The sequence below is a fragment of the Lissotriton helveticus genome, chromosome 1_1, assembly GCF_964261635.1.
Source record: "Lissotriton helveticus chromosome 1_1, aLisHel1.1, whole genome shotgun sequence".
Classification (NCBI taxonomy): Eukaryota; Metazoa; Chordata; class Amphibia; order Caudata; family Salamandridae; genus Lissotriton; species Lissotriton helveticus.
In genome coordinates this window covers 2,140,545,625-2,140,617,713 of record NC_136057.1, presented here as the reverse complement: position 1 = coordinate 2,140,617,713, position 72,089 = coordinate 2,140,545,625, and the positions used below count along the sequence as shown (strand labels likewise).

At 45.7% G+C, this 72,089-nt stretch overlaps 1 protein-coding gene and 1 long non-coding RNA gene across 2 annotated transcripts; one reads left to right on the top strand and one right to left on the bottom strand.

Annotated features, from left to right (window-relative positions):
* Positions 1 to 16,835: 16,835 nt before the first annotated feature.
* On the top strand, positions 16,836 to 41,724 carry GFI1 (growth factor independent 1 transcriptional repressor). Its single transcript, XM_078646328.1, has 6 exons — positions 16,836 to 17,127; positions 20,455 to 20,610; positions 27,113 to 27,576; positions 30,994 to 31,131; positions 33,279 to 33,444; positions 39,567 to 41,724. The coding sequence occupies exons 1-6, from the start codon at positions 17,013 to 17,015 to the stop codon at positions 39,743 to 39,745; spliced, it is 1,218 nt and encodes a 405-aa protein (XP_078502454.1). The 5' UTR covers positions 16,836 to 17,012; the 3' UTR covers positions 39,746 to 41,724.
* On the bottom strand, positions 32,049 to 39,663 carry LOC144756696 (uncharacterized). Its single transcript, XR_013595273.1, has 3 exons — positions 39,541 to 39,663; positions 34,082 to 34,189; positions 32,049 to 32,412 (listed from the first exon to the last, which is right to left on the bottom strand). It is a non-coding gene; the product is annotated as an uncharacterized LOC144756696 (long non-coding RNA).
* Positions 41,725 to 72,089: the final 30,365 nt, after the last annotated feature.

The following is a 72,089-nucleotide window of genomic DNA, read 5'->3' as shown; positions in this document are numbered from 1 at the left end:
GGAGGTCCAGGCCATGCCCATTTTTGCACCTCTCTGCAACGCAGCTCTGTGGCGCTTACTGGAGGTACCCGGGGGGCTAGTTGGACCCCAGGGACTGTCAGGATGCAAGGGGACTTAATCCCCCAACTTACAACGTGCCAGAGGGAGGGTTTGCAGAGTGGTGGAGAAAGGGGCATGGCCTTTGTCTACCTCTCCCCAATCTGTTTTTGACATGTGTTAGTTACACAAATAGAAGTAAATATAGCTATTTAAATGAGTGCAGCTGAATTAGTGGTAAAACAATAGAAATGTTCTTACTGCTTTCATTGCACACAATGCAATATTATAAATATTAATGATTCACAGGAACGGATGAATATGGAAAATATTTCACAGTTGCCTTGTGAAATATGGATTTTACCATGATAATGGCATTCCTCAATCCATTTTGAAGCTTTAACGCTTTAACATTCTCATGGCAAATAGGATTAAGCAGCAGAGAGGACCAAATTTTGCTGAAAATGTATTTGAAATATGCAACAAAAATTCAAGTTATAGGGGGCGTGGCTAGCAGCCGACGATGGCGGCCGCAGCTTAGGGAGGCTCCCGGGAAGAGGCCGCTTTCCGCAACAATCCGTGCAATTATCCTGATCATCGCTGGCGGAAAAGGGCGGACCGGACCCAGAGTCCGTGCGGCGAGCAGTCCTGAAATTCTGGGTGCGGCGGCGGCCCGAACGGGCATACAATCACTGACCGGAGACGGGGAAGGAGCCGGGCCTGCCTTCCGCCGTGAAGCCGCAGGGCGCCGCAGTACATTCGGATCCGGCCGGAAGTGTCCTGAAGGCGGGGGTGAGTGGCAGGAAGCGCCGGCTTGCCGAGCGCGTCACCCCGATTACACCGCGGATCTCCCTCCGGTACCCCAGGAGCGTGGGCGCGCTACTACAACACCGCCCGACAGCACTCCCCGGCCACGCAAGTGTCTACCGACGGCGCGAAAGGCGCTGCGCACGTCGGACCCGATGCCGCCATTGTCCGGCCACACCCGCAGAGTGCACCAGGCCCCGGCGGTCAACAGACAGGGGTAACTGCGGAATCCCCAGCAGAGGCACGGGAACCATACGCAGGCTGCGCCACCAGAGGGGCGAGCACCTGGGCGGCATCTCCATCGAGGGGGCACTGGAGAGAGACATACCACGGCGACACCGGCCGGTGTTGGTCGCCCCTTGCAGCACACCACCAGGTTTCCCGACGGCCCCATTGCCAGGGTGGACACTCAGTAACTGGACTGTGCATGAACTCTACGTGAGCACTACACCACGGCATACCTGCGGGGAGATACCATCCCCCCCGCGGTGCTCACGTACCTCGACGCGACCAGCCGCCGAAGCACGAAGGGGCGGCCCTGCTCAATCCGGACACGGTCGATTGTGCCATTTGGCTGCTTTCCTAACGGCAGCACCATGTCCCAAAGGGGCCCCAGAAACACCTCAACCCAGGCCAAGTTGGACAAATTTGCATATGAGAGGTATTCACCGCCCCAGGACCAGCGCAAGACCGCCGGAAAAGTGACCGACTCCGAGGGGGTAAGAAAGGCTACGCTGGATGATGTCCTGGCAGCATTGGCTCAGGTGCAAACAACGGTGGGTGCCACGGCAACTGAAGTCACCTTGATAAGGGCGGATCTCCAAAAAATGAACGAGAGGGTCAAGCAGGTCGAAGTGGTCACTAAATCGCTGGTTGAGGATGTGTCCGAATTGCAAACGGCAGTGGAACGTCTGCAAACTGATAACAAACTGCTCAGGGACAAACTGGATGACCAGGAAGGTCGCTCCCGGCGCAATAATGTCCGAATTATAGGTGTGCCGGAATCGGAGGACACGGGAGCATTGGATCTCTACGTGGAAGACTTGGTCAAAAATCGGCTCCAGCCCAAGGGACTCTCGAACTTCTTCTCCATCGAAAGGGCCCACCGCGTTCCGGGGGGAAAACGCAAATCAGGAGCCACACCGCGTCCGATATTGGCAAGATTGTTCAATTTCCGTGATCGGGACGCCATTTTGCAAGCCGCCAGAGTAGCGCCGGCCATTCAAATCCAGAACTCGAAGATTGCTTTCTTTCCGGATTATACGGCAGAGGTATCTAGGAGACGGAGAACGTTCCTGGAAGTAAAAAAGACCTTGAGAGAGAAAGAACTGCCGTACTCAATGCTATTCCCGGCTAAGCTGCGGGTGGTAGCAGACAAAAAAGTGTGGATTTTCGATTCCCCCGGTGCTGCCCGGGACTGGCTTGAGGGTTGGAGCACCGTTGGACGACAGCGCAGACCACACGGACCCGATCGAGACCGTAGAGGAGGTAGCAGAACCGGCTCACAAACATCTGGTCGAGTGGAGGGAGTGGAACATTCGCCCTCCCATGGATTCGAAGGGGGAGGCGAGGAAGACTAATCCCGGCCCTGGACTCTGCATGCTATGCAGTCGCCGATCACCAAACTGACTTATCGTTTTAACTGCTGCACGTAGACGCTGGCACGGCTGCCCCGAAAAGCCTACAGGGAGGCCGCCCGCCCGGGGAGACGCTCTCCCCCCTACACGCAAGTACTCTGGTTGTGGGATGGGAAAAGCACTCTGCACAGTTGGGGTGGCGGGCAGTTCTAAGTCCGTTGAGCAGGGGGGCAGGGAGGGGGGTTTGTTTTGCAATGTTCATGTTAGGAATGTACGCAAACGGTCGAAGTCAATGTCTCCAGGTATGTGAGAGTCAATGCACGCTAGTGGGGAAGGACAGCGATGATATGCCCCCGTGATGTCTCTGGGTTCCTTGCTGTGCGACGGCAGGGCTACTGGTCCAGTTGCATTGCCTGGTCGCTGCATCACACACCCCATAATCCCCAATGGCTAACGGTTCTGTATCGACAGGAGGAGTAGCGCCGCCTGACTCACGCTGCCCACCCCTGAGTTTGATGTCCTGGAATGTGAGAGGCTTAGGGGATAAAATTAAGCGGGGGTTGGTACTAACTGCCATCAAGCGGCAACGTCCTACCGTAGTCCTGCTGCAAGAGACGCACCTGGTAGGGGGGGGCTACAAAGGCCTTGGATAGACGAGGTTACAAAATGTGGGTCCATTCTGAGTTCACATCCGGCTCCAGGGGGTCTGGCATTCTAATACAGAAAAACTCGCGATTCCTGCCCCTATCCTTTAAGACTGACGATCAAGGCTGCTTCGCGGCCGTGCAGGGGCAGTGGGAAGGGACACTCTTTAACTTAGTGTCAGTATACATTCCACCAGCACTACACTCGGTCCACCTCCCAAAACTGGGGGAATTCCTTCTGACTCTTCCTGAGGGTGAGATCATTCTGGGGGGGGACTTCAACGCGGTAATGGACACGCAATTGGATAAACACCCCACACCGGCCCCGACGGGGGGAAGTACTTTCTTCCAGCGTTTCACAGCAGCCATGGGACTGACAGACATCTGGAGGCATTTACACCCCGGCTTGAAACACTACACTTTTCACTCCGCGGTACATGGCAGCCTCTCCCGTATTGACTACTTCCTGTCATTGGGAGAGGGCCTCCGGTATGTGGATGCAATGGGCATTCACCCTCGGGGGATTTCGGACCACTCACCACTCACACTGACACTTTCCATACAGACTAGTGTGCGTAAGCGCGTTTACCCCATTCATGCAACTTACTTTAAAGTTCCACAAGTTTGCAAAGCTCTCAAATGTACAACGACACACTACTTTCATGAAAACATACACTCAGTGCGTTCCCCTGAAACACTTTGGAAGGCCTATAAAACAGTCCTGCGGGGGCAGGCCAACACCATAACGGGGCACAAGAGGCAACAATCCCAGGAGCTGGCTAATCTGGAGGTGGCACTACAGGAACGAACCACGGCTCATGAGCAGCACCCCTCTCCCTCCACCCTTCACGCACTATCCCTCCAGCAACAGCTATATAACGACCACTTGCGCCAGCTTACGAAGGGATACATAGCCGATACCCAAAATAGAATTTACGAGGTGGGGGACAAAGCGGGGAAAATGCTGGCGTGGCTTGACAAGCGTGAGGGCAACTCCAGGGGGATCCACCGTCTGAATGATGAGAGTGGGGTGACACATACTGACCCAAGGCGTATTACAGAGCTCCTTGCGGATCATTTTGAACGGGTATACACCCCGGAATGTGTGATCACACCCGAGAGAGCCAGGGCACTCTTGGCTCCGATCGAAGTCCGAACACTGTCTCCGGAGGCGTCAAGTGAATTGGAGGTAGACATCACTGCCGATGAAATCCAATTGGCAATTAAAGCCCTGCACCCGGGTAAGGCAATGGGACCGAATGGAATACCCATTGAATGGTACCAGGCAATGCCAGAGACCCTCAGTGTTCATCTCTTAGGGATGTTCAGGGACTGTCTAGAGAGGGGCTCACTTCCGCTGGACCAGCGCGCGGCGACCATCGTAACTATCCCCAAGCCAGGCAAACCGTTGGAGGAATGTTCCTCTTACCGACCCATTTCCTTGCTAAACGCTGAAGTGAAAATCCTGGCTAAACTCCTGGCGCAAAGGATCTTGCCCCATCTGTCGTCCGTTATACATCCGGACCAATCCGGATTTATGCCACACAGAAACACGGCGCTGAACCTGAGACGACTGCACGGTGTACTGGCTAGAGCGGACTCTATTAACGCGCCAGCAGTAATTTTAGCACTTGACGCCAAAATGGCATTTGACTTGGTGGAATGGGAGTACCTTTTTGAAACGCTGAAACACATGGGGTTTGGTCCGCGCTTCATCGCATGGGTCAAACTATTGTACACTGACCCGATGGCGCACGTGGTGGCCAACGGCCATATTTCACGCACGTTCCCGTTGGGAAGGGGCACGTGGCAGGGATGCCCTCTGTCACCCCTGCTGTTTGCTATCTCTCTGGAACCTCTTGCGACCCTCATACGGGCCTCGCCCCTCCTCAGGGGTATAACATGGACCGGGGGCTGGGAGGACCGTCTGTCCCTGTACGCAGACGATATGCTGCTTTATCTAACTGACCCCGAAGATGGGATACCGGCTTTACTGCACATTTGCGACGCGTATGGCAGGGTTTCCGGCTATACACTGAACTGGGCCAAATCGGAACTGTATGTCTTGCAGGGTCCGGCCCCGACCCTCGACAGCACGTGCCCGCTGAAGGTGGCGGGTTCGTCGTTTAAATATCTAGGTATTCATGTCACTAAGGACCCGGCGGAATTTATAGATAAAAATCTGAAACCTCACCTAGACCGGCTTAAACGGGATGTCACGTTCTGGTCAGGCCTTCCGCTAACGCTCCTGGGTAGGGCGGCGCTCTACAAAATGATGGCATTGCCACGTTTCTTATACGTCCTTGAGAATACACCCTATCCGGTGCCCCCTAGGGTTTTCCAGAAAGTGGCGGCTCTAGTTTCCAACCTCTTATGGGGGAACCTCCCGGCACGAGTGGCGCAATCCAAGATGCACAGAGACTGGTATGACGGGGGTATTGCGCTACCCAATCTAAAACTGTACTATTGGGCAGCACACCTTAAACTAATTAATCAATGGATCCACGCTTCGCGCGCTGAGCCAGCGTTCCAGTCCGACTGGGCACAGTTGGGCACAAACAGTCTGCTGGGCCCGTTGTACGATCGCCGCAAGGTACGAACACTACTGGGCCCCACTAAATTGACGGTTCAGTTGTGGCACACGGCAACGGCGGCGCTGGGCTGGAAGGGGAAGGTCACCAAGATGACTCCGCTGTGGGACTCTCGGGCGCTGGGCAATCTGAGGAATACTAAGGGATTTACACACTGGGACTCGATAGGAATTACCACGGTGGGGGATATGTGGGAGAGAAACGCAGTGATGCCCTGTGCCCGACTAAAAGAAATACATGAACTTGGAGACAGGGAACTTTACAGGTACATTCAAATTCGGCATGCACTGCTCACGGCCCTGCCCCCCGATACACCTATACCTGAGTCCTCGCCACTGGAAGATCGCCTCCTCACTGACTACATGTTGGAAAAGGCAACATCGCTCACTTACCAAAAATTACTCAATAATGCCCCGGATCCTACGCTCCACATTAAGGGGAAATGGGAGGGGGACGTGAACGAAATGGACGAACACGAATGGAATGAAGCACTTGGGTCCCCCAAGGAAGTGGGCATCTCAGCGCGCATGCGATTAGTGCAATTCAAGATCCTACACAGGGTCTATTATACGAGGACCATGTTATGTAAATGTAAATGTATAGGCATTTATATAGCGCACTACTTACCCGTAGGGTCCCAAGGCGCTTCGACCGCTGCGAAACCCTTCCTGGCTTCCCTGAGAGATGGTCCCTTAATGGGTATCTCCAGGGTGAGACCAGGCATCCCCGGCGGTCTGGTGGGGCCGTTAGTGAGGATGAGGCAAGCTAATGCCCAGAGTTGCCGAGTGTGATCGCTGATCAGAGTGGGCACCGAGGCGAGAGAATTATCGAGTCCGCTGACCCTGGTCCAGAAACCTGCCGCGCCGGGAATCGAACCCTGGTCCCGGGCCGTCCTCTGCTCTTGGGTCTGCCGCCTCTAACCAGTGAGCCACACTACTTCACTACATAGGGTGTCTCATCCATACTGTCTTCGTGGGTGTGGGGAGGAGGGCACATTTTTCCACACCATATGGGACTGTCCCCAGATCCAGGAGTACTGGAAGCAAATACTCCGCACACTTTCACAAACATTAGACCGGTCCCTGCTGCCTGACCCAAGGAGGTGCCTACTAAATATATGGGAGCCTACTGACCTTTCCAGATATGAACAGCTCTGGGTCACGGCGGGGTTAATGGTGGCAAAGCGTGACATAGCACAGCGATGGGGTGCAGCAGACCTGCCGACTAAGTCCCAATGGTGTCTGAATATGGATAGGGTGATGTTGACCGAGAGGGCAGTATATTCCAATCGAGCCTGCCCAGGAAAATGGAACAAGATTTGGTTGAAATGGAATGAATATAGAGGGGACATTTGTGATCCGTTGTCGGAGGGCGATCAGGAAGACTCATGTGAAGAGGATGAAGTGGGTTGTAATTAGGCGGGGTGGATGGGTGTGGGGACGGCCATAACCACTACACGTGTTCCTCCCCTTGGGTTGCAAAGGTGAGACAGGAGACGATGGGAATCACAAGGTGGGCGGGGACGTTGCCTTGCTGAGATTTGAGGTTGCAACGGCCTCTTCAGAGGGGCATCTACACTTCGAACTGCATTGATTCATGCCAGACCGTACTGTCATTCCTATCAGTTTAAGTTGAGAGTTTATTGTTTTTCAGAAAATTTTAAAATTCCATCAAAACCGCATTTATCGCTGATACTGCTTTCTCGAACTGCACTTTTACTTTTCAGCACGCTCCATCGCACAATTATTGTATCTATTGCTTTATGGACCATGTTAATGTGCTGCACTGTGAATAGCGACCACGAACTAGCGGCCGGCCCGTTGGGTTGTAGGCATTCCGCTGTGTAATATGCAAAGTGCAATAAAGGTTTTGGGAAAAAAAAAATAATAATTCAAGTTATGTGGCACTTGCCATAGCATTATTATTTTCATATATTTTCAAAACACCATTTTGATGCAATTTGCAAAGTATGGCAAATTATAACTATGAAGTGAATGCTGCAGCCACAGAATCATCTAAATCCACTGACCATCATCATTGTTGATGGTTATATAACAATTTATTCAAGAAATGTACACAAAACTTAAACATTCCAATCCCCCTTAGTGTCCATTGTTAGCTGCACTTTGAAGAAAACTGTTTTCCAGGAAATTATCCCAAAATAAACATGTAATATAAAAATATAGAACAATTCCACACATAATATGGTCCTGTATTTCAATCTTGGGGTTCTAGTGACATATACAAACCACTCTGCCTTCGGCATCGTAGTTTATGATGTCACCAGAACAGCTTGAAGCAAATGTATATTGTTTATATTGTTTAAATGCTACCTTTTTTCCTTAAAGCAAAAATGGAATGTTAAAAGTAAAAGTTCTAGTAAAAATTTTTAATAGTTGGTAATATTCTCATTTGCGAATAGCTTACCACCTCCTTGGAGGAGGTGGTAAAAAATGAATGTTTTGCGACAGATATTTGGTGGCAAAACATTAATACATACCAATGTAAATCGGTATTTGGAAAGGACGCCCTATACATATACCTTCCAAATACCAATTCGGACTTTGGTCGCAAACCCAAATTGTGATTTGTTAATATGTTACTGATTCGCAAATTGTGGTTTGTACATAAAGAGAAGTCTTTTTGCGGTTGTGAACGGCCTAATTTGACCAATCAGACCTTTTGTTACCCAAAAAAGTAATCTACATCTGGCCCTTAGTACCTTGTGATGGGAGCCTGCACCCCCTTCTGTGTGAGTGAGCTCTCATCCCTGCTGACTTCACACCTGTCCTCAGGCCTGAAAGTGGCCAATGTCAAGATGGTAATTATTAAAATAAAATTATTTGGCAGGGCTGCTCACCGTTGCCAAACATTAAGAACAAAAACACTGGTTTTCCAGTTTTGTAGGCCTTGGGAGGGCCAGGATCTTCCTTAAGTGGGCCTGGCCAGCCCTCTGGAACAGGGCTTGGCCAAACACACATCCAGGTATTCCACCTACAGGTGCCTGGCCAACTATGCAATCTACATCAATCAACTCCATCTAAAAGAGCCTAGTCACATGTCCCACGTCACTTCCACATCTATCAACTCCACCTACAAGAGCCAAGTCATCTGTCCTACATCACTTCCAAGGGTTCCATCAACAAGAGCCTGATAATATTGCCTACACATATAAAGATCACCTGCAGGGGTCCTTTTGACCTGTCCACCTACCCCGACCCCGCCTAAAGAGACTAGGTCACATGTCCACATACAGGGACTTCACCAAAAGGAGTTTGGCCTCCTCTCTGTAACCAGGGTCCTTGGGTTTGCATATGGGGACCACACCAACAGGAGCCTGCTTACCATTCCACGCAAGATCGTGGTCAAGCGTCCACATATATGGACTTCATCTAGTGCAGACGACTCGTATGTACCTATCTAGGAACTTCGCCTATAGAGCGTGTTCATCTGTTCACATATGGGGACCTCACCTGGTCGAGCCTGGTCACAAGTCTAATTTGAGAGACTGGTGACGAGGCTTGTGCAGGTGAACCTTCGGCCTATGGAACCCTTCGGCTTTTTTTTAAATAGCTGAATAAAAGAACCCCCACCCAGCATAACATGTTGGGGAAAAAAGCCCTTCGATATTACAGATACAATAAAGTTTCGAAGGGAATACATTGGGCTTCAATTGCAACGTTTTTAATTTGTTTTGGGATATCATAAACAATTCATTACTAAAGGTATGAACCCGAATGCAAAAAAAATTAACGCCAGTGTGCACGTATTCACATAGTTCTTGTAAAAGAAACGTTAGGCGACCGGGTTTCTGCTAAAAACAACACACAAACTCGGTCACGCGGCTCTTGTGCCAGCAGTGTAGCCTATGGTATTTTTTGACTCACACGTTTACCCTTTACAGCGCCTAATTTGTAAATAAATGAGTGCCAGTGCCCAAAGCTCGGCTCGTTAGCCCAGGGAAACATCATTTACCACGAAGGCATTACCACTACTAACGTTTACCACGTGACACTTACCACGCAGGGTGCCTTCCACGCAGGGTGCCTTCCACGACGTCTTTACCACGGGCTGGGGGGGAGACGTGGTATTCCTTCGAGTCGTTCTGCGTGGGCTTGGGGGGCAGAGGGGGGCTGGGGGGGTCTCCCCCCCCAAAAATAACAAGCGGGGGGCAGAGGGGGGCTGGGGGGGTCTCCCCCCCACAAATTAACAAGCAGTTTACGTTAAAAAAAAAAAACGAACATAATTTTAAAAGAAAAAGGAAAGAGCCTCCCCCAAAGACGTGCCGTGTACGTCAAAAAAACAGTCCTTTTTTTATTTTGGTATACGTGTTTTGACGCTTGTTTCAATGGAGGATGGAAGTAAGGGCTCGTAGAGAAAGACGTGCAGGTAAGACGTTTCTAGGCGTAGTAAAATCCTACGTTGTTAATACCAGCGTGGTAAAGCCACTTGCGATGTAAAATTCGCGTGGTAAAGCCATGCGTGGTAATTGAAATCGTGGTATAATCATATATTCATTTTTTTCCCTTGGTTTGCTTCCTTACTGCCGGCCTACTATGTAATGTAATGTCCTTTCTGCTGTTTACTGTATGTATGTAAAGCGCCCTGATACCTATGGGTCAAGCTAGCGCTGTACAAAACTTTTAAAATAAAATAAATAAAAATGTGCCACCCACGTTGGCCTGGGAGGAGAGTGAGGGTGCAGGGCAGGGGGTGTGTCTATGGGCGTGGAGCAGACACGGGCCTCGGCGCTGATAGGCAGGGTGGCTCCGGCAGGGCAGCCCGTCTCTCGGACCCGGGGACAGCCCGTATCTCCCTCAGAGATGATCAAACTGCCCCCACAGATACGGCTGCTATCACACCCCGGCGCGCCCTGCCCCTCGGATTCGTGCTCACGCGCCATATGCTGCTCGGCTCCCGCCGCGCTTCCTGCGAGCAGCACGCGCCAGTAGGTGTCCGCGCGCCTGCAGCGTAACGCGTGGCGGCGCCGCACGAGGCACGCGTCGGTGTTTACCTCAGGCCTTCCTCAAACACAGGGTTACACAACTGACGCGAGACGAGACACGGAGTGTGAGTTGTACGACACGCGGGTCACCTCAATGAGGGTCAGTGTATGTGTGCTACACTCACAGGTCACATGTCTCACACACGAAGCGTAATGTATGTATGTATGCCACACAGACGGGCCACACTGCGGACACACGAGGCTGGGTGTACTTGTGCCACACGCGCAGGTCGCACAGGTGACACCAGGCTGCGCGCGCGTATTTTCTGCTTCACCTGAGCCGGTGGAGGCCACCACCACTTATTTTTGAGGACCAGCACTTATTTTTCTGCTTCTTACATTTACCGATAGCAAGAGAAGGAAAGCAAAGAAAGCGGAAAGGCCCGGAAGAGAAAGACGGAAAAACGCCACAAAAGGAGAAACCAGGAGCCTGCAGGAGTAAGATAAATGCGGAGGGAGGAGCGCCTGCTAGCGGGTTAGATAGACCTGAGGCAAATGGAAGACTACTCAAGTTTGCTGTTGACCGCGCCGACGTTTATTTACAAGGGCCATGGGCTAACGAATATATGATTATACCACGATTTCAATTACCACGCATGGCTTTACCACGCGAATTTTACATCGCAAGTGGCTTTACCACGCTGGTATTAACAACGTAGGATTTTACTACGCCTAGAAACGTCTTACCTGCACGTCTTTCTCTACGAGCCCTTACTTCCATCCTCCATTGAAACAAGCGTCAAAACACGTATACCAAAATAAAAAAAGGACTGTTTTTTTGACGTACACGGCACGTCTTTGGGGGAGGCTCTTTCCTTTTTCTTTTAAAATTATGTTCGTTTTTTTTTTTTAACGTAAACTGCTTGTTAATTTGTGGGGGGGAGACCCCCCCAGCCCCCCTCTGCCCCCCGCTTGTTATTTTTGGGGGGGGAGACCCCCCCCAGCCCCCCTCTGCCCCCCAAGCCCACGCAGAACGACTCGAAGGAATACCACGTCTCCCCCCCAGCCCGTGGTAAAGACGTCGTGGAAGGCACCCTGCGTGGAAGGCACCCTGCGTGGTAAGTGTCACGTGGTAAACGTTAGTAGTGGTAATGCCTTCGTGGTAAATGATGTTTCCCGAAAAAAATACAGCATGGGAAATAAATATGCAGTGCAGCGGAGGGGGGGAGAGCAATAAAAAGAAAAAAAGGTGAGAATGACATAATCCGGTCACAAACCATCCTTGAATGTCCAGAGAGAGAGAGAGAGGAGACCCGAATATAGAAGTCTAGGTAAGGTAAGTCGACGTGCTACCCAAAGTCACCAGATTCAATAAAGGGCTATGGGCAATGACTGATACCCGTAACAGGAGAACTCATTAGTTCTAGATGCTAACCTGCGCCAGATGTTCATTTTGAATGTATTGGTTGGTGCTGGGAAGTTGCTTGAAAGTAACACAAGGGGGCTGCCTATGGGTGTTCCCCATGCAACCACCCATGAGGTTTTTTTAAACTAATAATAGTAGACAAGCCTTAGTGCCAAAAAATAGCACCTCTTTGAAACTGGTGCTAAAAAGGAGAAATGCTTTAATTTCCCCAAACTTTTTGAGCTTTAAGTGTGTGCTCCCTGTACAGAACATATACAAAGTGGGGAAAATGTAAAGTAGTAGGCAGTAGCGGCTACTACCGGGCAGGGGTGCAGAGGTGGGGGGGGAGGGGGTTGGGGAATGACAAATAGAAAAAAGGACTTACCTTTAGCAGCCGGTCGCTGCCTCTCCTCCGTCCTGGTCATCTTCCTTCTTCCTCTATCCAGCAGCAAGAAGCACTGGGCACACAGGCTCTCCTGAGCAATCACAATGCTGCAATGCAGCATTGTGATGCAGCGTTGTGATTGGTCTGACCGCAGTGGTTTGCATTAAGACGGGGACAGGGAGCCTGTGCATGTCCCTCACCAGGCTGTGTAATGCAGCCTGGTCGGGAACATGCAAAGTGCGCATGAACTGTTTGGCAGGCCCTAGGGCCAGCCAGTCATGCGCACTTGGAGTGCAAACCACTCATCCCCCTGCTCTGGCCAGCCCGCCCCACCACTAACTGCAATAGGAAAAATAAAATGACAATAACAATATGCTATTACCATTTTATTTTTCCTTTTGAGCAGTGGGGCGGCGCTCCTCCACTAAGCCCGCACTGTGTGTAGGCATAGTAATTTGTACTGAAGGTTACCTTACCAGTACAAACCCTATGCTAGACATGACGCATAGCTTTACACTTTGGTGCAAAGGTGTGTGCATGGTATAGTCAGCCTGACTGTGCATCAGTGCTAGGGAGAGGGCAGGACAGAGCCGTATATCTGTAGATATGGTGCTTTCCTCCTCTCTCTCTACCAGGCAGAGCACTTTAGCAACCTTGGCGGCTGTGCTACCTACCTTGTATGGCATCTTTCTAAACGTGTCCCTAAATCCTAAGCCAGGGGCGATATATGTGGCCCAAAATGAGCATACATATGCACAGGTGTGCAATGCCACCATCCCAAACCTTGATGCAATGGTAAATCACCTGAGCCTACCTGAGACAACTGCACACAAAAAAAACAGCTTGTTGACCTCCTGGTGACCAATTTGTAAGGGTTTCTTCTTTATCCCAAGGCGTCCCGGGCACCGAACACCAGTGACACGGTTGCAATTGATCTCTTTGTACCCTGCAACCGGAAGTTGAGAGTCTAAGGGGTATTTGGAGTGCAGCGGGAATTTACTTCCCACCTGTGCTTGTTCTGCTCGACATTAGTTCAGCGTTCACAGTCCCTCTTTACTGCACCGGTATGCTGCAGAATCCGTATGAAACTGACCAATTCAATTCCCTAGAAATGAGGATGTGCGCTTACTGCCGCTGTGTGTTGAATGAAGGGCCGAACTCTGCCTCCCGCCCCACGCCTGGAAATGATATCTCAAACAGGGACACGTGGAGCAAACAAGTGGAATGAAGGGCGGGAGGAAAGGGGTGCTCTGACCGGTGCAACCGTCCAAGGTGGGGCTATAACGCCGTCTGTATAGATGCAGACAACCTCGCGGTAAACCAGAGGCGCTGTCGCAGGCAGATACAGAGATCACTGAATTGGCAGATGTAATGCTCTCTTCAGTACGGACACCTTCGATAGTATATATTTGTACATTTTTGCAGGAAAATAGTCCCCCTCTCCCCCAGTTGCAAAAAGACACAAAATAAACGACTAGAGAGGGGGCGGTGTAATTTGGGCAGGTATTACAATATTTTTAAGGTCTGCTTTTGTCCCCCGTCCACCCTGGTGAAAAAAGGGAAAAATATTACTCTTTTTACCCAAGGCTGAGTATTGCGCAGTGTGCAGACAATATATACAAATATACATGTAGAAATAAATGTGCATAAGCATATACACATTTGATACACTTCCCTCCGAAATACATTATAAGGATATGGCAATTCACCATGGAGTTCAGTGAATACACATAGGAATGAGTCTGAAGGACGATTTCCTTCATAAGATCATGAAACTCTGAGGTGACTTTCAATATCATTATAATGTATGGCAGGGGGTACTTTATTCCTTATAATATATGTTCGCACTGTATCTCTTCGCATCAAACGCTTAATTCTTTGGTGTTGCTCTTACATGTGAACTTGATAGGATACATGTAAACATGAAGAATACATTTAGAACCTCTAATGCAAAATGAAACATAACAAAATCAGTTAGATATTTGTTGAAAAAAGATATTAGAATCACTTAATGTGTCAGATTTGAAGAAATAAAACACTAGCTCAAAGTGTGTAGATAAATGCAGTGATTTTATCCTTCCTTATACCTTAGGCATAAAAAAGTAAAACATGTTGCCAAAAAATATCCCCTTTCTGCTTAACATTATTCATCTAGAAAAACTGCAGAAGTAAAAACTAAGTTTCGTTTTTGAAATTATGGTCCCTGCCATGCCTTTCCCCTTGCTTGCTGGCTCTGGCAGCAGAACTTGTGACATCAGAACTCAACTGTAAAAGGCTACTACAGTTGGAATGCTATATCATTTCTTTATGACATGCGAGTAGGTGCATCATTCATAGTCTTCTTAAAACAAGGCATATTACAACACTCTTTACATGTTCTATGACATGGATAACATCACTGATGGCAACTAAAGTGACCTCAATGATGACATCACTGCATGCTTAGGGAGTACATCACAGTTACTTGAGTTAACTATAACTGTTAAATTTCAGTGTTTTTTTAAGTTTAAAATGTTATGTTTTAACTGACATTTCCACCTATTACATTGCTTTAATTGTTTTGAGGTTTTTATATAAAGTAAGATATTAGTAACATACCCAGCCATAACATCGCATTAACCTTTGTTTCTTTTGCAATTAATTTCTAAGGATTTTCTAACCAAAAATTAGATTTTATTATGATACCTAACCATGCCAACGACTTGGTCTGTGGCTAGGCCCTGTGCCCAAACCCGCACAGCTGGCCCACCACCATTGAGAATAATGGAAGCTCAATACTACTTTATGTAGAGCACATTATCACAGTGCAAAAGGCATTACTCTCCTCACATATGCATATGTAGTTTAGGCAGTGCTTAATTTGAGCAGGTGATTTCCGGTGCTCGACACCAGTACTTATGAAAGTCTGCACATGGTGGCACTGTCAGTCGAATTTAGAGATAAGGACAACAGCTGTTTATTAATACAATGCACAATATTAAATGACTAATGGCTGCCTCCTAGGCAGATTTTTACAGCTCTGCAGGCCTAGAATTGTCAAGAGTGTGATGATTAGTAGTGTGTTGCCTCCTTACGAGGGCACTGGCACTTTTTTTTTTTTACAAATTAAGCCCTGGGTTTTTGCCATGCTGCCCCTTCATGAAAATGAATTATAAACATTTAAGCCAACCCTGGACACAATCTCATGGTGTAGAAGCAGAGAGTTAAACAGTGAAGCTCTGAAGGAAGATGCTGGCCCAGTAAACCCAGAGGATGCAGCTACGTTATGGATAAAACATGGGAGTTAGCCTCTGCGCGTTTTTTTTTTAAATACTGGATCTGCAAGTTATTATACTTGCTTTAAATAATTTATTTGATCGGGAAACGTATTTTTACTGGCAAGTGGTGTGTGTGTGTGTTCTCGTTCAGTGCAGTTTACACAATTGACCGCGATGTATCACGTTTCCCCGCTTCGTGCCACAGGTCTGCGAGTCCGTGGTTTCACAAGAGAGTAAATACGGGGGCTGCGTCCTCCTTGCTCAGCAGGGGCAGCATCCGTGCTCCACCGCATCCACTGACAGTGGACTAAGCTGGGACTGAGTAACAGGGATTGAGTAAGAAGGCGAGTGACACAACGGGCTCTCTAGGAAATGGGCAGCTCCGCGGGGTCTCAGGAGGCGAGTATTCCCCCCAGGGCCTGCTGGCGACCCCCGTGTGGACGCAGAGGGTGAATAACCATGTTAGTCTCTGTGTGTTGACCAGGAGGGGATTATTAGTGTTAACCCCAGTGGGCGTATACCACTGCCAGTCTCAGTGACAGGGTCGCCGGTGGGCTCAGAAGACTACTGTCCCCCTTACTCTCTGTGGGCGACGTCCAGGGGGGCACAGTGGGTGAATACAACTACGTACTGTGTCTCGTGGGCCTTGAGTGCACCCTGTGGGGTCAGAGGGGGTATGACCCAGTCAGTCTCTCTGAGAGGGAGTCAAGGGTGGGCTCAGATGGGTAATATCAATCTCAGTATATGTGGGTGCTCCCTCCCATGATGGGTCAAGGTAGTCGGTAAAGCTGTTATTCCATGTGGGGGCTCGAGCGGGGGGGAGTCTCTGTTGGCAGCGGGTGAATATTAATGTAAATATATGTAATGTAAACAAACCCCTATCGGCCGTGGGTGCGTCCAAGGGGTGCATATCATGCCAGCCTCTTGGGTGCTCCCCGGGTGGGGTCAGAGCCAGAGGGTGTCAGTTTCTGGGGGGCGTGGGGGGGGGGCCTTGGAGCGCCCTCCTGCTGCCGGGCATCCTTTATGGCCCAGAGAGCCACCTCCTTTACCACCTGTCTGAATGCCACCTGGTGAATGGGGGCGGTGCCCCGCGCGTGCCCCGCCCCGCGCGCTGTCAGGCTGTCTTGAGCCAGGTTAACACCCCCAACCAATGGGCTGTCAAATGTCCCCGCAGAGCAGCCGGCAGTCATTCACCGCAGCCTGCGTGACAGGAGGGAGGGCAGCGGCTGTAAACAGAAGCAGAGAGTGAAGGAGGCGGCGGAGGCGACCACACCTGCCCGGCAGCGAGGCCACCACCACCGCCGGCAGCAGGGCCAGAGCCACCGGCAGAGCGGACAGCCACCTCCAGCAGCACCGGCCGGCACCATGCCCCGCTCCTTCCTGGTGAAGAGCAAGAAAGCCCACAGCTACCACCAGCCGCGCTCCCCCGAGCGGGACTACGGGCTGCAGCTGGACTCCGTGCTGGCCCACATCTGTGCAGGTATGGCGGTGGGGGCACCGGGTGGGGGGGTCTGCCTCGGATCGCCGGAGCATTGATCCTTATTGAGGCATCTCTGCCCTACCAAGCCCGGGGCATCCATCAGGAGTGTGCCACCCCAGACCAGTGGCACTGCATTCACGCCACGCGCGGGAGCTGCCCGTGTCTCTGCAAACCTCTCCCCGCCTGGTCTGGGGTGACACCTCGTTCACAGCGAGGCGGCTATTACTCCTGTGCAGTCCTGGAATCCGTATCCAGCAGAAGACCTTTCACTTGCTCTATTAAAAACAACCTTTCACACATCATTTAGCTAAATCATATACAACGAATCATTCTATTACTAGGGGAGTATGCCACTGCATCTAATACGCGGTGGAAATACACAATTCAAATATTATACGCATAGATGGCGTTTCATTTCAATGTAAATGTGCGGTTGCGAAAAATGTCCAAAGGTATACGTGCGAGATATATATATATATATACACACACACACATATATATATATATATACATATATACAGTACACATTTAAAGAGAAAAATACACGTATATACCTTTCTTTATTAAACGCAGACGACATTATCCATGTATAGATTTAACAAACACTGGGTAGTCTTCGCGAGCTTTTATTGAGTCAAATGCCTTTCTTCTGAATTACGGTGTCAACTGGGTCGTTTAGTTAAACGGGGAATGTCAAGTAAGAACGAAATAAGCTATATATAAAATAAAGAAAAGGATACATGTACGGTGTGCGGGTTATTTCTGCTCTGACCGGGCTTCCACCGGGGGTGGCGGACTCGTCCTGTGTGTCAGTGCCCGGCTCGGAGATCTGTCCCTAAAGTCGGATTCCTGAGCAGTTCATCTGCTTAGAAAGGGGGGGGGGAGTCACCCGAGGGCGGCCCGGGGAGGGCGCCCTGTTCAACTTTTACACCTTACAATGTGGCACCGGTTAAAGATGTTTGTGTACATGTCGTGGGCTTTTGCTGAAGATTTCTTTAATGTAAAAGGCCTCCAGAGTTGGCTCTAACATTCTAGGCGCTGTACTGTGGGGTGCTCCGTTTCACCCTACCACAATGTACCGCACTGTGCTATTTTATGCTGGCGGCCACCCCAAGACCGGTACTGTATGGAATATGCTCTGCACGGTACCTTGATGCCATGTTTTGTGGTGTGCTGTGCTTCGGTGTATTCTGCCGTAGTGGGTTGCTGTAATGCGTTGCTCTGCATTACAGTACGCTAAATGGAGATGCGCCTTACTGTGCCTTGCTGTGTTGTACTGCTCCCCGCTGTGTTGTACTGAGCTCTGCTGCGTTGTACTGTGCCGTGTTGTGTTTCACCGTGCCCTGCTGTGTTGTCCCGCGCCCTTGTCTTGTGCTGCATTGGTATGCGCTACACTGTGCCCTGTCGTGTTGCACTATATTGGTATGCGCTGTGTTGTGTAATTCCGTGTCCGCAGTGCTGTGCTTGCAGTACTATCAGTAATAAGGGGCGTGGCCCAGTAAATCCAAATGAACGTCAGTTTGACAATCGAAAAAACGATGAATGGCTCTTAGGGTCTTTTTCCTTCAGCTAAAAGAACCCACTGAATGCCATTCCCTCTTTGCATATGCACGGGAGGGAGTACAGTTTCAATTTATCCTCATACTCAATGAACTGATATGCCCGAGGCACTGAAAGCCATAAACACCTTGTATTCTTTAGTCTCGTCTTTTTTGTCCATCTTCAAGTGTACAGAGTCAAGCAGTGGTACTTAGACACAACAGTAGCTAACAATGCAGTCGTTGGTCCTTGTGCCTATTTCACAATAAGTCCTTGTGGCAACTCGTTCTTTGCACAACACTAACATTTCAGCGTCTTTGATTGCATAACGAAGCTGTATCTATGTTTGAGACTCGCGCCTTTTCCCGTACTTTCAGGAATAACCTCACTTTTTTACATCACTTATTATTTGTTTACCAATCATCACCTCTGAAGTGTCAACGCGTTTCAGTCACAACTCAAATTATTAACCTCATCAAGACAAAAATATATAAAAATCAAATACATTTCCTGTTCTGAGAGTTGATTCCCTGATTGAAACTCTCGATCCCTATAGGTGCATGCCCTCCGAATGATAAGGCGCCAGCAACACCCGAGTGTCCTCGGGGGTTCCAGAGACTAGACGCACAGGACAATGCGGCCCTCAAATCTTTTCCCGAACGGTCCATCACTGCTTTAAATACGATATATCAGAATTGCCTATCGGATTTGAGTCCCTATGTTCGAACAAATCAGAAGTGGCACTTACAAATTAGGCTGACCCCTGAACAAGAGTCTCAGAGTTGTCCGATCCTTGAACCTTTGCCCTGATGAGGCCACTTAATGCAGTTTTGTACCAAACGCGGCAGGCATGAGGTTAAGATTATATCCGGGGAAAAGAGCTTCCTATTCACGATAGTATGGAAACACGGCCTATATTCCAGCCTAGATACAGTCTTGGTATGCAGCAAGTGGAGAAGTGTGGCTCAATGGTTAGAGCGGCAGACCCTGATGCAGAGGTCTAGCCCGGGACCAGGGTTCAATTCCCCGCCTCGGCAGGTCTTGGGCTCAAAATTCCACGGACCTGATAATTCTCGCCTTGGTGCCTATTCCAATCATGGAGTCCCACTCTGCAACTCTGGGCAATAGCTTGCTTAATCTCCACAACGGCCCCCACAACGCTAAGGATGCCTGGCCTCCACCTTGGGGGTGCCCAGGAGTGGACACCTCACAGGGAAAGCCAGGATGGGTTCCACAGCGGTATTCATACAAGCGCCTTGAGACCCTTGCGGGTGAGTAGTGCGCTATACAAGTATCAATTTACATTTACATTTTTACATTTACAAGGGCACTGACAAGTTAGTGTTGTGCAAATAAAATTGTCACAAGCACTTTTTGTGAAACAGGTTCAGCACCACAGGATGCATTTTAAACAATTGTTGCACTGTAACGTAACTTTGATTTAACGTGTCCACTTAAAGATGAACAATGCATATTTTTCATAAACAATTAGTTGAACATGATTCAGAACCTGAGCTGAAGCAGGCCAAAAACGATTATGTTAAATTGAAAGAAATGTTTTTAAGTGCAAAAGCGTCAGGGTTGAGAACATTAAATTGTTATATCTAGTTGAAGTAAACATTGATCTGGAAGCGCTGTTATTTCTTGGCACTTGCAGTGCTGCACTGCACTGTCCCCTGCTGTGTACGTCATGCCGAGCTGTAGTGCTGCGACTTACGCTGAGGCGCTGAGTGTACTGTGAGGTGCTGCGCTGCGCCATTCTGATGCCCTCCGTGCTCTCTCTTACAGCCAACCACCCGTCGGCCACCCATGGGGGTAGCCTGTCCCCGGGGGAGGCGGCCCCAGTGCCCCCCGAGTCTCCGCCCAGCTGCGAGGGCAGCGTGTGCGACCGAAGCCCGGACATAGAAGACTTCTGGAGACCGCCCTCCCCTTCCGTGTCCCCAGGTAAGTTCATGTGGGCCCCGGTGGGTAGCGGGAGGACGGGGCTGGACGGGTCTAATCTGCACAGCGTAGACCGCATACAGGCCTGGTCACGGCACTGGCACACGCAGTGCCTTCTGTACACACAGAACACTCGGGCGCAGTACCCGTATGAACTCGGCGTATCCCCAAGCTGTGCCTCCTCCTGTGCCTCACACCAAGGGCCCTGCAGCGGGAGATGCGGACGGGTTTATATGCGCAAGGTGCACGGCGCAGTCTGGGGTCTGCATTTTAAAGCACAGTAAAGGGGTTCAGTGATCACTAGAACTCACACCACTGTTTGTCAACAACCTCAGAGCTACACAATTCGGAAATGTTTTCTTCACAATTATCAATAATTCATCAACATGTCTTAAATTATAAATGTAAATCATGTATACAATAACTTAACGTTATGGCTACGATTTTCAGGAGACTTACTTTAAAAGTATTTTTATTTTGTTATTTTAATTCAGTTTGTTATCGGTTGTCTAACCATATAAATCATGCGTACACTATGGCAACGTTTGCAGTGAAAAACACACTTCAAAAATACGCCATTTTGAGTGCTTGTTAAATAGTGTGACCAGGTGTGAAAGCAATGGCACGGTACAATTTAAAACCCACCTATTCTAGCCAGCCTACAGGCACGTTTTGGAGTGTGAGGTTTTATCTCCGCGCACGGATTTCACCGAGCACTCACGACTCCCACGGAATCGGCGTCATTTGCACTGTGTTTGCAGCCAACGCCAGGGTGTGTTTCTCTTCACTAGCCACGGGCACACCACGGCGCGTGCACGCGTGCACGTGAACAAGGAGGCCGCTCGTTGTGCGCCAGTTCGGACACAGTGGGCTGCTGCTCTCTGTACACAGCATTCTTATGCAAAGTGTGTGCACGTGCTGCACCTTTGTACTACACTTGTGGGCAAATCTTACTGAGATTTTCACAGCCGAGGGAAGGGGTCACCACAGAGTGTGAACATAGCAGGTGGCGCTTGTGCCGACCGAAAGTGTTGATTCATTCCTGCAGTTCAACCGCACTATCAAAGACGCCAATACTGAAATGTCCACGGGTGGTGGGGGAGTACGGAAGCATGCGCGCAGGGAGGGTGATCTGGACAGAGTAAGGAAGGAGGTACTGGAATGTACACAGGGAACATATCTTTTTATGAATTTAGTGATGATCTTAATTTTTTTTATTCTTTTCCTTTGTCTTTTATTAAACTATGATATGCGGTTTTTAAATTTAAAGATGTTTATTTTTAACATTGTATAATGTGTGTATTTTTTCATGTACCGTGCCTTTTTTGATATTGATTTATCGCATAAAGATTTCTGACTGACTGACTGACAGGGAAGGTGATAGGAACAAAAGAGGGCAGGGGTGCTGCGATGAGCGCAGTGATGGCGGTCTGCCCTGAGAAGGACAGGAAGCACTGGGATGTGTGTTCAGAAACCAGGACTGGGGGATGGTGACCCTCACCCCACAGAGGCAGAGGTCAGTGAGTTCAGAAACCAGGACTGGGGGATGGTGACCCTCACCCCACAGAGGCAGAGGTCAGTGAGTTCAGAAACCAGGGCTGGGTGATGGTGACCCTCACCCCACAGAGGCAGAGGTCAGTGAGTTCAGAAACCAGGACTGGGGGATGGTGACCCTCACCCCACAGAGGCAGAGGTCAGTGAGTTCAGAAACCAGGACTGGGGGATGGTGACCCTCACCCCACAGAGGCAGAGGTCAGTGAGTTCAGAAACCAGGGCTGGGTGATGGTGACCCTCACCCCACAGAGGCAGAGGTCAGTGAGTTCAGAAACCAGGACTGGGTGATGGTGACCCTCACCCCACAGAGGCAGAGGTCAGTGAGTTCAGAAACCAGGACTGGGTGATGGTGACCCTCACCCCACAGAGGCAGAGGTCAGTGAGTTCAGAAACCAGGGCTGGGTGATGGTGACCCTCACCCCACAGAGGCAGAGGTCAGTGAGTTCAGAAACCAGGGCTGGGTGATGGTGACCCTCACCCCACAGAGGCAGAGGTCAGTGAGTTCAGAAACCAGGACTGGGTGATGGTGACCCTCACCCCACAGAGGCAGAGGTCAGTGAGTTCAGAAACTAGGACTGGGTGATGGTGACCCTCACCCCACAGAGGCAGAGGTCAGTGAGTTCAGAAACCAGGGCTGGGTGATGGTGACCCTCACCCCACAGAGGCAGAGGTCAGTGAGTTCAGAAACCAGGACTGGGTGATGGTGACCCTCACCCCACAGAGGCAGAGGTCAGTGAGTTCAGAAACTAGGACTGGGTGATGGTGATCCTCACCCCACAGAGGCAGAGCCTCACTCCACAGAGGCAGAGGTCAGTGAGTTCAGAAACGCCGGCTGGCAGATGCTGACCCTCAACAGAGGACATTACCAAAAGGGGGTTGAACCCATATAGTCGCAGGGACCTGGGTGTACTGTGGTAAGTGTAAAAGGATCCCCGCAAGGAGAACGTGTTTATGAGAAACACACACAGAACTTATAAAGATTTTTAAACAATAACTCAAAAGTGATCTGATATTGTTATTTATTCAACAATACTACACTTAAATCAATCAAGTATGTCAATCGACTTAGTGAATTAGTAAATAGCCCCAAGGCAGGGGAAGAGGGAAAGGAAAAGAGAAGTGCTCAAATAGCGGTGTAGAATAGAAACAGAGTACAAAAAATCGAGACAGTGACAATAAATTATATAAATCACACTTGAAATCAGTCCTATTTAACAAAGGCCTACACAGTTGCGGCATCTGTCATGTCATTAATAACATAGGGACATTTCAACGAACACAACCATAGCTTGAAATGATCAGGGAATTGTGCCGGGGTCCCAATTCAACAGAGAAGGTCGTCGACGTTTCGACCCCTATTCGTAGGCTATATTAGGTCCTTAAACCGGGGTCTTCATCAGGACGGGTACAGGGGAGGGGATGGGGCAATCTTATCTGCGAAATTCAAAGACCAAGTCAAATTAGTGCACTCATGGGAGCTAGGTAGCTTCATTAATTCAAGCAAAACACTTTGATTATACTAAGAATAAACTATGGAGTCCGGGCCACAAGACAGCCTCTAAGACGTGGAAAAATGAGATAAAGCGAGCGAAACATCATGCTTAAACTCACTGATATGAATCATACCCAAATAGAGGTCAATCAACCAAATGTAACTCAAAACAAAATTACAATAGACTTACTTCAACCTAAAAAATATGACGCCACCAATGGAGTAGTATGGAGCGTCCAGGCGACTAATGTCCCAATTATGACTAGCGGCTCAAGCAGCGCACCAGCTATGGAATAAGATGTGACAATATTACTGGACATCCCCAGCAGGGGGCACTACACATACACATAGGTGTCTTTAAGTTAAACAAATGACTTACATTCGCTACTAAAAGACCAATCCACTTGTAGTTTGTGCTAATATGGTGTAGAACTGGAAATCATTCAGCTTCAGATTTAAATCACTGTTAAAAAAATAATATATAAACACATATGTTATGTGTGTAATAAAACCATCGGTCATATACATTTGCCAAAGCCCTTTCCGGCATTGGGCATGACGGAAAGGGCTTTGGCAAATGTATATGACCGATGGTGGCGTCATATTTTTTAGGTTGAAGTAAGTCTATTGTAATTTTGTTTTGAGTTACATTTGGTTGATTGACCTCTATTTGGGTATGATTCATATCAGTGAGTTTAAGCATGATGTTTCGCTCGCTTTATCTCATTTTTCCACGTCTTAGAGGCTGTCTTGTGGCCCGGACTCCATAGTTTATTCTTAGTATAATCAAAGTGTTTTGCTTGAATTAATGAAGCTACCTAGCTCCCATGAGTGCACTAATTTGACTTGGTCTTTGAATTTCGCAGATAAGATTGCCCCATCCCCTCCCCTGTACCCGTCCTGATGAAGACCCCGGTTTAAGGACCTAATATAGCCTACGAATAGGGGTCGAAACGTCGACGACCTTCTCTGTTGAATTGGGACCCCGGCACAATTCCCTGATCATTTCAAGCTATGGTTGTGTTCGTTGAAATGTCCCTATGTTATTAATGACATGACAGATGCCGCAACTGTGTAGGCCTTTGTTAAATAGGACTGATTTCAAGTGTGATTTATATAATTTATTGTCACTGTCTCGATTTTTTGTACTCTGTTTCTATTCTACACCGCTATTTGAGCACTTCTCTTTTCCTTTCCCTCTTCCCCTGCCTTGGGGCTATTTACTAATTCACTAAGTCGATTGACATACTTGATTGATTTAAGTGTAGTATTGTTGAATAAATAACAATATCAGATCACTTTTGAGTTATTGTTTAAAAATCTTTATAAGTTCTGTGTGTGTTTCTCATAAACACGTTCTCCTTGCGGGGATCCTTTTACACTTACCACATGACCCTCAACAGAGGACTATGCCAGGCAATAACATAGAACATAAATGACATCAAAAGTTGCTTTTCGATTAAGCAAATTGAGGAAGCCTATGAAAATGAAAAAGAACCAGGTGCCCAGCCTCCTGGTGAACAAGCTATTCACGTTCTTCCCATAATGGTGTGTCAAGGGTTTACAGACGCTTTACCACCACTGTCTGGAATCCTGGACTTTCCCTAAGGCCTGGCTAAACAAGAGCAAGACTCGATACCAGAAACCACACAGTTCCTTTAGACTGATTGATGTGGGAGCCAAGATAGTGACCCACATACTCTTGAAGAGATGAGTAGGGGACAAAGGCCTCTTGATTTTATATGTTGACTGCTCACCAAGAGGAAGTTTGACCTGCTCTCTCCAAAACAGCTCAGACCTTCACTCTAAAACATCTGACGTCGAAATATATAAAGCAAAAAAACAAACCCACACATGCACCTGTTTTAGCAATGTTTGATCCTATAGATGGGAACAAATTATGTTTGAAAGTAGAAAACACCCTCATTAATCTATATGAGTTAATATTGTTCAGGTTCTATGTCATAAATAATTATTTAAACTAGTGTGGACTGCCCTGGAACAACTTCTGGAAATATCTCCCCAGCCCCTCCATGAACTGTGTGGACCCCTTATTTTGCCCTGAAGAAGCCCCCAAGGGTGAAACGCATTGGCTGCTGTGTTTTAAATATGGAATAAAAAGAATTTACAACAGCATCAATGTTAAAGAACTACTTTTTCTGTCATCAGTCATCCTACTCGCTGTGGGATCTGAACCCTCTGAATATTTGCTCAGTTGTCATTACCTCTCCCACTTTGTGTGTTTAGGAGTTAATTAAACCACATGCTAAAGCCATCAAGAAGGATCACTGTCCCTTTAAGTAAGGAACTTGAACCCACAATTGCTCTGGCATGTGTGAAATTGCTGCATACTCGTAAACAAAGATAATAATAGAAGTTGGGTTGGCATGCAGAATGTTGTTGTGATAGAAAGTCAAGGGAAAACTTTACCCACATTTTCCTCGACTGCAAACGGCATACAAAGAGTAGGACGATTTTCCTCAGGAAAATACTAAGGTTAGGCCCATTTATAGAATTAGCCATGCAACTTCGCCGATGCCATCTAGAGAACTGGCCAGGCAGCCTCATGGGGAACTAGTTTCAAGGGCTCACAGATATTACTGCCACTTTTCTCAGCCATGTGTGAAAAATTAGAAAAGGGAAATTTACCATTTGTTAAGCATCTGTTAAAAAGTTATTAGTGGATGGTCCTGTCCAAAACATAACATAACACAACCCACTCCTGGGAAGCACATCAATACCAACTGAGATATATAGATGAAAACCCCTTAAAAGCCTTGTAGATGAAAAAATACAGCCATGATAAACAAAAGTGCATACGGCATTGTCTATCTGTACTGCCACTAATCCCCTTTATTTTCCTCTGCTTTTTTCTTTTTTTCCAGAAAAAGGGACTAAAAGATATGTCTGAATACTCCTTTGCCATTGGTCAATCCAGCAAAGAGGTCGCACAAAATTCAATTTTGTGAATGTTTAGGTGGCGAGCTGGACGGATTCCCACCACACACCATTCACATTCCCCACAATTTATCAGAAATTAGTTTTCTGAGATAGAAAAACAGGTTTTTAAGTTTGTCACATTCACTTTGCATTGTTGGTACTAATTATATCATTGAACTTTTGTATGCGAAAGTCCAAGTGACCAAATGCCTAATAAACATTTGTTTAAAAAAAATGCAACCCTCATATGTGCCACGTACCTGCAGTGCGCAGGACTAAAGATGCCACAACTGGCTGAAGGTGTCCCTCATCACCTGGGGCCTGGTGTCGTGGTGCTAGAAGGATACACAGATGAGAGTAGCTTAACATCTCTCACTGGACGTGGGATAATTTGAGCCTCTTTTAGCAGCATTGAAAACCGTATTTGGTGGAATATCTTCTCCCATGGAGGCCAACTCTATTTGACAAATATCTGTGTTGTGAAGAAAACTAACCATATTCCTTTTTCTTGTGTTGCAGATTCTGAGAAATCTGTTTGTGTGGATGAGAACATCACCCACCCACTGTCCTTCAAGCCCTACTGGAGCAGCCTGATAGGTTCAGAACTCCGGCAGCTGGTGTCGCAAGGCCGGCCCATGGTGCACAGCGCTGCACTTGGGCTCTGCAGGGACCGAGGCCCCGAAACCTATGACAGGGAACGAGGGACAGCGCTTTACAGCAGGGAACATGAACCAGAGACTGCGATGTACAACAGAGAACAAGGAGCAGAGCCCATCCTCTTCGGCAGGGAGCACAGCCCCAGCCTAGCACTGTACAGCGACTTTGGCTCTGCTCCTGCGCTGTACAGTGAGCGCTCTGCACTGTACCAGGAACATGGTCTCCACATGCAAGATAAGAACTGCACCATTAAGATGGAGTCAGAGATGCTGTGTACGCGCCTACTTCTCAACAATGGAACCTACAAGTGCATCAAGTGCAGCAAGGTAAGTCGGAGTACAAAACACCCAGGTGTGTGTCCTCTAACACCCATAATGCAATGCTGTGTGAAAATTGTGATACAAGATCGGTCAGAGAGGTATAGTATGTGAATGGGTAGCAAATGGGCAAAGTTTTCACCAAACAAGAAGTTCCACTCGGAAATTATAATCCACGTGCAATTCTGGTGAGCACCAACCAACCACTGAAAAAAATCCATCACTTACCAATACATTAGTTTATTACTCCAACCTAGCTGGCCATTATTCTTAATACCTCAATGTAAATAAAATGAAGCAGGACTAAATTTTCTATCAATAGAATATCTTGAGTCTGGTCAAAGCGAATCCGAGAACCATAAAGGAAACCTAGATTTCAAAACCGGTTCAAGGCATTACACAAATGGTAGAAATGCACTATACAAATGCCCATCGCATTGCATCGTACACGAGTTTGGTTTCATATAGACAAATGTATGGGACCTCTGTGTTGCAAAAAAAGTAATACTGCTATCAACTGAGTTCATATAAAATGTAAAGGAAGGATACAGATCATGTTTACTGAGATCCTTACATCTGAATTATTTTTATGTGAGCAGTAGCCCTGTCGTGTATTTTCCTAAAAAACGGACATACTTACAACTACATCTTGTGAAAGTTTTAAGATCTTTCAGTTTGTGTATACTGTAGGATATTTGGGGTACAGAGGATAAGTAACAAATACAGAAACTGACAAAGCTACTGGCAAAACCCGATAGTTATCCATAGGCAAACAGCTGTCATTTCGTAACACCTTTGTGGATAGTGCGTCAGACATGAAAGTGAACCGAACAGATACAACATGAGGTGGATTGTTTTGAATCCAGTGGATACGTTTTATTTCTGCTATCACTAGCAGTATTCCTAGCCTAGCAGCTCTGAATGTCTACTGCTGACCAGCAGAGTTTGACATGGCCTGGGCAGCAAGGTTGGAGTAAGTGTTAGAGCCGGGCTGTCATCACTCATTATTTTGATCAAACTTTATTTTTTCAGTCCCTCATACTCACACACATTTAAGGGGGATTTGCATAATTTCTAATTATTACATAAATATTAAAAATAGGGGAATGAACAAGCCTGAAATAAAAAGGTGACCTACTGGAGGTAGTTACCAAGAGAGAGAAAAAGCCAGAGATGTGGACTTTACTGAAAATCAGGGCAGCCATCCTGGATTGATATCACACAATAGGCCTGATGATCCTGTGTGCCATCTCTGTAAGAGGTGTGCATCACATGAATCCTGTAGTTTCCCCTTCCAAAGTAGACAACCTCTATTACCATGCACTCCAAGGTCTCTTTTAGGTCCTGTTGACATCTGAGCACAGTGTTCAGACCCGCTATCACACTGATTGCCCTGTCTCGCAACACCCATACACGTTCAAGACTGATGTGAGTTTGGGAAAGTGGAGGAGGGAATTGATGAGAGTCCATATCATGCATAGTTCCTGCACTTATAGTTTGGGAAACTGGGTAGGAAATATCTTCCCACATTTTCAATACTGAAACATCTCCCCCAATTCAAGGTACTTGTGACTTGCTGTCGCTCCAACTGCTCATCAAAACTCTCTCTCTGTAGCATCCAAAAGTGATATGAGCGTGGATAACTACTGATTTAAACATTAAAGAAATCCTAACACTCCCAAAATGAATATTATCGAATAGCTCCAGAGGTCAATACAATCTTAGAATCGATGTTGCATCTTCTTTAGCCAAGGTGAGGTTCCAAAAGCTCATTGTAAGTGCTTTGTCCAGCTGTTTCATCAGATCACGACACAACAAGGCACAGTGATCCATGGCCGCAAAATTTTGCAGCTCATGAATGGGAACCTCATTTAAAATGTTTGCAAATAAAATCAGATATCCTCCCTGAGCCAATGATTTCTATTTCAATTCCAAAGGAGACTTCAGCAGCTAAGGTTATGTATGGTAAGGCGTTGTCTCATGCAGCAGGAGGCCTCTGAGAGCTGAGGTAGAGGGGAATAAGGGCGGAGCTTTGCTTGGGGGAGTAGAGTCTTACTCTTTGCACCATTCCCCAGCCCCAGAGATAAGCAAGCAAACACATGACCTCAGTCCCACGTCACCATGACCCACAAACAGTTTTTCAGTGCCAGCAGCAGCGGAGTGGACCAACATGATGCCGACAGATTATGTCTGCAAACTCTAGGCAGTGCTGGAGTCGGGTGCCATTTGACTCTGCTTCATAGTTGGGAAACTTGCTTACATTGTGATACCAGAACGGTGAGATAGAAAGTAGCTTGGACCGGGTTGACTTCCAGAACATTGACGGCTGAGGAATGGAGGCAATAGGCAGAGGTAGGAGCTATTAAATAAAATATGCCCATGCAAAGACCGAGTGGTGGGTCTGAGTCACATTTCCTGGCTTTGGTGCCAATACAGACAGATGAGTATTTGTTCTTGTGCTAGGGTGATTTGAGCAGGAGCTTTCTGAAGGGTCAGCCAACAGCAATTCTGTATCTTGGAACTTTAGTCCCTAAAACCTTTTCTGCAAAGCTAAAGTAAAAGTTCACTACCTGGCCTAGCATCTGAACAGTAAAACAATACTTCACACCAAAGCCACTGTAATACTATGTAACTTTCTAATAGAAGTGAAACAAAAATTGCATGTCTTGTTCAAAGGTTAGGATCGCTTTAATGTCTGGACACAAACATGATATTAATAAAAGAAAAAAGGAAGAAAAATGTTTGATTGAGATTGTTAAAAACTGAAAACAAACAAGGGTGAGAATCAGAACGACAGTTGTAAATCTAAGTGAGCAGAAAGGAGCCTACCTATGACTTAGATTTGCTACGTTGTTCTCATTCACAAAACTTTATAAGTTATGCCTCTGCCAGATGTCCTCATTACAGGCAGATTTTCTCCCGTCAAACATGTGCCTGCTGAGGGTTAGAGATAACAGTGGATTTTCAATATAAACGATTTCCTCTTTCTCCACAAGGAAAACGAATTTTCCTTACACCTCACTGCAAATTGGGATGATCCCTTCCACTTTACAATCTCTAGAAACACTCTTAAGCTAACTGTTTTTTTGGTCTACATTTACAAGTGTTTACGAAGTCCTAAAATACTTGCAAAAGTTTTGAGGACCGTACAAAGTTTCAATTTTGTGGAAGCTCCCAAAATGAGCATGTTGAACTGGCAGTCATAACAGTTTGTGAACCAGGTCCACAGAATTTTCATATTCGATTTAAAATCCATGTTTCATATGTAGAGCTACAACATGAATGCTATATGTATAGTGGCAGCTTCGCAATTTTTAGCTGTTAATCCGCCGATTATTATGACTACCTTTTTATATTTGCTGTTAAATAAAGTAGTATTCTGCCTTTCTTCATGCAAACAACTCAGAACTTTCCTCTGCCCCTCAGGTGTTCTCCACTCCCCATGGACTTGAAGTGCATGTGCGCAGATCCCACAGTGGTACAAGGCCCTTTGCGTGTGAGATTTGTGGAAAAACCTTTGGACATGCAGTGAGCCTGGAGCAACACAAAGCCGTTCACTCCCAGGTAAATGCTTTCATTCAACATCTGCTCAGATTACAGTGTACTGCAACTGCAGACGCCTTGCCAGGTCTGAAAAGGCATGGTCAACAGGAGGTGAATGTTGTGATTTAACCACAATCTCAGGGGTAACAGATTTAACATTGCAGACACAGCAACTTTCCACTGGTTTTTAACAATCTTGATTTAAAACTGCAAGCTTAAAGTTTGCTAAAAATATATATGTATATATATATGACAACAGCATGTGTAGAAAGTGGTGGATCCTTGATATATGTTGCCTGCTAACAAAGCTGTGCAATCCTATTACGATTTAGATGTATTTATTTTTCTAAATCAAGTATATATTTCTCATGGCATTGTCAAGCCAGTTGACTAAAATTGAGTGGTTCCGTCCTGATGAAGCCCCTAGAAATAAAATGTATGGTTCAAAACGTTAACAATTTGCACTCGTTGATTGACTAGGTGCATTCTTTGGCTTGCCTTTTGGTTCTACTGTCTGCCATCAAGGTTTACTTCACTTGTGTTTTTTTAATGAATATTTTTAATTCATTGTTAACGATCTGCACACAGCACTTAGCAAAACATAGTACAGGCAACATAAATTTTGAATCATACAAAGGTGTTTCAGTAAACCCTTTGAAAAAAAATGAATGCACGAAAAAAATTCAGTACAGAAAATTCCATTTGACCAGGTTTTATGCTTCTCTTCTTTAAAAAAAAAAATCACTGCTGCTTGGAATTAGATGCATTACACAATCCTAGTAAAATAAAAGTGAGTAAAACAGTTCCAATGGAACCCCAGTGCTACAACATACCAAGTTAGCAATCGAACAAAGACGTAGTTTGGGGATCAGTCAATATTTTGTCATCCACCTTTCTGCCATGAACAAAATATAGTTTATTTCTAGGTAAATGTACACACAATGCTTACAAGCATCCTCCTCATTCATTTTTGTTTAAAAAAAAGACCCACACCCATGTATTTGCATGCTTAAACATCACAACATTCAGTGGAATAAATAACTTAAAAATAGAGCTTTCAAATAAACAAGAATATTGCAAGACTGTTCATCTCACATCTAGTAGGGTAGATTTTCACAATTCCAGCACTGCACACAAAATGCGTGTACTGACGGTGTTCGATGGGAACTCTTGGTCTAGACAAGCACTCCCTTTATGAGGAGGTCAGACTGTATTTAGTAGACCTCTGATGCACCACTGAATACTGCACCTAGAAAGCCAGTGCTCCATGGAGCTTTGAAGACGAGCAAAGCCAACCTGAAACTGAAGAGGAAAACCACTTGTAATGAGTACATATTGCATAAGAGAAATCGGCATCTGCGTAATGTGAAAAGTAAGACTCATGTAAGCTGATGAATTCTGCACTAGTTGAAGCTTCCTAGGTAGACACACACCCACCCCTACAGTGTAGGCAAGTTCATACCCAGAAATGGGCCAGTGATTCCCAGGTAAAAATGGATGTTCCACGTGCTTTAGGAATCTTAAGCTTTAAGAAGGCAACGAAAAATCTACTACTCTATGAACGTTTATGGTTGCAACTCATACTCGCATACATAGTATGCAGCCAGAACAGATATGCATTTCTTTAATAATTGGATCTTACTAATAATATGTGAAGAGGAATATGTTTTATTTGAATATTTGCCCCAAAACATCTGTCCTTATAGCTGAAAGTCTCTACCAACTAACAAAGTAAAACTATATGGTACCCATTCCACGGCCATTGACAACAGTGTTGATTGTGACTGCGAGCTTGGTATGCCATACTGCCTGTTGGGTATCGTTAGCAGGTGTTATCAAAAGGCTCAGGGTCATAGAGAGAGACTGAAGTCAATGGAGCATGATCTCTTAATGCCATTTAAAAGGTGTTTCAATGAGAAAAGTTATTCAAGAGCTGTATGTCTTCCCTAATAATAGAAATTGTGACCAAGGGTGAAGCAATCCAATGCATGCCAATATTTGGATTAAATATTGCAGAACACTTGAAATTGATCATACCGCAATGGGAGTTTGTTTCTGCGATCTCCCCTTGAATTGGTATTCTGCTTAACTTGTTCTTCCTAACCAACGTGTGACACTAATATTTGTTTAAATGCTCCAATCATTTTTCTTTATATTTTCCTTGGCAGGAAAGAAGTTTTGATTGCAAGATTTGTGGCAAGAGCTTTAAGCGTTCTTCAACCCTTTCCACTCACCTGCTCATCCACTCTGACACCAGACCATACCCATGTCAATACTGCGGAAAGAGGTTCCACCAGAAATCTGACATGAAGAAACACACTTTTATTCACACAGGTGAGACTCTTAAGTGATCCCATTAGAGAATGAAACTTAGTGTGGAAACTTAACCTTCGAAATTGCTGCCTGAATAAGTAATAATGTGTTGTCAATAATTTAAAATGCTCTATCTCCTTCTATCTTACCACATGGTTATCACCATCACTATTTCTGATCTACCCTTTTCTAAAATGGAGTAACTCATGATTAATGAACCAAAAATAATCATTATACAGTAATGGTAATCATTCACAGAGAGCATTAATAAAATTATGATTAAGTCATAAATTATCATACACTAATCCTCCATGCAAATTCATTCAGGATCTATCCGACCACTATCCAAAATAATAGTTCACTAAATAAATGCACTATCCTGTTCAAACTTGCTGCCTGTTATCCAGTATGACACACCCTTAAACATTATAAAACACAGCCAGATACACAGTGAAATGACCACTTTGACTCAGTCAATGAGTATCCCATATGAGCAAAAGGTTGCCAGATTATGAAAGCGCAAGTGGTTGAACAAATATAGGTATGTGTTGTATAATGTACAGAACATAATATAGTATAACATACCATTAACACATTGTTATGTTTCAATATGCTATCTCGCAAAAGATGAGATTTACATTTTATGAAATAAATGTACCTTCATTTGTCAGGGATACCTAGAGTTCTACTTCTGCTGCGCACGTAGCACTGCTGCATGCCCATCATCGCAACGTACACGATGTTAAAACTGGATGCTGAATGATACCTGTTGATAGAAGGCATGTTTGAGTGTGATTCCATTGCCAACATCTGTTGAATACCAGCGTTATCTGTTCTACAGTGATCTACCTCGTCTTTATTCGGGCGGGTGTTTCCAAAGGATGATTTGGGGAGATGCTATGATATTGTTGTCTTGACTCAGCAGATGAACCAAAACAAGCCTTTATCCTACTGAACTAAGCATCACATGCATCTTACAGAAGTGCACTTTGATTCAAACAGAAGGCTTGTGCTGTGATCAGCACCCAGTGTACATATTTGTTCCGAAATGCGCATTGAGTTTCTACAGATAGATTCTCAACCAGAGCACTTCAGGTAAAATAGTAGAAACAAGCCTACTGTTCTCAAGTTTCAATGCTCTAAATAAAAGAGCAAACTTCAATGTGTGTTCAAGCAACAAATAAAATTCAGAACCTGGGATGTCATGTGAATTACAGATTAAGCTTGTATAGGTGTATACATTGGATTTCTATTAACATATGAAAATATAGGTTTCATTTCTTTGATCACTGATATTACATACTATGCAACTAAGAATTTGCTCTCTATACGTGAGATAAAGAACCGTACAAAATCGAGTTTCCTGATCACATAGTCATTAGAATGTAAGCTTAGTAACTTAAAAAAGCCCATGGAAATTCGAGCTTATGGCTTGGTTATTTACAGGGTTGGAGGTACTTTATCTCCTATAATATAAGGTGCTCCAATCCCTCAATGTCAAAGCATAACAGGTCCTACTATTAATTACCATCAATCTCAAATATATGTGTAAACGTAAAATATGGGTTTTGGGTGGCAGATTTCAGCATGTAAATGAGTCGGAAAGTTAAATTTGGATAACCCCTGAAATAGCAAGCAAAACCTTTACAGCACATCACTTTTGATTGCAATTGTATTGTCAATCCTCCCGCAAAAAGGAACATGGCTTTCTTTTTTATACAACTGAGCAGTTTATTTTAGTACATTAATATTTGAACCACCTAGCAAAATGATATACACTGAATCTAAAACATAATGATAGTGAGTAAAAGGTAACGAAGAACTATTCGGTTTCACATTGAGAAAGAGGAAGCTATCTATAGTCGACAGAGCTATCATATCTCATACTTTAATATTTACTTAGACTGGGCTTTATGTCAACCCACCTCAAACCATTGGCTTTTTGTGTTTGTTCTCTTCCAACACAGTCAATCTCACCTTAGATCAGCTAATAGGCAACTATCTCTCTTACCATATTCTATCAGCTGTTTTGTTGCCTTACACCTCCTATAAATTCACTGCTTTCCAGTGCATGAGGCACTATTTTCTCTCCTGCCTTTCCCTCTCTCGTCCCGATTACTACTTCTGTGTTCTTTACGCACTCTCCCTTTTTCCACTTCACAGCCTTCCACTACCTACTTGTCTGATCCTTTCCCCAACTTTCTTTCTCCCTGCTTCTTGTAAGCTCCCCCTCAATGCTGCCCACCAGCCCATACTACTCCCACGCATCAATACTAGCTGTTCCAATGCCTGCATAATTGCAATGGTAAAGTCAATATTAGACAGTAACCATTTTAAATGGTTATTTTTCTTCCTAAAAACCATTTAAAGATGGCCAGCAAGCAGAGTGTTTATATTCAAGTGCACATACTTGCACACGATTGGCCATTTTTGAATACTGTATTGCAAAAACCATCCAAGGATGGCCTTAAATGTAAATGTGGGATACTTGTAAAGCGCACTGTTACTCTACCCGAGTGTCCTGGCGCTGTAGACCGCTGGGGAACCCGTCCTGGTTTTCCCTGTGAGATGATCCCTTTCTGGGTATCTCCAGGGTGGAGCCAGGCATCCCCGACGTCTGTGGGGGGCCGTTGTAGAGATGAGGCAAGCTAATGCCCAGAGTTGCCGAGTGTGATCCCTGGTTAGAGTAGGCACCGAGGCGAGAATTATCGAGTCCGTTGACCCTGGTCCAAGACCCTGCCGCGTCGGGAATTGAACCCTGGTCCCGGGCCATTCTCTGCTTACAGGTCTGCCGCCTCTAACCAGTGAGCCACACCTCTCCATGTGCAAACAAGTACATACAAAAGTAGTCATCTTTGACTGTTTTATGGTAATATATATAAATGTCTTTATTCGGATGCAAAGCAGCCATATAAGAAACAATACGTCATGTAATAAATAAGCACACAATTCATCTAAAAACAAAAGGAATACAGTAAAATTAAAAAAAAACAGTACACACAGATAAAAGCTACATCACTTAATCAATCCACTCTGGATAATCTGGATTTATAGGCGACCCACAAGAAACTTAACACTGCACAGAGAGTCAAAGGATTTATTTACACAATAGGATAAAATGTAATGTGTCCTGAGGAGATCAGTGGGCCCGATTCACAGAACTCAAGACAAAATCCTAAACTTACTACTTTTGGTATTCACAGAATGCACGTACTACTTTTGGTATTCACAGAATGCACTTACTACTTTTGGTATTCACAGAATGGATTTGCGACTACTAACTTTACGTCTGCACTCGGGCCAGAGATTCCGGCCCGGAGATTCCGGCCCGTAGTTAGGACTTCCGGCCCGGAGGTGGAGATTTGGGCCATGACTAAATCTCCACCTCCAGGCCGGAATCCCTACCTCCGGGCTGGAAGTCCCACCTCCGGGCTGGAAGTCCCACCTCCGGGCCAGAAGTCCCACCTACGGGCCGGAATCTTCGGCCCGAGGGCGGACGTAAAGTTAGTAGTCGTAAATCCATTCTGTGAATACCAAAAGTAGTAAGTGCATTCTATGAATACCAAAAGTAGTAAGTTTAAGATTTTGTCTTAAGTTAATTCTGTGAATTGGACCCTAAGATCGCAGCCACAGGGACCTCAGTGATCTGGTGAGGGGGGAAAAAAACACCGGGGATGCTAAAATGTGGTGAAATGTGTGATTAAAAATCTGTTGTGAGCACTAGTTAAGGACAGAAGGTATGGTTCCATAACCTATACCGATTGTAACATTACATATGCCCTGACTGAAGGTTTGCTGAGCTCCAGATTTTCACGGTTCGAGCTTAAAAATGTGTATTGTACATATGGTAAAATCCATTAAGAGTTGAAAGAGATGGCACTTGTGAGCGTGCATGCGTAGGTCCGAACCAGCAGACATTTTTAAATGTTTTTCGGTATGCCTACTAAAAATGATAGCAAAGCAATTACTGGCAAAGCCAATGTGTCTGCAAGCCTATATTAAAGATAAAGACATAGACTTTGCTAATGTATATTGCCAAATTTCATCCAGAATTTAAAATAGATGAGATCTGATTTTATATGAATGTAATTACCCATAGAGTGTAAAACATGTTAGAATATATTAAATATTGTCAGGTGTTCTTGGAAAGCTAAGCATAATTGAAGAGGACCCAAAGGGTACTGTTTATTGTACGAAATACAGTTCAACTCATGGTTCTGACAACCATGTATGTCATTCAAGTAAACAGGTGGCATATCTTCATGCAAAGGGTAGGGAAGGGATATTGGCTGCTGAAAGTTAAGGTTTAATCCTCACCTGTTTTATTAGCTCATTTGCCAACACTTTGTGCAGGCTTTATTTAGCACACGGAGACAGTCTAACTACAAGAACTGACCTTTCTGGGTAGTGCAGATAGGAGGCCCTAATTTTGTTAAAGCCACATGGCACAAGACTGGTCTCTTTGCGTCTAAATTCCTGCCCGCCTGAATTGTTTTGCCCATCCACCACACCATGTATGTTATGTTATGCCTTTAACACCAATGGGTTTCTAAGGATTTATTTAAGTATTTTACATTTATTTCTGGTTGTTTGGTCTGTGTGTCCGTGTGGAAATTAGGAGACTAAAGCCTCCATTATTTGATTCATTTTTCCTGATTATACTGGAAAGCTGATTCTCCCCACAGTCAAATCAAGGTTGATTTGCGGACAATCCTGATGTAGTGGCCTTTGTCTCCATGCTATTCCATCGGTTGCTCGCTGGTTGCGGTGCTGGGCTTGTAACCTCGTGCCCACTCCCTGTACAAAACAAAATGTACAACTGTTCCTTCTCAGGAATTGCCCCAAAAATCTGGAACTCTCTCCAGCCTGAGATCAGATGCAACTCTTCCACATCCATCTTGAGGAAAGAAGTAAAAACTCTATTTGCAAACAAATTCATTTTAAACTGAGGACAATCATCCCTCTCCCCATGAATGACTCTGTCCTGCTTGTGCCTTGCTGCTTTTTGCCACACCCTTGCACATACAACAGTGATACAAGTCATTTCTCTCGCTCGTTCCTGCAAATCTATCAACTGTTCTATCACTAGGTGGACTCTATCCATGCTGGTTTATTTATATGTTTGCTTTCTCATCATTTGCCTGTGTGTCTTATATTGTACTTTGGCAAACTGCCTATTGTTTTGTAACATACCTTCTATTACTATTCTTGTAAAGCGCTCTGTCACCCGAAAGGGTCTTGTTCGCGCTATATAAAACTCTAAATAAATAAATGTACGTATGATACAGTAATCGTATTGTGTTTTATGCTGTTGTAGCAATTAATGCTTACAGCAAGGAATACACATGAGAATCTCTATGGGAATCCATATTTTGTGTGGTTTTAATCAGTGTTGGCCTTTTCTGTATGTAAATAATGAATTACAACAACCTATAGGTCTATCTTGTTTGTCCTTCCTAAGGCCAATGCTGTCCACTCCCACTGTTGGGTGCCATTTTTCCTGTCTCTCTACAGACCTCTCCGAAGATTTCACCCCAGATCTAACAGTGCTCATACGAGCTGTCAGTGGAGAGATGTTTGTGCTGGGGAGAGTGTTCTCTTTTCACTGACTGCTTCAGGTGGGCAATGGGCATCAAGGAATATTGGTTGACTTAATCGGAGAAGGCCATTGAGCCTGAGGCAGTTAACATGGTGGGGTCATCAGCCATACACCGCTTAATAACAAGCAGTGTGAGGGACCGACTGTAGCGTAATGGCAGTCTTTTATACCTAAATAGGGGCAGTTGGGTTCATTTTCCTTGGTGGCATTCGAACTCATTGCACCCCTCGCTAAGGCCCTGATTCAAAGATAAAAATACCTTATCTGTGAATATCCGAAACATGAGTAAACATTCCATATAGGTTCACCTTATAGTGTGCTATTATGGAGAATTCCTCTAGTCTGCTATTATGAAGAATTCTTCTAATATCACAGAAAACGGCAGGATGCGTGTGGCAGTAAATATGCAACAATCTAACCATCACCATAATTACTAGACTTTTTGTTCGTAATGTACTATAAAGTTAGCCTCATGCACGTGGCTTCAGAAATGTTCAAGTTACACAGAAATACGTGACCTTTTTTTCTTCTCTACTCCCTGCAGGTGAGAAGCCGCACAAGTGCCAGGTTTGCGGCAAGGCCTTCAGCCAGAGCTCCAACCTCATCACGCACAGCCGCAAACACACGGGCTTCAAGCCCTTCGGCTGCGACCTGTGCGGGAAGGGCTTTCAGAGGAAGGTGGACCTCCGCAGGCACCGGGAAACGCAGCACGGAATCAAGTGAGCAGTTGGGAACACTCCAGCCTGTAGCCCTGACACAAAAAGACAGTCTAGGGGGCGAGAGGACTGACCACGCGGTAGGGTTGAGCAGAAGAGGCCTTGCTCTTAGCAGCGCCGCCAACCCGTCCTTCCTGACCTGACGCACCTTCAGCTAACCTCCGTCATGACGTCACCAGCTTCCCACTCATCCAAGATGGCCGCCAGTAGCTGTCACCAGGAGCTGACAAGGGGATTATGGAACAGGCAGAATATTCCAGACCACATCATTTTGAACTAATACTGCGAGGGTGGAACCGTCTTTCTGCGATTCCTGGAAATATTGCCTCACCATCACCACTGGCCCAGTCGTACCAAAACGAGTGAAATGCTGAATCGAACCTGTGTGGGTCAGCCTATAATATAAACTGTCTTTGTAGGCACACCACAGATATTGGATTTATACAGAATACTGTAAAATAGATACTGGACTTATAAACATATATTGGAGTTATAAAGAATGCTGTAAAATAACAGCGTGCCTCATAATCCTGAAAACGTGTATGTCATCTTGGTGTTAAAGAAAAAGATGATGGTGCACCGTTTATGTTCACCAAATGGGCCACAGTGGTGAGAGGCAAAGAAACTGGTGAATGTTGCATTATACAAAAAAGACATAGCATAGCTAAAGATACAAAAAGGCATAACATAGCTCAAGTTACATAAACTGCTAGCAAGTGTAGCCACAGCTAATTTGTGTTACTGCACTTTGATTTTATAGTCAGTAAGGCAGAATTGAGTTTTAAATAGACAATCCTGGATCCGGTGGCTCAGTTCACTGTTGAATGTACTGAAGGGATTCAACTCCGAGGTCATGAGCTGAAATCTCAGTGCACAAGTGTGTCTGAAGGCCGTGAGCGTATCTTTATTGTGTATTTACAGTGGTCGTGTGATACAAATTTGTCTCGGGGACACAGCTATCATTAGTGCAACAGATGTAGTGGCGCCTGGGTGTTTGTGTGTGATCGGGGCGTGGGATGGGGGTTCGGGGTGGACCCCTACTGTGGCGGTTTTTAATTACACAATCAAGTGGCAGGTTGTCCACGTTACTCGGCTGCTTTATGCTCACGGAAGCCTTGTTACGGCCCTGATCTGATTGACTTGGGGGAATCGTAGCTTCTATCCAGTTAAAGCTGTAAAAGCACTGCTCTAACAGGAGGAATGAACGCTGGCCAACTCCCTTCCCAATGAAATGACTGTGACTGAATGCCCACGGGAAACTGTCCATGTTTGGAGTGAACATTGGAGTTAAGAGAGCTGGTCTCTCTAAATAAGGTCATTTGGGAGCATTGTGGAAAGTGTTTGCACCTTATGAAGTTGTAGTTCTTACTAAACAGCATACTGTCTACATTTTTCTTCTCATACACCATCACGTTTCTTCACCAGTTCTGCTATTTCCTTGGTATCACCACCTAACGTTGGCCCTTGATAACTTTGTTTTGCTTTAAAATGACATAAAATATTTGCTTCCTGAGGTCCTCTGTCACCTCTTTCTTTGGGTTATAATAACCGGGATGAATGTCCTGTGCGTTGGTTGTGCGTGCTCCTCACACGCCATAAAATACTACGAGTGCCTTAATGATGCACCCACAATATTAAGTGACATTGATCTTCGTTTCCATGTAGTCCTTTTCTTCCCGTAGACCTCAACTCCAAACAACGACCCCTGTCGGCCCTGCAGGGCTGCATCACCAGGAAGGCCCCAGAAGCGCTGATTTGTTTGCCCTCGTCTGTTTTCGTCCTGAGCTCAGCCCTGTAGGTTGGCGGCCTCAGAGCTGGGACTTCTTAGCATCGCCTGAAGTGTCCTTACCCTTCGAGGGGAAATAAACCGTGGTTTAAACGGCTTGTAAATAAACTTTCATGTAGACTTTATGGAGTGTAACTTGCCTATTGCTGTTAATATATTTATTTGAATTGTGTTTTAAATTAAAGTATTGCTGAACTGTATTTTGCAGTGATTTGTGTGTTATTTATAGAACGCCGAAATATATGGAAACTAACCAACATATTGACCTTTACTTTACATGTGGTATGTTGTATGTGGCGAATATGCCCCCGGGCCGCGAGTGGTGCCCAGATTCCGAAAGCGCTAGGGGTCCATGAAAATGGTAGGGCTATACAAATGCCCTTTACGAAGCATTTAGAAAGTCTAGTTTATTAACTGTAATCATGGCATATAGATGCAACATTTTATTGAACTTAGCTAAAGAAAACGGCTTGTGGGAGATACATCGCTTATTTAATTTAGCTATTTCACTATTACGTAAAGAATAATAACGGTGAAATATTTATTATTCTGTTTTTTTATTATTGTTGGTAGTTTAATTATTAGTGAGAATCCTGAGAGTTTATGTGTGGTTTACATTGTCTATCTGTCCAAACCGGGTACGCGGTCCTTCTGTTAAATCGAAATATTTCGAAAACATTGCTTTTCATTAAAATAAGTATAGATTTACTGGGCGGTTCCTATGCACACATACATACAGGAACCATGTAAAAAGTTAGTTCCGGAATGTTTACACGTAGCGGTAACATGTAACAAACGTAAGTTTTAACATACAAGTCAGAAATAAAATACAATAATATAAACAAAGCAAATAAAATATGATACGTTATTTAAACACTTCTGGAGGCAACGAACAATTACCGACTGTTTCTTTCTTACGAAATAATTCCAAAAGTCACTGCCTTGTTGACCAGCGTGATTTAGCATAGATCTGCTACCAGTAAGTAAGTATGTTAAGTGAACTCTAAAAATGTGCCAATAGTTGTTGCTTTTTTGCCATACAATATTATTAGGGTTATCAATATAATAACAACAAGAATATGCAGTTATTATTAATTATTATTATTGTTCATATTGTTATATTAGTTTTGCTTTCGCTGCTAACAATATACTGCGATAATAATGTCCCACCTGAGCCCCTGTAAAACCCCCCGGAAGCACGTGCTTTGAGGGGCGGTGCTAGAGTTCCGCTTTGGCTGTATTTGTTGCCGTCCGTCACCTTTGCACATCCGGTTGCTAATCAAGGGGTGTGTTGTTGGAGCACGCCGAGTGACGTCATTGGTGCGGGGGTCTGCTCTCGGTTCACAGCTGCCCCCGACACACTCACCCTCTCTGGAAGGCCACGTGCCCCCGCCAGTCTGCACCACGGGTACCGGGGCGCCACCGACAGGTACATCTTCCCTCGGGGCGGGGGGCGGGTGCGCGAGAGCACAGGTCGTAACGGACAAATAACTTGTCTTGGAGCCAGTCACGTTACTGTGAACCAACAAGAACGGAAATATAGCGTAAATGTTTCAGGCCAGCTTGTACGGGAACCTCCTCTGGTTTGTTTATTTTCAATATTTTGTAATCATTCGTGCGTATTTTCGCTCATTTTATGCGTATTTTACTGCCTGTTATTTGAAAAAATGAAGTTGCAACTAATATATTTTCAAATTTCATTAACAGTAATTGAAGACTCAGACTTGTTTGTCTGTGGCGTTTTAGAACTATATGCAGCCGTCAATAACATAATACACTCCCCTGAAAACGTCAGCATCATCATATAAATTCATAGTCGCATCCAAGCCCATGGAAGGAAATGTTAGCGCTTATTTAGCTCTCCATGCTGTCTATCTGCACAGATAGACAGGCGCTACTTTCAGTCACAACTGACAGCAAGGAATTAATTCAAAAGAGGCACTTTTTTTTATTTTTCTGCTTTTCAAAACAAATGCAGACTGGGAAACATACATTTCTCTTTGCATTTATGTAATCAGCAAAAATGGAAAATTGGCAGCTTTTTGTGCCCCAATTATCAATTCTAGTTTAACAGTTATAAATGTTTTATAGAGAGTTCTGTTATTGTATGCAGGATTTAATAGCCTGAACTAGTTTTATCTAGAGGAAAAATGCAAAGGATCCCGTTTCTCTGAAATAAAACATCAACTGAAACTAAGAGACACAACCTGACACCCAGTGACCAGTTCCAGCATGCAATTGAAATAAAACGGACATTTTGTTCCTAGTAGTTCATTGTCTGTCCATAGACTCCAATTCTGGCAACTGAATCAGTAGAAACTATTTGCAACTTTTCAACTGAAATTTCTTCCATGGTCCTCGTAAAGTTGCTTATTTGGGGACATACAATAATACTGTGCGAGGTTGCTTTGTTGTGCGAATTTTTAAAATGATGTTTTTAAGAAAACATTTCTACAGTGAACAAGTAATATGAAGCAATATAATTATACAAGTTAATAATTGATAAAGGCACCCTGACATGACAAGCTAAAAGAGGCCTGAAATTTGTAGCAGAGAACAGATGTTGTGATAAACTTAAATATAATATAGAGTTGAAGACAGTGATTCAGAAATTGCAGTTTAGGTGTTTGTTCCATTGAATAGACCTTTTTAATTAGCTGATAGCTTTGGTGTAGTTTGATACATGTATGCAGAATTGGCTATTTCTTTATGGGGTTAACGTAGTTTTGTTTTGTCAAATTTTAATTGACTGTGCAGATGGTGAAAAACCAGGACTCGCCCAGAAATCCAAGACATCTGGTGGTCACCCTATCTAAATAACATTGACAACATTGCACATGAGGCGCCATTCTCGTTTCAGTCCAAAATAGATTATGCTAGTAAGATGGACTCAGTGAATATGGGTCCCAAGAAAGGAAAAACTGCAGAAACAAGAGCACTATCATTAGTACAGGAGGTGCTGTTCCAGGGCCTGAAGGTCTGAGAGGCCCACCGCAGCCCAATTATGTTTGAATTGTTATACCTCATAAGCAGGGCTACTGAGATTGTGAGATTCCGCGTCAGCAGCTTTTTTAGCATTATTATGTATTCGCCACATAATCAACCATCTGTTGCATAATCTGTAGATAAAAAAAAAATTATTCTTGTTTTTATCTCAAACGATAACAAAATTACTAAAAACATGGCGATGTCGGTTGGTGCGAATGGACGGCCTTTTGCTAAAGTTAACTGGGCATAACTCAGTTGCTTTTTTTCTGTATTTTGTTGTTAAACTTCGCCCAGACAGTATTACCATGTGTAAAAACGAGACAATAGTGGTATCAAAAAATATGCTGCATTATGCCGCACAATTTGCTTTGCCACATGATTTAGTCAAACCTGCTGCATAATTTGGAGCCCCCCTGCCACATAACTCCAGTGGCCCTCCTTATAAAGAAACGGGGGCACATTTACTTCCTCGCACTAGGACCCTCAGAGCCATTTCTATGCCACCTCTGGAAGTGGAAATCGAGGCGATGGCTGGTCCCTCATTTACCTCCAATCCTTTTTTTTTCATAGATCATTGTTACACCTAGATTGTCCAGTGTGCTGCATTCTTACCACCAGCCCTGAATGATACATTCCCCTGCTACACAAACCCAGATGACTTACTTTTGAGTGTGTGGTAATTGTAAAATATTGCGAAAATAGTGCCACTTTTCGCCCATTTTTCAGACTGTGCAGTGTCTAATGCGCATACACGTAGCCCAGAAATTATCCGAGTTAACAATGCATTGCTGTTAGCATAGCAGGGAAACAGGAAGCAGTGCCTCCCTTTTCTGAGCTGTGCTACATTGTGATTCAGGTAGGAGTAGTATGTGTTTTACACAATGCGATACTTTTAAAACCATGCGCACAGTTGTGCGCCCGCTCACATGTTCATGACCCCTGGGGTCCCTATAGGAATTTGCATACAGAAAACAGTTCGATGAATGGGAATGACATCCGGAGAAAAAAATGCCCACAAAAGACTTTTCGTACTTTATTTTCCATTGCTAAGGTTATACCGACCTTATGGAGTATACAAAAAAAACGTCATTTCCACAAGTATTTTTTGCATAATTCTTACATGGCCATAACTCTGGTGAGTTATTTGGTAATGTTTTGCGCGGGCGCTTGTATAACACAGAGCACTGCAGCTATTTTCCTCCCATGAAAAAGGCGCAGGTGCACAATTCACAACTGCACAGCTCCGCAAGAACGGACACCACACCCTCAGTCAATGCAGACCTTGTTTTATGTGCGGCGCTGTTGCACTCAGAGAAGGAAGGACAGGCTTCTGCGCTCTTAGGACGGATGCTTACGAGGCACTACAGAACGATGAAGTGCATGGTAAACGTGCGCCGCCCTCGCCACAAACTCCGTAAATCTGCGCAACCTGCGCACAGCCCTGCGGATCAAACGGCCATTCTTTGTAACAGCCGGCTCTGAACATATCTGACGGGGACTCGGCCCAATCAGGACAAATGACTGAGCCAGGCCCGGTTGTGAAACTCGAAGATTGCAAATATCTTTTTTTTTAACGTTATTGCTGCGCGCATTAAAGTTGCATCGCCGTATTCCGTGTCCCATTATTTATGAGGCGGTTCTGAGCTTTTGTGTGCGTGTAACCGCAGGAAGGCTGACAGCAGACACCGGCGCACACCTTTTGTTGCTCTGTCTACATTTTTAATGAAGCCCCCGGCTAACCATTTGGTGCGAGCTCATCTCCTGCCTCACACCACCCCCTCGAGGGGCTAATTTCAGCCTCTGTTCATCCACACCGAGAGTGATTGAATTACCTCTCGCGTGCTCAGAGATATCAGGATTCAGGGTTTGGAAACGATGGGGATGTCACCGGGATAATCTGAAGCCATCAACAGGAGCAGCAGGTGAAATGCGCATCCACGTCAGGCTCCTAGATGCGCGCACACGCCAGGCTCCGGAGATGCTTCGTGCAAGGGCCCCCTGGCTGCCTGCGTCATGTCAAGGATCGTACTGATCTATAGGGTAATCAGACAGTGTCCCATGGGCTGGTCTGACAGATTAGAGTGTGGTTGTGTATTAGCATAATTTTTTTTTACGGTTTGTGGGTCTGTGTTATCGCCAAGTTGGCCGGTTTTTACTTTTGAATTCCCTTAATTTACCGCAACCATTGCCTGTAGCCAACTCAAATGCATGCAGTCTCCCATACCTTGCAAAATGCCCATTAGGCGTGCCAATACAAGTTCAAAACTGGTCAGATTTGCAAATGTAATCTGGTTCGCAAATGGGGGCCACTTTTGTTTTGATTCCCAGGCTCAGGGCCGGCGCTAGGCATGGGCAGCATGGGCGGCTGCCCAGGGCCCCGAGCTCAGCCCATCAACAGGGGGCCTCGCAAAAGTGTTAACTCACCACATCTTAGGCTTCGCGCCTGTGGTGAGCACTGCGTGTCCCAGGGAAGGGCTGCCTCTCCTCTGGGCTTCACAGGCTTGTGTAGGAATAGCGGAAGAGGCCCCCCTCCCCTGTGCCTTGCAGCCCTTGGCAATGGCTGTTAACCGCCAGGGAGGGGGCCCCTTTCCCCCTGGGCCTTGCAGCCCCACGTGTCGCGCGAGGCCCTTCTGAATTTTGGTTTGACCTGTGATTAAGGATGCTGTCCACTTCCCACGCCAGTGACAATTAGCACGCATTTTGGGGCCTGACAGTTTTAACATTTATAAAGACAAGCAACTCTCACTCTTTCAGATGCTGATGAGCTGCGAAAGAGACGCTTGTCAGTGGCTGAAAAGAAGGCGTTGTAGCACACGAGGGGGGCATGCACCATTAAGGATCAGGAGCACCTTCCGTAATTTAAATGCAAATAGCTTTCAATGTGTAAATGAAACCCGTTTTCTTCTGCTCTATTTATATAGCGCAAACTTGACCCAAAGGTATTGGAGTGCTTTACGTGAGCACCAGTTACAAAACATGGACATATTCCTTTTTTTAGGCACAGTGTGATTAAGTGACTTGCGAGAATCACAGGATGAGACACCGTCAAAAATCAGCAGCCCTGACGTAACACATCTTCTCCCACCTCTACCTCTCCGGGGAGTCATCTTTTAATGTCTATTTCTCACATGAAAGCTGTTTCAAAGTGCTGCCCTGCTGTCAAATCAGTGGACGGGGCACAGTGCCAAAATTATTTGCCCAGAATCAAACAGTTGGTTAAATCAGTAGACTGCAGTGCACTCCTACTTGGAGCAAACCCTATTTATTTTCCACTGTACTGCATTTAGGTGACATACCCCCAAATGCATCAAGAACCCATTTTGCTATTCCGTAATAGCGAAAAATAACGATTCGCTATTTAGGAATAGCAAAATGCAATGCATGAAGATATCACTAAAAAAATAGCGATTTCTTAAAATTCCTTAATTGCAACTTGCAAATTGCGAATCGCAATTAAGGAATACCTCCTCATTCATTCCTATGGGCCTAAGCCCATAGGAATGAATGAGAAGACATTCTCAATTTGTGAATCGCAATTAGCGAATCGCAAAATGAGAATGCGATTTCAAGGGTGCAGGGGTGTCCAAAGGACACCCTGTTGCACCCCTGAAATTAATCTGTGCACATATGTTGCGCACACGCATGCCCCTAGGGCATGTGTGTGCGCAACATGAAACTTTGAAAAATGCACTTTAGTGCATTTTTCAAAGTTTTTGCAAATTACCATGAAGTTGTACTTCATCGTAATTTGCGTGCCCTATTAGCGAAATCGCTATTTTTTTTAATTTAATGCATTGCATTTAAGGAATCTCAATTTGAGATTCCTTAAATGCAAGTAATCGCAATTTAGCGAATTCTCAATTTGCGATTTTTGCATTTGGGATGATGCATCCCAAATGCAAACATACCGGTCGCAAAGGGGCAGATTCTGGGAATCTGCCCCTTTGCGACCAGATTTTCCTTTGATGAATCTGGGCCTATACCATGGGTTGTATGAAGTTACAAAGCATACTTTTACAACGCATGCCTTTAAAACACATTTTTCACATCACAACATCCTTTACAACGCATTCCATTACATCGCATGACACGACATCGCATTTTAAGAAACTACATTTACAATGCATTCCATTACATCGCATACTACCTTTACAACGCATACCATTAGAACACATACCACTACATTACATTTATGGTAAGTATTGGATAGTATAGGGGTAAAAATTACTATTCTAACTCCAGGTAGTGCAACAGTAGGGTAAGTGTTGGGTAGTGTAGGGGTAAAAATTACTATTCTAACTCCAGGGGCTGAAACAGTAGGGGAAGTGTTGGATAGTGTAAGGGTACTATGCGTTGTAATGGTATGCGTTGTAATGGTATGCATTGTAATGACATGCGTTGTAATGACATGCGTTGTAGTGTCATGCATTGTAGTGTCATGCAATGTAATGGTTACTATATGTGTTGTGTTTTAAACTTAACATAATTCTGGTGAGTAAAGAGCCTACACACAAAAAAGATTGTCCTATGTCTCTTAGCATGTGCCTGTGGGATACTGATGAGAGGGTTTATGTTAAAACAAATTACGAAGTATTAATGTCATCCTAAGGTAGCACAATAATGGCACGGAAAGATAAGGGGGCCTTTTGAAATTTGCAATTATATCCATGGTGCGAGAGGTTTTCTCTTGTGTCATTTTATTTTTTGAATGATCCCGCCCCTCATTACCTCACAGTATCTCCCCCCTTTATGAGGCAGAACTGGAAATTGTATCATGGAGTTATCTCGAAACAATAGGTTAACGAGGAGTAAATAATATACATCTTTGTGAGACCTGCACCTAGCTTTTCCATCCAATGTGACAAATTTAATCCATTTATTACAGATTTAAAATATATGGACTTATTTAATTTGTATATTTATCTTTTTGCCGATGTTGTTACTGATATCAACGTTAGGTCTCTTCAGGGATGCCAAATAAGATCAATAGTCCCGCGATGTAACTTTCAAAGCTCCTCCACTAGGGCGGAGGAGCGTTGCCCCACTGCTTTCTCGCAGTGCGAAAAGCAGAAACACAAAATACAAAAACTACCATTTTATGTTTCTGCTACGCGCACTGCGAGAAAGCAGAAGTGTTTGGTTGGGGGCGGGCGGGTCTGCTTTAGGACAGGGGAGGAGTGCCTTGCCCACTGCTAAGGGCCCTGACTGTTTGGTCTGCCCTCCAGTCATGCACACGCTGGCCTTTCTCCATGTAGGCACCAGTGCACCCTACATGGAGAAAATGGCCTCCCCATAGGCGCCAGGCTGGTCGGCTGACAGTGCAGTATTGTGATTGGCTTAGGGAAGGGAGGCTGCCTGCTTCCTGTTCCTGCTAGAGGCAGGAAAGAAGGAAAGCAGGTCAGGAGCAGAGATGACGCAAGACCTGGGAAGGTAAGTTTATTTTTAAACTACTCCCCCCCCCCCCCCCCCCCCCCCCCCCCCCCCCGCGAGACCTTGGCTGCAACTGGATTTTACATGCAAATTAGAGGGGCCTCACAACTTTCCTTTCGCCCAGGGCCCCAGAAGTTCTAGGACCGGCCCTGCCCAGGCTTATTTTTCCAACCCTGGTTATGTCAAGTTCCTTGATAGAAATTGGTTTTCGGGTTCACAGAGGTATGCACCCTGTTTAAGCAGGACCCACAATCCTAGTCAGGTTAAGTCTGTAACACTTTAAATTAAATTAACCTGTGATCACCCTCTGATAGCGTGACCGAGAGCAGTAGCGGTCGGCAGTAGGAGGAATAAATAAAACGAATTTCGTTGCGCGCACTGCATCACATTTGGTGATGCAGTGTGAGCAACGAAATTAGTTTTATTTATTTAAATGTTTACTTACCTGTAAAACTCCGTAATCCATACATTACTACCCCCCACCCTGCCCCTCCCCCTGCCCACATCACCGCCCTACAGTAACTCCTACTACCGACCGCAACTGACAGTCAGGCTTTACTTAAGAGGCAATGTGAAAGTATTTGTGCACACAACACACAGGGAAAAACTTCCCACTAGTTTAGAAAAATAACCAATGTTTTAATGAGGAAAACAAGACCAAAATGACAAATTCCAATAAGTAGAAGTCACAATATGAATTTTTAAAGAATAAACTGTTTTATAATGCTTAGAAACAAATAGCGCCAACCGGAGCTGTGTGGTCGTGCTTGACTGGGACAAATCCAGAAGTTCAGGCCGACTGTGATGGAGTGCAGGTCAGATACAGGGACCAGCCTTGGCCTGCTGAAACAGTACCTTGGTTGCATCAACACTGAGGACGATGCGGGAGGCAGCAAAGGTGATGCGTCGTCGTCAATCCTTTCAAGGAAGGAGAGGTGTCAGTTTCAAGTTACACAGCTTCGAGGGTCACGATGCGATGAACATCGGGGCAATATGTCTTAATCGAACCGTTAGACTGTAGGCGATGCATGCAGCACAAAACGAAGCATTGGTCCCGAGCCATGTAAAGTTGGAGTTGTATTGGAAACAGGGGATGATGCGTTGGCGCCGTCTGCAATGTCTGCGGTTCATACAGCAGCGGTGATGCGTTGGTGTAGAAGGAAATGTGCTTGTTGCGATCAGATCCACGTTGTCGATGCTTGGATTTTTTGGGTTGCAGCACTAAAAACTAATTTCCTAGGGACCGGGATTGGATTCTCACCACTTGGCAGAGTAGGACTCCCAGCAGACAGAGTCCAGGTGCTGTTTGCAGGGTGAAGTCTTTGATATCCCTGATACTTTAGAAACAGGAGGCAAGCCAACAAGCTCTTGGAGATACTTTGGTTCTGAGATGTAGAGGTGCAGGTCCAGTCCTTCTCACTCCCAGGCATGAGGCAGAAGACCAACATAGCAAAGCAGTTCAGCAAAATGTCAGTCCCTCCTGGCAGCACAGCAGTCCTTCTTTCTGGTAGAATGTCCTCCGTTCTAGAAGCGTTCTGATTTGGTGGTGTCAGAGGTCCACTATTTATACCCAGTTAGGCCTTTGAAGTGAGGAGGTTTCAAAGATATGCCTTTGAAGTGCACAAGACCCTGCCTTTGGTGCCAGACTCACACCAGGGGGTAAGCAACCCTTTGTGTGGGGACAGGACACAGCCCTTTCAGGTATAAGACTTAGAAGACTGTCCATAACAATTTAATTCTTTTTTATCTAATTTATGCTGACATACCGTGTTTTAATTATCATTCCACTTGTACAGTCTTACTTATTTCGACATGCTGTTTTTATCTTTTTGTACTGCTTTTATGATATGTGCATATCGAAATAAAGCATCAATCAATCAAAGGTATAAGTGTCAGCTCCTCCCTCCCACCCTCTCAAGATGGCACATCAGCATGCAGATGGCCACTCAGTCACACTGTTGCATAGCATTTTAGGACCCTAGTGTACTTTTCCTGATTCATGCCCTTATATAGGTATAAATCACCATGTCCTTATAAATCATAACCATATTTAGACATAGCTCATGCAGTCCAAATACGGCATGGCTACTTCCACTAGTTCCGAAAATCCACAACGATTTCTTGGAAAAATTGGCTTCAGCAGTTAGGGACTTCCCCTTGCTTGAATATTGATTTGTCCAAGAACTCATGAAGTTTTCAAAGAACTGAGACTCTTTGATGACGTTATTATGTCCACCTTTACGTCAAACTCTGCACCTTCAAGGTATAAATATGCCCACACTTGCCTAAGCAAACACACAGTGGTTTGGAGCAGTTCGACTATCTACTTGCCCGACGTATCTCGCTACAGCAAGTGCCGAAGGAAGCCGACCCTCCAGCAGACGCACTGAGAGAGACGCTGTCTTTTCTCTTGCCGAGAAGCCGACCCTCCAGCAGACGCACTGAGAGAGACGCTGTCTTTTCTCTTGCCGAGAAATTCAGCTCCAGTGATTCCAAGCTACCCTTGCGGGTTGTTGGGAAATCGAGTCCTGAGACTGACCTCCTTCAGTCTAAACCAATGTTTCGGAGCTGATTAGACCCTAAGAGAAATCTTGGATAAGATTCTTGGCAAAAGAATACTAAACTTATGCTACACCACACTTCTTCCCTCGTACTAGACTTGGGTTAGGTACATAGGGGTAGGCGTATTTTAGAAGCACCAGTGGAGTACTTTTTAGCCTTTGTTATTTATGTATGTATTTATCTATGGTCTAGGAACCATACAATGCTTTTACAGTATTATTTTATAATACTCTTCTTTATACTTTGCAACCATTATTGCAATTGTAGCAGTTCATTTCTTCTGCTTGAGAAAGAAGACTGTTCAGTAAATACTCTTTTATTGAAAACGCCCGCCTCTCTATTTCTCTGCACCTCTGGTGAAACAAAGCATGCACGAATGACTAAGTAAAATATCTATCTATTGTTTCCATGACTCTGAAGATCAGTTTTATCTTGGGGAAACAAAGTTGTCATGTTTATGTGGTTGTCAGAAACTTATCCCTTCTTGTGAACTCGAGAAAGTTTCTAGTGACCTCTGAGCTAGCTGGCACTCACAATTAAGTTTAATATATTCGATAGAGTCCTAGTAGACATAAGTCCTACGTCACATCTATTGGATATATTATTCCAATGCGCAGAGCCTATTGGGAATATAGGAATATAAGAACTACACTATACTACCCTTCCTTTGTGTGTGGCCATCTAAAGGAAATGCGGGATGCCAGTTGTCAGTCACCCCATACTTGTATTCCAGAGTCCTGCAGAAGTCCCCAAATGGCTACCGTAAGAAAATACCAACTTTCTAAAAGTGTCATTTCCTGAATTGAATTTAAAAACCAACTTCACCATAAGTTGTGTTTAAAATTGTGACTCCAGAGACACCAAATTTGGGGGACCTGTCTTTTCCTAATTGGAAATTACACTCATAAACTGTAATAAGGCAATCCCAATGGTATCCTATGGGCGAAATAGGTCTTGCTCTTGTGAAAAACACATTTAAGAGTTTTTCACTACTAGGACATTTAAAACTTAAGATTACATGTCCTACTTTTTAAATACACTGCACCCTGCCCATGAGCTGCCCAGGGGTGACCTATATGTAATAGAAAGGAATGTTTGGGCATGGCAAGTTAACCTACTTGAAATGGCAGTTTATAACTGCACACACAGGCTCTGCAGTTGCAGTCCTGAGACAGATTTAAAGGGATTCTTCAGTGAATGGCACAATCAGTGCTGCAGGCCACTAGTAGCATTTGATTTACAGGCCCTGAGCATATGTATTGCACTTTACTAGTGACATATACGTAAATCTGATATGCCAGTTTTGGATAAACCAATGTTACCATGTTTTAAGTAAAGAGCACATGCACATTAGCACCGATTAGCAGTAGTAAAGTGCCCAGATTCCTAAAGCCATCCAAAACAAAGTCAGCAAAACAGTCAAACACAGGAGGTCAGGGGAAATCACGCCTAGGATGCCAGGTTTAACATTCTCCGGACACTTCTTCTTGTCAGGCCTCAGATACAGCTTCATGTCAGGGCTCTGGTTTACTGCATCATGTCTAGCTCCTCAGGTACTGCCTCAGACTGACTCTGGCTCCTCTGTGACACTGCTTCTTGCCAGTCTCCTGGGATGCTTCACACCAGGTCTCACACAGCCTGATTCACGTCATCTTCTCAGACACTGCTTCCTTCCAGGCACTTGAGATGCTTCACATCCTGAGGTGCTTGATGTCAGGCTTTAGACTGATTGCTTCACGTCAGCGTCTTGGACATTGCTTCCTGCCAGGCGGTTGAGATGCCTCACATCAGATCTCAGACTAACTACTTCATGTCAAGCTCCAGATGTCATGTCCAGCCATGCACTGGCTGCTTCTTGTCTAGCTCTTCAGAAACAACTTCATGTCAGGCCTCAGACTGACTGTTTCATGCCGGGCTCCTGAGACTCTGCTTTATGCCAGGCCCCTGGGATGCTTCAGGCCAGGCCTCAGACTGACTCAGGCTCCTCTGAGACAGTGCGTCCTGCCAGGCTCTTTTGATGCTTCACATCAGACCTCAGACTAATCAGACTAACTGCTTCATGCCAGGCTCTTGCACGCTAGGACTCAGACTGACAACTTCATGTCAGGCTCCTGAGATACCTCACTCCAGGCCTCTGACAGTCTGTTTTATGTCCAGCTTCAGAGGTACTGCTTGATGACGAGCTCCTGAGATGCTTCACTCTCCGCCGCTCACTGTTTCCTGTCAGGCTCCTGATGATATCTCTCTCCAGAGACACTGCCTTATGTCAGGCTTCCCCGACACTGCTTCATGTCAAGCCCTTCAGATGCTTCATATCAGTCTCCTGCATAGCTCCAGGTCAGGTTCCAGATATTCTCCATGTCAGGCTCCTTGACGCTCTGCTTCTCGGCAGACTTCTTGAGAAACTGCTTAATGTCGGCTCCTGAGGTGATTCATGAGAAGCTCCTGATATGCTTCATGTTAGACTCCACAGATGCTTTATTGCATGCCACGCTTCTGCAACCTTGCTGCATGCTAAACTCTTGAGATGCTTCATGTCCGGTGCAACAGGGGCTTCATGACTATCTTCTGCGACATTGACTGATAATGGTAGGTTCTGGAATGCTTCATGTCAGGCCCCTAACTCCTTAATGCCAGGAGCTTCGGCCAGCGCTTCATTTCAGGCTCCTGAGATGTATCATGTCACTCTCAAGAGTTCCTTCTTCCTGACCGCCCTGAATCACTGCTTCATGTCAGGCTCCTGTGATGCATTACATTAGGCATCCAATGCTCTTCCTCAAGAGCGGTCCTGACTCACCACTTCATATCAACCCATTGCCAAGTGCTCAATGTTATGTTATATTTGATTTATACAGCGCACAGCTACTCGAAGTATCCCGGCGCTTGCTCCAGAAGTAAATTACACACAGATCAGAAGCTAAAAAGGCAAAGTTTTTAATTTTTTCCTAAAAAGGAGTGGGTCCTGAATGCCCAATAGTTCCAGAGGTAGTATGTTCCAGGCCAAGCCGGCTTTTAGAACAAAGGAACTCATTCCAAGCCTTTGGCGATTGAACCTGGGGGTCTGTATCAATAACTGGTCGGACGAGCAAAGCTGTCTACTCGGTTTATAAAATGCAAATCTCTTCTGAAGATAAATAGGGCCTAAACTATAAAGGGCTCGGTGCGATGGATAACATTTTGAATTTTAGCAGAGATTCAACTGGGAGCCAATGCAAGTTACGTAGGTGGATGCGAACACGATGTCTAGATGATAGTCCCAATAGCAGTCTGACTGCCGAATTTTGCACTACTTACAATTTCCTAGCAAGATAGCCTGGACTGCCAACCAAAAGGGCATTGGCATAGTCCAATCGGGACAAGATCAGAGCCCAGACCACAGTGTCCTTGGCGCTAGCAGGTAAAAGAGGGAGAAACTTCCACAAGATTTTCAAAGTGCCAAAGCAGTTTCTTCACTTGTGTTGAAAAGTAAACATTTTCGTCAAACCAGACACCAAGATTTTTTGCAGTGCTCTTACCCACAGTGGGTCGGGGGAAATCAGAAGGCCACAGCCTTTCTCTGAAGTCCACTGGAAACGAACGATACAGGAGCACTTCCGATTTTCCTTCATTACACTTCAACTGTGCATTCGCCAGCCAGTGAAACACAGAGGACAAACAGTGCTGCGCCACCACAACAGAGTCGTCGTCCTTCCTCCAGGAAAACAAAAGCTGCGTGTCCTCCCCTAGGCCATCACTTTAACCCCTAATGACTATGCGAGATAAACCAGCGGAGTCGCATAGATGTTAAAAAGAAGAGGGCTAAGTGATGACCCCTGCGGTACACCAGTTGTCAGCTGCATAGGTGCCGAGGCACAAGGAGGGAGTCAAACTTGCTGTGACCTATCCTCCAAGAAGGACCTGATCCATAGCAGCGCCGAACCAGAAATAGCGGTTTCGACTAGGCGATCAAAGAGCAGAGAATGGGGCACCATGTTGAATGCCGCCGAGAGATCAAGCATAACCAAGGCTGCTCTCCCGCCGGCATCCAGACACTCCCGGATCGTTTCTGTCACCTCCAACAGTGCCGACTCCGTACTGTATGAGGCGCGGAATCCAGATTGTACTGGATGAAGCAAGCCAGACACTGCTACATAGTTGGAGAGCTGAGACGTAACCACCTTCTCGCAAACTTTAGCCAGACTTGGCAAGAGCGAGATGGGACAATAGTTCTCAGGAAGCAGAGGGTCAAGTGATGGCTTCTTAAGGAGGGGGAGAATCGATGCCTGCTTCCACGACAATGGGACACATGCCTCGCGGAGCGACTTGTTGATAATTAAATTTACTTCAGAATTAATAGTGTCTGCCACTTCGGGCAGAAGCCTAGCCGCACACGGGTCATTCGGTGATCCAGATTTAAGTGTCTTAAGGATTCTGAGAGTACTTGGCGGATCTACAGGACTAAATGCAGAGAAGATGGAGACAGTTTCTGTCACTTGTTTCCCCAGCGAGGTGGTAATAGACTTCCTAGATATGGTCGAAAAAGTGTCCTGTATGCTGTTTATTTTATCCCTAAAAATTTTCACCAGGGTGTTGCACAAGGTATCCGAGGTAGGTACCACAGAAACCTGGGCGCTGGGAACCAAGAAACTCTGCACAATAGCAAATATTTCTTTAGAATTATCATTAGCCCTATCAATGAGAGCGGAGAAATGCAGGCCTTTAGCCATTCCAATAGCCGCCTAATAGAGTTTCTGTTTGGCTCCAAGAGCAAGCTTGGCAATGGAGCAGTAGCCGCCGGAGCGCCATGCTCTTTGCAATACCTTACAGGCATGTTTCAAAGTCTTCAGCTCAGGAGTAAACCAAGGCTTGGGGGGAGACTCTCTCCTCAGCTTAAACTGGCCTGAGCAGAAAGGGCGCCAACCAAATCGTTGATCCAATCTGCAAACCTGGACACATTTCCTCCAGGTCCTCTGAGAGGGAAGGCTGCCAGGCAGCTGCTAAGCTGTCCAGCGTCCAATTTCCTAGAGGTGGGAGGCCGGTGGAAACTAACCTGTCGTGGTGGACGTTCAATATCCCATGAAAAAAAATATGGGAAAGTGGTCCAACCAAGCGACAGGAAGCGGCCTCGCAACCGATATAGGAAAGTTGGCGCAGATGGTGTCCAAAGTATGCCCACCTTGATGGGTAGGATATCTGACCCATTGAGAGAGATCGGCTAAATGGAGAGAGTCCATAAAAGCCACTGAGTCAGCCGCCTCTATAAGATCAAGATGGATATTACTATCCCCAAGGAGCACATAGTTCGAGAAGAACAGTGCTCTATCTGCCAGAGTGTGCCCACAAGTTTCCAGAAAAACACTAGCTGGTCCTGGTGGTTGATATATCAGAGACCCACCACCCCGAGTGAAATGGGCAGAAAGTTGTAAACTGAAATCCAGGACCTCACATTCACCCCAAATGTTCGATGTTTCACTATGCAGGGACCAGCATTCCCTATATAAAATGGCCATGCCCCCACCTCTGCCGACTGGGCGATCCACCCGATGGATTTTATAGCCAGCAGGAGTGGCCAAGGCCACAATAGTGTTAGAAAACGCATCAAGCCAGGTCTCAGTGATAAACAATAGATCTAAAAGATTATCAGAGACCAAGTCTGCGACATCTACATAATGCTTCCTCAAGGATCTAGCACTAATGAGACAGGCACCGATACTCCCATGCGTAGGTGAGTCAGCAGACATGCTATCTGAAGGAAGCTTCGGTGTAAAAGAGTACCCACAGTCCACACAGGCCATAACACTTGTAAAACCTACCAGGTTGTCTCTGTATGACAGACATAATGGAGTTCTAAAAGATTTTAGAGACATACTCGAATACTGGATGTTATTTCTATTCGCTGAGTCGGATCCAGCAGATTGACTCGCCCTGAGCACTGACTTAGCTCTGACGGGCGCAGGCGGGCTTCCAATAGGCGCTCCTTCGGCGCACCCGCTCCGCGTTCGACCAGAGCCCATTTACATAGAGTTTGGCTAATGCCGGTGTGCAGCGTACAATGACTGGACCGCTGACTGCGATGAGCGCGAGTCACGTCCAAAATGGCCGCTAACCAGCAGTGGCTTCTGCAAAGTGCACAGCAGTGACGTGAAGTCTAACACACTTCGACTGCAGTAAAAGAGGATGCCACAGAACATAAAACAATTTATAATTTAAAATGTCTGCTAGAATCTAACCAGAAAATAAAATCACGAAGGAGACATTCCCCCCCCTAATTCCTAAATCGTGACAAGCAACGCAACTTTCCAGTAGTTTACATTTTTTTAAAAAGATGAGCAAAATGACCCTTCTAGAGCGCCGCACATTCGGACTGAGCCCAGTTAAGTAGAGTTTGCCCAATGCAGGTGTGCAGCGTACAATGACTGGACCCCTGACCGCGACGAGCGCAAGTCACGTCCAAAATGGCCGCTAACCGGCAGTGGCTTCTGCAAAGTGCACAGCAGTGGCGGGGAGTCTAACACTCTCTGAGTGCAGTAAAAGAGGATGCCACAGAACATAAAACAATTTACAATTTAAAATGTCTGCTAGGATATAACCAGAAAATAAAATCACGAAGGAGACATTCTCCCCAACTCTCAAATCGTGACAAGCAACGCAACTTTCCAGTAGTTTACATTTTTTTAAAAAGATGAGCAAAATGACCCTTCTAGAGCGCCGCACATTCGGACTGAGCCCAGTTAAGTAGAGTTTGCCCAATGCAGGTGTGCAGCGTACAATGACTGGACCCCTGACCGCGACGAGCGCAAGTCACGTCCAAAATGGCCGCTAACCGGCAGTGGCTTCTGCAAAGTGCACAGCAGTGGCGGGGAGTCTAACACTCTCTGAGTGCAGTAAAAGAGGATGCCACAGAACATAAAACAATTTACAATTTAAAATGTCTGCTAGGATATAACCAGAAAATAAAATCACGAAGGAGACATTCTCCCCAACTCTCAAATCGTGACAAGCAACGCAACTTTCCAGTAGTTTACATTTTTTTAAAAAGATGACCAAAATGACCTTTCTAGAGCGGTCTTTTGAAACACTGCTTTGTGCCAGGCTCACAAGACACTGCACCACAACAGACCCATGAGTCTCTGCTTTGTACCAGGATCACCAAGCACTGCCTCATGAATGCTTCAGTGACAGTGGTTCACATCAGGCCCAAACTCACTGCTTTGTGCTATACTCCTGGCCCACTGCCTCTGCAATGCTTTTTGCCAGGCTTCCAAAACAATGGTTCACTTGGCCCCTGACTCACTGCTTTATTACTAAGTGGTCTAGACTTCTAGAACACTGCACACATGCCTTCATGCCAGACCCCTAGCACTGAGTACATTGTTTCATGCCAAGGACATACCTATACACGCACTGATACAGGTGAGGTTCACAACTCACTGCACAAACTGCTTCAAGTCAGATGCCCACTTAAATACATATGATGCTTCTGCACAAAACACAACATGCCAGGGACCTGCATATACTTCTACATTCCAGACTACTACCACTAAGTACACTTTTTTTCATTAATACATTAATGAATAGGAACTTATAGAGCACAAGCATCCACCTAAATAGGCATTGTGATACTCAATTAAGTTCAGGTTACAGGGGACTGAAGGATGCACGGAGAACAATGTGATTAGCAAAAGTTGAATGGTTATAAGGCCTTCTAAACTTAACGTGAGACAATATGGATTTTAACATGAACGGTGAGGCATTCCACAGCTGTGGGCCTGCAATAGCTAAGGATCTTCCACCAATTCTAGCCTTCCTTACTGTCGGAATGGAGAAGAGCATAGCATTTCGAGAACGAAGATTCAGGGTAGGTGTGCAGGTTTGAAACAAAGAGCTCAGGGGAGACTTTTCAGTTTGATATTAAATCTTGTGTTTAAGGTACATGGTCTTTAAGGAAATCCTACAATTTATAGGAAGTCAGTGGAGGCAGATTCAGGTTGAAGTGAAGGGTCGTGGCCAACCGCACACGAAGATGGTCACACTTTGCTAAAGCAATGTGCCGACCACCCAAATCCTAAATGATCCTGACCACTCTTGGCATCGTAAATTGCACGAAATGGGACGCCCTGACATCCAGCGACAGGTGCAGACAGACACTCGGCGGTGTCCTCTTGGACTTGACGTCGCCCTGAACTGTGAAACCGTAATGGGGCTTACCTCCCACGGCGAGAGCCAACACAGTGACCGCTGGCTGCGAATGTAGTACTCGGGTGTGAAACCGCAAGGTGGGTGCCGCAGGCACCCGCAAGGGGGGGGGGAGAGAAGGAACAAAGAGGAGAGGCAGATCGTGGGGCATTCATGCCCCCTGGGGTGCTCTGGAGAGCATGGCTGTGGCGACCAGAGTGGAGGAAGGACCTATGCAGCGGAGGGAGCCCAACGAGAAGGGAAGCCAATAACAGCAGGGCACGGATCCAAGAAGAAAGTCAGAAAAATGTAGATTTTTCACAGCCTGCTGGGCAGAAAATCTGGATTTTATTAAAGACACGGAGGCTAATATTATGCAAATTCTCCTTTATTGCCACAGCTCAGCAGTAACAATGAAGAGAATAGAGAACTTATGAACATTCTAACAAAAGGTATATAGCACGTGAGCACACAGCCATCTTCCTTCTTTGTCCAATGCTGCGAAACAAAGGATAAGGCCAAGAAGAATTCCAGACGCCAAACATAACCTCTTCATCTTCATAAAAACAGGAGGTGAAATTCCTTATTCTGAAAGAAGAAGTAATATAAAGGTGTTAAAATATAACCCCATGGGAGGGGCGTATAGAGGAGGGATAATATTAGCCTCCGTGTCTTTAATAAAATCCAGATTTTCTGCCCAGCAGGCTGTGAAAAATCTAAATTTTATGGCATGACACGGAGGCCAACATTATGCAAGTTCAAAGTGAATTGAGAACATTATCAATCACATTATTAATAGGTCTAAAATAACATTTTTTAAACATAGTCTCATTAGACCAATCTGCGGCTCTTAAAATATCTTGGAGCCCTCCACCAAGCATAAAAGCTTTAGAAGCTGAAGCACCTCTGAGAGAGTGAGCACCAAAAATCGAAGTGTCAACACCACATTCACTCATCACTTCTTTCACCCATCTTGCGAGAGTAGGAGAGGAAAATGGTTTGTAAGGAGATCTATGGGAGATCAGGAGTTGTGTCTCAGAACCCCTCAAGTTAACAGTCCTTCTTTCATATTCCTTAAGACATTTAACAACACACAATCTTTCATTTTCGGGAAAGAAAGGATAGAAGATAGAAGAAGACATAGTTTTAGTCCTTTTTTTGAGATAAAAACAAACTCCCTCAGGTTGAAAGGCTCTGTATGAAATGTCTAAGGCTTTAACGTCTGAAGTCCGCCTGAAGGAGACTAAACAAAGCAAAACAGTAATTTTATAAGAAATACGTTTGAGAGAAAGGACATCGTTCTCTCCCCATGAAGAGATAAGATACAAGATGTTCCTCACGTCCCACAAGGCTGAATATTTAGGAGTTGGAGGATTGAGAACACGCATGCTTCTCATAATTTTTTTGGTCAAGAGATTTTGACCAACAGAAACACCGTCGACTAAGGAGTGACCCGCAGCAATCGCTGACCTATAAACATTAACAGTTCTATAACTGAGGCCAGAAGCGAAAAGTTCTGAGAGGAAATTAATCACTTGAACTAAATCAACTGAAACGGGATCGTGATGTCGTTGAAAACACCAGCGAACCCATTTGTTCCATGCCAATCGATATGCCTTCCTTGTCCCAGGAGCCCAGGATTCGGATATGAGTCGGAAAGCATTGTGCGAAAGGCCAGGGATTTGCCATTGTCGCCTGAAATCTTCCAGGCCGTCATTACCAAGATGCCTCGTTCTAGGAGGGGGTGAGATTCGTCCTGAGGGCCCAGGAGAAGACGGTTGAAAGACGGGATCAGTATTGGGAAGTCTATTGCCATCTCCAAGATGAGGGGAAACCATGCTTGAGACCTCCAGAGGGGGGCTACCACTATCATACTCTGAAGGTATCTGCGAGCGTGTAGGAGGAGGCGCGGGAGCATTACAAATGGCGGGAAGGCATATGGCTTTAAGTTCTGCCAATTCTGGAGGAAGGCATCCACTCCAGATGCCTGAGGGTCCGGCCTCCAGCTGAAATATTTCGTTAACTGGGTGTTCAGCCTGTCTACAAATAGGTCTGTCCCGAAGGGGCCCCATTGTTCCTGAATGCTCAAGAAAATCTTTCTGTTCAGTCTCCAATTGCTGGAATCCTTGAAATTCCTGGAGAACCAGTCTGCCACACCATTGTTCAAACCGGGAATGTGTTCTGCCGTGACTGACAGTCCCTTGTTCAGGCAATAATCCCAGAAAAACTTCGCTATTTCTGTCAGACCTTTCAAATGCGGTCCTCCTAGTTTGTTAACGTACCTCACCGCAGAGACATTGTCCATGCGAAGCATTATAGAGCATCTCATAGTTTTTTGTGTAAAGCTTCGAATCGCAAAGGAACCAGCTAAAAGTTCCAGGCAATTGATGTGCATGCTCTTCTCCTCGCGTGTCCAGCGCCCCCCTGTTGACAGGTTGGCGCACGTTGCCCCCCAACCTTCTAGACTCGCATCCAACTCTATTATCATGTCTGGGGATTCGCCGAAGATCGCTTTCCCGTTCCATGCTTCCGCATTCTTCAGCCACCAAGAAAGTTCTTCCCTCGAGTCTACGTCCAGAGTGGTTAATTGAGTATAGGATTGTGACGCCCTCAGAGTCTTCGCTTTGAGTCTCTGAAGAGCCCTGTAATGAAGAGGGCCGGGGAAGATCGCTTGAATGGTCGAAGAAAGGAGACCCAGGATTCTCGCTAAAAGTCTTAAGGGAAATGAATCTAGTGAGAGAATCTTTTTTACCTCTTTCCTGAGTTTCTGTATCTTTTCCTTTGGTAATTTTAACTCTCCTGACAGCGTGTTCACCATGAAACCCAGGAATTGTGTCTCCTGTGAATGAACAATGCAAGACTTCTTTGTATTTATGACAAATCCCAGATATTCTAGGAGCCGGATGGTAAGATCCGTGTGTCGAGAAATGGTCGACTTGGTCTGAGCCATAATGAGGATATCGTCTAGGTAGATTATGAGCCTCACACCCCGTTCCCTTAACCAAGCTACCACTGGGCGTAATACTTTGGTGAAACACCAAGGAGCTGAGAATAGGCCGAAAGGGAGACTGGAAAACTCCCAGAGTTTTCCCTCCCAAGTGAACTGCAGGAATTTCCTGTGAGGGGGCCAAATAGGGATGGTCAGGTAAGCGTCCTTTAGATCCAGGCGCGTCAGCCAGTCGCCCTTCCTTAATATGTCTCTGAGTAGGTGAATTCCCTCCATTTTGAAATGGTGGTAGGACACCCATCCATTTAAGCTTTTTAAATTTATCACGGGTCTCTGGGGTTTGTCCTTTTTTTCCACTAGGAAAATATTGCTTATGAAGCCTTTTCGAGTGCCTTTTCGAGTGCTTTTTCTTATCGCCCCTTTGGCGAGGAGGTCTTGAACCTCTTGAGAGACAAGTTTCTCCTGATCTTGAGAGAATACAATCTCTCGTGGGTGTTTTAATTGAAAGGGAATGCCCTGGAAGTCTATTTTGTACCCTCTTACAGTTTGTAAAACCCATGGGTCCTGAGTAACTAGTTTCCAATTGCCAGAGAAAAGGGCTAGTCTGCCGCCCACCTTTACAGGGGTATCTAAATGGTCTCCCATTATAGTTACCTGTTGAGAAGGTCTTGTTTCTTCTATCGCCACGGTTAAATCTTCCTCGGCCACGTTGTCTCTGGGGGTAGAAGGATTGATTCCCATAGAATGAAGATTGTTGATATCTTCCTCCTCGTCCGAAAAAGGGTCTTGAAGATGATTGTGTACGGCCGGGGAATCGACCCCGCATTCTCCCGGCCCGTCCAAAAACTCTGTCCTGGAAGACCTTTTTAATCTCACGTTGGGATTTCTGGATTGAAGTAAAGGCTCCCACGTATTTGGCCATGTCACGAATGAACTCTTCTCCAAAAAGAAGTCCTTGCGAGCTAGGTCCCGCCTCTTTATTAGCTAACTCAATGAGTTTGGGGTCAATTTTTAGAAGCATACTCTTCCTTCGCTCATTAGATATAGCGGTATTGGCATTGCCCAAAAGGCAGATTGATCTTTGGACCCATTCTCGTAATTCTTTGGGGTCAACGGGAATACCTCCCACGTAAGCATTCTCTGCCAGTTCAAATATTTTGGTCAAGGGACCAACAATGTCTAGAAGGCGGTCTTGGCATGACCTTAACCCCTTGTCCAAGCCTTTTTTTGGGTCTTTTGCCCCTTTCGCTATAAATGCAACCACCTTTGGGTCTAGTTCAGGAGTGAAGGTGATTTTATCTGGAAGTGCGGGTCGAGGGCATTCTGATCTTAGTCTTGCTCTGACTTCTTTTGGGATTTCCCTTCTTAACCAAAAGGATATATAATCTGCGACGTGTTGGGATGGTATCCATTCTGGAGAAAGTGGATGTTTAATTAGTAAGGGGTCAAACATATTATCTCCAAACGGGTCAGTGATACCCATCTTAGATCCTGATGCCTTGTTTGCCTCCTCCGAGTCTCCCATTGACTCGTTTTCCCGGACCTCAATGTCCGAATCAAAGGTAGAAGAGCAGGAGAGTTCTATCTCCGCGTCATGATGTTCGTCGCTATCAACTTGAATAGGGAAGTCAGGACCTGTTTCTTGTCCTTCTGTGGTGTCCGAGACACCGTTCTGGTCTCCGCCCTGATGGCGAGTTTGAGCCGGTTTAGATGATGCCTTATGTTTCTTAGATGCCAGGGTAGATTGTTCTCCTGCGGCTCTTTTCTTTGGGGCCTTAACCGCCCCTTCTTTAGCGCCTAAGGAGCGAGCACCACTAGTGGAGGGCCATGTCTCAGTAAGCATTTCAAAATTTTTATTGATTGTGTCCATAAACTTTTTATTGATGGTCTCATTGAACGAGCTCATGGCTTTATCCATGGCTTTAGCGACCATTGATTCTAATTTTGAATCCAGTGAGGCATCAGAGTTAGTAGACATTCTTCAATTAAATGTAGGTTCAGCAATTGGTTAAAAAACGGTCCTACCTCTAGTGCGTTCGGTCCTACGTCGAGTAAGCTCACTTTCTCCTTAATCTGTTAATTTCCCCCTTTTTTTTTTTTTATTGTTAATTAATGGTTCGTAATATGGGGAAAAAACGAGCGTAGATAAATAGGGTCGCGATGAAAACGGTGCCGAGCCAACTGCCGAAAGCTTGTGGGTAGCCGTGACAACGACGTAAAAGTCGTGTCGGCAAAGGTCCTTTCCTCTAATGGACGTCCCCTCCGCGGCGCGTGTCAGAGCGGCGCCGCGGAGGGGAGAGAAAGCCGAAAGGAGCGAAGAATGGGTCGGGGATCACAACCCCAAATATGCAGCCGCGAGAGAGCAGGTAAGGGGGGGGGAAGGCGGTTCAACGCGCCTGTCGGGTCGCGGGCGGGTTACTAGCGGCCCGCGGCAAGGTCCAGGAGAGAACGCGGGTAAGCGTTCGCGTTCAAAAGACGCGAGCGCTGAGGCACGGCGTACGATAATCCAAAAAACACTCCGGGGAGGGAAATAACAGACGGTGCCAAAGGTGTCGAGTGAGAAAAAAATACAGGCTCGGTAGGGCGGAGAGAGCCCTAAAGAGGGGATATAAGGACAGATACAGGACACATAGATCAAGAGTATGGTATAAATCAGGCACTCAATAACAATAGTTCACAAAAGGCGCATAGTAGGGTCAAGTGGACCCAAATATGCTAATAGCATAACAGAAATATAGGTATCAGTAAGCACGAGTAAAGGGAGTACTTATCTGAGTGAGCAGCAGCAACAAAGAAGGAAGATGGCTGTGTGCTCACGTGCTATATACCTTTTGTTAGAATGTTCATAAGTTCTCTATTCTCTTCATTGTTACTGCTGAGCTGTGGCAATAAAGGAGAATTTGCATAATGTTGGCCTCCGTGTCATGCCATAAAATCCATGTTCTCATTAATGGAGGAAAAGTGTTCTTTCACCACTGAAAGACTGGAGTGTTCTAGCCATCGTTGGCATAGCTTACTTACACTATATGTGGTAACTACTACAGCTGTTTGTGTCTCATACTTTTGGTCAGGGCCATTAATTTTAGGTCCAGGAGTGTTGGAAAGAAAATGTTGGTTGCAGGTATCAGAATCATAAGGCCATAATGCCAAACCTTTAACTGGAAATTAAGTGTAATTATAGGTTCAGTTCTGTAACATATCATCATTAATGTAAGAATCAGATATAGTACGTTGACTTTTGGAAAATAAGGTTTCTTTAAGTCCTTCATTGTTCTGAATCTCATACAAGTAGTCTTCTGGATAGCTTTGTTTAGAAAGATGATTTATTTCGATATTAGAAAGATTCCTTGGATCTGTCAAAATTTGGTTCCCCCACAAACTTTTTTCATCAAAATTTGCTTTCCAATACTCATATTCGTGCATAGCCAGGTTTTTACTAAACTCAGTGGAGTTAGTAGTAATTCTATTTTTTGGAAGTTGCAGTGACTTCCATGTAAAATAGTAGGATGAAGGGTGTAATCTGTCACCACTCTAGAAATAAGAAAATTTCCTTAAGAAATTAGAAAGGCTCTCAGGGGGCGGAGCCTCACAATGATCTCACTGTGTATAATTGTGAATTATTCTAGGCTAGCTAGTACTATGTATAAAATAGTGTGCGTAGTGGTGATAAATATACATTTCTTTGTAATTTGCTGAATTCAAGTAAGGATCTTTATTATTCAAAGTAGAATAAGCCTGTAAATCAGACATCATTCTTTTAACAGTTTCAGTTTCCCAATGATCTGAAATATAACCAGGTATTGCAACATCACACATTGATGCTTTTATCACATATGGCAATTGCAATTTCTTGGTGGGTCCCATAATTTGATATGGAACATTTTCCCAGGCTATGCCCTTAGGCTCAGAGAAGGGTGTAATGCTCATAGCATAGATACCTCTTCAGGCTCTGTGGGATGAGGAAGGTGGCTGTAGTTCATGAACCACAGGTTAGGCAATTGTCTTGCAGGGACGTAGTTTCCATTCAGTAGTAGTAGAACGACCAGTATAGTTAATAACCACGTGTTGAAAAGAAAAGTTTCCAAAATTATCCAAGCATTGGATTACAGAGAAATCAAATATTTGTCACGAAACAACCTAGAAGCACGAATCAGACTCTGGATGGTGACTGACTGCAGAAAGGGCTGAAAAGTCTTCTCCGAACTATCAAGAGTCATTTTCAAAATTGTTGGTCTCTCGAAACGGCATCAGTTCAAATGGCATGGCATCAGGTGGGATCTCATAGTAAACCATGGAATGCATTGGACAGTAGACACTGTCATGCTGACAACATCCTCTGTGTTGTTTGCACTCAAAGTTCTTTGTAGAGTGTCTAGTCAATTATCCCTGGTTGGGAACTCGCACTAGAAATGTTACTGCTTTGTTCCTTCTTGGTGTCTGTGGTGGTCGGCTGTAGAGGACTGGCCACATAGTGTCTTTTACATGATCGATACACCTGTCTCTTTCTCCTTGAACCAGGAAGAGGAGGCAGAATAACAGTTCTGTTGGCTTTTACTTCAAGAACAGTGACAGATGATCTGTAAGATGGTTCAAAAGCTTGCTTGTCGTGAATTTTCTCCTAAACTAGGTCCCCAACATTGGGAACTTACCTGTCAGCAGCACAGATAATCTTCTTTTCACAGGTGGCGGTGTCAGAGTGGTTAGTATTAGGCAGCTTGTCTCAGGCTTCTTTGATACTCTGTAAAACCTTCAAACTTTTCTCCAAGTCAAAACATAGGAACTCCTAAGAGAACCTAGCATGGAGTGCTTGTCCTTGGGACAAGTATGCACAAACCCTTTGGCTGCCCGTTTACAGTACCACAATATGGAACAGCATTGTTTACGGTTAAGGTAATATTTGTATTCATGTGTTAACACTGTTCAAAGTTGTATTTATGGTTCTTTAATGCAAAGCCTTTATTATTAAGGTGAGCTCTCTAGGTAAATGTTGTAAGGTCGGACTGCACTACTGACAGTGATTCCAGTAAAAATGTGTACACGCGTTATCAAACTTTAGCAATATGAGACCATGTTTAATGCTCCCAGAATGCACTCTGATTAGATGCAAATATTCCCATAAGCTTGAAACAAGATTGATGATTCTTTGCTTTCAAAATAAAATGTTCACAAAAAAATGCAAATAGGAAAAAAAACTTTTCGCTAAACTACTGTAAAATTTTAGGTACCATTTCTTTGCATCATCATTTAGTAAAATGTGTTGATGCATGCTAGCATTTCCCAAAAATATTCATAATGGAAAATCAGTGTAACCAGTTTCAATAAGATTATGGGAAACATCAAAATAAATAAGCATTGGCAAAGCCAGTAGGTCTGAAATTGGTGGTCAGCCGTTAGGTTTTGTCAGTGTGTCTTTTTTGGCGTGCTTTTTGTAACCTTATTGGTGTGGGAGCTGCCGAGCCTTCATCATTATAACAAACATTGGCAAAAGCAAAACATGCTTTTGGTCTCAAAAAGCACACATTGCCTCAGTAGTTCCTAGCACTGAACAAAACTACTTTTTGTACCGATATGCTCCTTTTGAAAGAGCAATATACTGTAATTCACAGTAAAGCCAGCCAATAGACAGATAGAAAGAGACAACATTTTATTAAACACAAAAGGTCATGGCTAACGCCAGACCAAATAAGAGGCCTAATTATTAATGAAAGTCTCAAAAGTGAGGGGGCGTGGCCTAGTGACCTAAAGATGGTGGTTGCACTTTGAGTGTGCTCCCAGACCCCTCTGCTATCCGCCCGCAATCTGCCAGTCTTGATAGCCATCCAGCCCTGAAATCCGGCACCCTCACTGCTGCTACATATGTGCAGTGGCCCTGGCTTTGGGGACCCAGGGCACCAGTGCTTTCCCGTTATCGCCTGACGGTCCAGACGGCGCTCGCCTCTAAAATGGCAGCCGCCCCTCCATGCCATTCGCTACCTGCTGCCTGGGCTCCTGCTGAGATGTCCGTACTGGCTTAAGAGGCCCCAGGGGAGCGAGTGACCTCTGAGGTGCTGTGGCGATTTGGACGCCGCTTGCCTCCTCCTCTTCCTGTCGTGGCCTGGAATCCTCAGGATCGTACGTTGCTTAGGATGGTCCACTTCTCAACACCACCACGGTCTGTTTGTATATACACAGACTCCATAAAGTGGTCAAGCGGGGGAAGGTAACGAAGGGGACAGCAGGGAGGTAGACCTATGAAGAGAACAAGACAGGTATAAGCAAAAGGACAACAGTACAGTTTTTTCCTTTCCTACCCTGACCCTTCCGAACTGATTACAGAATTCAAAGAGTTGTACCTGTAAAGAAAGAAAACCTTCTCGTCTAACTCTGCGAATCATATAGGGCATGTAGTGGCTCTCAGCTAGATCTGAAGGTAAAGTATCATAATCAGCATGTTCATCAACACCACATATCCACAATGTCTGAGGGCTTAAACAGTAGTAGTCTAACCTACCAAATGGTCAATCTTGTAGGCCGAGACAGGGGTGCGGATGAGCTGTCCTTCCGCTCACTCTCGGTACCCCTGCTACAGGACACACAAAGAAACAAACGTGACTCTACTGGCCACTGTGTAAGATTACCAGGTGATACAAGAAGCACTTCCACCCCTCTTCCACAATACGTCTTGGTTGGAGGCTGTACTCAACTGGGTACATTAAAAATAAACAAGGAGATTTCATGACACTCTTTCTTCTGTTCTCCTATGAGTGTCCCCATTTTGATGAGGGCTTAAACCCCCCACATGTTGTTTTCACGTAACAAAAATAATAAGGAAAAGCGCCCAATGCTCCTTGAAGTGTTTAACGAAGGTAACAGAACGTGCCTTCCAATGAGCAACAAAGTCACAGGATATGGGCTGTGGAATCAAGAGGACGTTTCCCGGCATGAACCGATGTCGGTTCGCCAACGAGAGAGAACGTGTCTGGGCTTACTTGCCCAGCAACAGCATGGATATTGCCAACCAAGGTTAGTGCACTTTAGGGGAGAACCCAGGATAGCAAGAAAGGGTCTCTCCCTCTGTTAGTGCCAGAAAGGACTCAGCTGATACGGTGCTCTGCAAGGAAACGACAAAGCGGTTCCGCCAACGGAGCAACGGAAAGGCAGCGATGAAGCCCTGAATTGCCACCACAAGGAATGAGCGCTCGTAATCACTGCGACCCAGGAATAAATAGAAGATCTGGTGCTCGAAGCACCCTTACCAGCCTCCACTCATCGCAGCGTTCGCTCCTCTTTGGAAAGTAAGCAGCATCTCTCTGATGCCCCGGAAGTCTTTTCATGGGAATGCCTCAGGCGCGTGGTGACGTCACCGTCGGAACCTCCGAGGCTCATGAGAGCTGTAGTCTCTCACGCTGATGCAGTGTTCCTCTGGTGGCTTTCTCGTGGGACGCAACACTACCTTTTCGGGCTGTTCTCCCATGCGGACTCCGGCTGACTCCGGCACACCGCTGCTGCGATCGGTGCAGCGGGCGCAAGGCTGCCTTCAGACCCCTGTCCGCGGCTGGGATATTTCTAGCTGTGCACCTGGATCCCCAACGGCACTGCCATAGTATCGGCCGTCACATCGGACGGCGGGAGCTTGGAGCAGGGGTTTGGAGAACGGCGGCACTTGAGGCTTGGGCGCTGGGCAGTGGCCTGTGGAAAGGCTTCAACACTGTCTGCCCCTTTCTCCTTCATTGACTGGTGGGAGCTCCGCTTCGTCTGCGGCTGGGGTCAGCTCCCCGCCGCCGATATCGGCACACCCACGGTGAGGCGCTGCATCCCACTGCGATGGAGACACTTGCAGTTGTACCCCAGCTCCCCTGTGGCCCTGCTGCAGTACTGGCCGCCACATCGGGTGGCAGAGGGCCGGGGCAGTGGCGGGGGGAGGCCCTGGATGATGAGTTGCGGCCTATGAGAGGTGGAGGCCCGGCGGCTGGTGAGATCGGGGAGCGGTGAGTCCTAGTGATGGGGGGTCCTGGGATGTTTGTAAGAGTCCCCACGTGCGCCTGGCCTGCATGTGCGATATGGGCTCTGAGCGGTGCTGCATGTGGTTTGGCCTGTTGCTCCCCCCGCCTAATCTGCTGAAAGTCTGACGTCCTGGGCACTAGAACTCTGCCCACTGTCATGCTGGAGCTGCTTCCCTACTTCTGCCTGGCAGAGACCTGGTGTGGTTGTGCCGCCTGCGTCTGCTGAAGGGCTCCTAGAGAGGGCCCTCCGCTGCCCCTTGTCCCCAGCCTGGCCTGCCTTCCTGGTGCTGTCATTGGGCCTGTCAAACTGTGGATTCCCCTTGCCGGCCTACACCCCAGCCATCACTACCCCGCCTCTGAGGGGCTGCGACACGGAAGAGGTGGGTGTTCGACTGCACGCATCGAGCGTTATGAGGCCCTGTACGCTGCCCCCTTCATCACCTCCTGATCTGCCTTGGGGCACCTGCTGGGGATTGTAGGTCCTTCCACTCAGAGGCTCTAG

What these genes read in the sequence shown, in the direction of transcription:
- GFI1 (XM_078646328.1), top strand. Translation starts at nt 17,013, where the DNA reads ATGCCCCGCTCCTTCCTGGTGAAGAGCAAGAAAGCCCACAGCTACCAC. An exon ending in GCTGGCCCACATCTGTGCAG is followed by an intron (nt 17,128 to 20,454) that starts GTATGGCGGTGG and finishes TCTCTCTTACAG; the next exon opens with CCAACCACCCGTCGGCCACC. An exon ending in AGTGCATCAAGTGCAGCAAG is followed by an intron (nt 27,577 to 30,993) that starts GTAAGTCGGAGT and finishes TCTGCCCCTCAG; the next exon opens with GTGTTCTCCACTCCCCATGG.